Source organism: Muscardinus avellanarius (genome assembly GCF_963383645.1).
Source record: "Muscardinus avellanarius genome assembly, chromosome: 4".
NCBI lineage: Eukaryota > Metazoa > Chordata > Mammalia > Rodentia > Gliridae > Muscardinus > Muscardinus avellanarius.
In genome coordinates this window covers 133,589,082-133,650,029 of record NC_137789.1, presented here as the reverse complement: position 1 = coordinate 133,650,029, position 60,948 = coordinate 133,589,082, and the positions used below count along the sequence as shown (strand labels likewise).

General features: G+C 39.8%; 1 protein-coding gene across 1 annotated transcript; it reads right to left on the bottom strand.

The window, feature by feature from the left end:
* Positions 1-260: 260 nt before the first annotated feature.
* SLF2 (SMC5-SMC6 complex localization factor 2) lies at positions 261-58,242 on the bottom strand (the record flags this gene model as incomplete). Its single annotated transcript, XM_080694411.1, has 20 exons — positions 261-296; positions 1,391-1,459; positions 6,194-6,280; positions 11,258-11,335; positions 11,919-12,050; positions 16,426-16,513; positions 17,613-17,710; positions 20,551-20,727; positions 21,656-21,755; positions 29,658-29,799; positions 30,866-30,941; positions 36,820-36,922; positions 39,207-39,374; positions 39,765-39,887; positions 41,395-41,465; positions 42,437-43,428; positions 51,275-51,332; positions 54,039-54,775; positions 55,300-55,343; positions 58,103-58,242. 20 exons carry the CDS (start codon positions 58,240-58,242, stop codon positions 261-263), a joined length of 3,519 nt encoding a protein of 1,172 aa, XP_080550537.1.
* Between the last annotated feature and the right edge of the window lie 2,706 nt (positions 58,243-60,948).

Genomic DNA, 60,948 nt, shown 5'->3' with positions numbered 1-60,948 from the left:
AAGGACAGGTGACTATTAGCTGCTTCTATTCCTCCCTCCTTTTTTAAAAGGTCAGTTGTCTTAAAAGCTAAGCAGATCACATTTCACATCTGCTTCACAAATGGCGATTTCTTCATTACCAGCTCCATACTAGGCATTCAAAAGCACATCTGACAGGCCTCTTCTTAGTATTCCATTGTATTCTGTAGTGATTCTTTTCTATTCCTCTTGGAAAGCCTCCAAATGAATTCTTGTTCATATTTTTGCTGCTGAAATTCCTGTTAAGAATCTGGTACCCAGAAGTCATGAAGCTGCCCCTAGAAAAGGAAAGGGGACAAATTTAATCAAATTATGACTTAATCTTTATAAAACTACTAATCACAATGCACTTTGACAATGAAAGTAATGTAATCTTATACCCCTAAACAAGGTCTCATTTTTTTTTTTTTTGGTGGTACTGGGGGTGGAACCCAGAGGCTTTCTACCTCCGGGCTATACTCCAGACCTTTTTATATTTTATTTGGAAACAGGGTCTCACTAAGTGGCTGAGAGCCTCACTAAGTAGCTGAGGCTGGCTTTGAATCTGTGCAATCCTCCTGTCTCCGCCTCCCAAGTGTAGGGATTACAAGCGTGCGCCACCACACCCAGCTAAACAAGGTCTCATTAAATTGCTGAGGCTGGCCTTGAACATGCAATCCTCCCATCTCAGCATTCCAAGTACCAGAATTACAGGTATGTAACACTGTGCTATAAAATCTGCTTGAGAGGTCATCTGCAACTTAGTGAGACCCTGTTTACAAATACAAAATAAAATCGGGCTAGAAGGCATAGCTGGGAGGTAGAATGCCCCTGGGTTCAATCCCCAGTAATGAGAAAACACACACACACACACACACACACACACACACACACACACACACACACACTTTCTTCCCCCCCGCGCCTCTCTCTGATAATGGGGATTGAACCCAGGGGAATTCTACCTCTGAGTTAAATCCCAGCTCCATTTTATTTTTTTATTTTGGAAGAGGGTGTACAAAGCTGTTGAGGCTGGCTGTGAACCTGAGATCCTTCTATTTTGGCCTCCCAAGTGCTGGGATTACAGGTGTGCATGACCATACTAGCTAATATAAAGTCTTTATTATATATTTCTTTGAAAATTTCTTTCTTTCTTTTTGCAGAACTGGGGATGGAACCCAGGGGCATTCTACCTCTGAGATACATCCCAGCCCTATTTTTCATTCTTTATTTTGAAGCAGGGTCTGAGTTGTGAAGGCCTCAGTAAGTAACTGAGGTTATAAACACACCGCCATGCCTGGCTAAGTGCTTTGTCACACTTTGTTCCAAACAATATGAAGAGTAACTTGTAATAAAACTATTAAGATTCAATGAAACCTTAATAAAACGATACCTGAGTAGGTCGACAGTTCTGGATTATTTCTTGCCATTTTCCATGTATCCTGGCAACCAAGTCTTTTACCTTAAAAAATACCAAAAGAGGAAAAGGGATCAGATTAAAACATCCTCATATATCATCAATTTAACATTGATACAAAAAATCTTGTAGTTTTAACAAGAGCACATGCAATGATTCAATTTGGTTTTTGTCATGGAAGTTCTTAATCTTTAAGAGGTCTTTCAAAAAATAGTCCAAAACTTTTCTTTATCACATAATCTAAAGTACTGAATAACTTAGAATTCGAATTTCTACTAGTTATTAAAGAACTTTTGTTTTTCTTGCCTTCAAAAATAATTTTTTTTTTTTTTTTTTAGTAGTACTGGTGTTTCTGGAAACCCTTCTACCTCTGTGCTACATTCCCAGACCTATTTTTATATATTTTTTTAAGTTGGAAACAGGGTTTCTTAAGCCAGCAAGGCTGGCTTTGAACCTGCATGATCCTCCTGTTTCAGCCTCCTAAGTGCGGGGATTATAAGCGTGCGCGCTCTCTCTCCCCCCCCCCCCTTTTCTCCCCTCTCTCTCCTCTCTCTGTCACTCTCTCTCTCTCCTCTCTCTCTCTCTCTCCCCTCTCTCTTCTCTCTCTCCCTCCCCCCCTCTCTCCGTCACTCTCTCTCTCTCCTCTCCTCTTTTCTCCCCCCCCCCTCTCTCTTGCAATACTAAAGATTGAATCCAGGAGTGTTCCCCATTGCTTTTTTGCTTTTTTTTAAGTTTTGAGACAAGGTCTCACTAAGTTGCTTAGGCTGGCTTTTAACTTGTGGTCCTCCTACCCCAGCCTCCTGAATCACTGGGATTACAGGCATGAGCCACTATGCCTCAGGAACTTATATTTTTTGACCTGCTGGATTTTGAACACTTAGAGAAGTTAAAGGGTGGGGCTAGGGATGTAACAGTGGTAGACTGCTTGCCTAGCATGCATGAGAAGCTAAACTTGGACTATGCTTTAAGGCCCAAGGCTTTGGCTATTCCCACCTTACTAGCTTTTATTTGAAAGACTCAAGCTGGGCATGGTGGTATATACTTGGGAGGTGACTGCAGCTTCATGGCCAGCCTCAGAAACTTAGTGAGACTCTCTACAATTTAGTGAGACCTTGTTTAAAAAAAAAAAAAAAAAGGTCTCGGGAGCGTAGCTTGAAGATTCTTGTAGAATGCCCTTGGGTTTCATCTCTAGAACCACGAACATAAAGTTTGTCATTTGTTCTTTTCCATATACGAGAAGATCAAAATTTTGCCAGGCATCTTAGTGCATGCTTGTAAACCCAGCGCTGGAGAAGTCTGTGACAGGAGGATCACAGGTTTGCAGCCAGCCAGATGCAGTAATTTAGGAGGCCCTCTGCAATTTAGTGAGGCCCGTTTCAAAATAAAAAATAAAACAGGGCTGGGGGCAATAGCTCAGAGGTAGAATGCTAAATTCAATCCGCAGAACCACAAAAAATAAATGAAACAAAATAAAATAAATAAAATAGGACTAGGGGTGGTAACCCAGAGGTAGAATTCGTCTGGGTTCTATCCCCAGTACCACCAAAATAAAAAAAACAGAAGATCCAAAATTCACTGTTAAGACCTTAATGTTTCTGCAAAGTCATATGAATCCTCTTTATCTTATTTTTGGTGCTGGGGTTGGATCCAGGGGTGTTTTACTTCTAGCTATACTCCTAGACCTTTTTCTAAAATTATTATTATGAAAGAGGGTCTGCTAAATTGCTGATGCTGTCCTCAAACTTGTGATTCTCCTGTCTTGCCTCCCAAGTAATGGGATTATAGGCGTGTGCTGGCTTGAATCCTCTTTATATACCTGTTTTAATCCTATGTTTAGAAGTTTAGAAGTCTGTGCAAAGCTCACATTTTACCATAAATACAAACTTTTATCACTTTAGCAATATTCTCTTTTTGGCGGCCTACGAATCACATCTGGGGAGCTCTGCCATTGTGGAACATCAGTACTAGATATGTAGTACCTGGAAATTTATTTGTTTGTTTATTTATTTATTTATTTATTTATTTACTTATTTATTTATTTATTTATTTTTGTGGTTCTGAGGGTAGAATCCAGAGGCTTCCTACTTCCAAGCTATACCCCCAGACCTATTTTACACTTTATTTGGAAACAGGGTCTCACTAAGTTGCTGAGAGCCTCACTAAGTAGCTGAGGCTGGCTTAGAACCTGTGTGATTCTCCCGTCTCAGCCTCCCAAGTGCAGGGATTACAAGCGTGCGCCACCACGCCCGGCAAGTACCTGAAAATTTAAAATCTAATACAGCCGGGCGTGGTGGTGCATGCTTATAATCCCCGCGCTTGGGAGGCTGAGACAGGAGGATTGCACGGGTTCAAAGCCAGCCTCAGCTACTTAGTGAGGCTCTCAGCAACTTAGTGAGACCCTGTTTCCAAATAAAATATAAAATGGGTCTGGGAATATAGCCCGGAGGTAGAAAGCCTCTGGGTTCCACCCCTAGTACCACCAAATACATACATACATACATACATACATACATACATACATACATACATATTCTGAAGGAGAAAAATTCTTTCAGCACTACTGAAATGCCATAGATTTTTCTTTCCCATTTTACAAATTAAAAACCTTATGCTTAAGCCGGGCATGGTGGCGCACGCTTGTAATCCCAGCATTTGGGAGGCTGAGACTGGAGGATCGCGGTTCACAGACAGCCTCAGCTACTTAGTGAGGCCCTCTGCCAACTCAGTGAGACCCGGTTTCAAAATAAAGAATAAAAAATAGGGGAGGGGGTAAAGCTTGGAGGTAGAATGCCCCTGGGTTCCATCCCCAGTACTCCTGCCCCACCCAAAAATATTTAAAAAAAAAATAGAAAAGCAAAAATAAAAAATAAAATAGGGCTGGTGATAAAGCTCAGAGATAGATTGATCCTAGGTTCAATCCCCAGTACCACCAAAAAAAAAAGCCAAATTTAAGAGCATGAAGTAGAAAAGCAACTTTAGTATTAGTAGAATGATTTGAATTTTTCCTGAAATATAAAATTAAACAATAGTTTTTTTTAAAACTTGTAAGGATTGTTTTATTCTCAAATCATCATTTAGCTTTTTTATTTTATTTATTTATTTTTATGTGGATCATATTGAAATTGGCATACATTCAAACTGTTCTTGGTGCCCTTCCCCCCCACTACCTACTTCTCCTTCCCAGCAGTGAGTGTCCAAGTCAACCATGCTACATTCATACTTTTACGTATATTGGATGTAACTTCTCCATTAATCAACCTCAGCCTTTCTTTGTCTTCTACCCCTCCATTTCAGCTTTGCTGAGGTTTCCCCTCCATTATCTGGAGTCCCTCTGGTATTCCTAATAGTCCCTAGTTTGGGCATATTAGAGAAAACATATGTGGAGCCCAGGGGCTTTCAACCTCCAAGCTACACCTCTTGCCCTATTTTTTATTCTTTATTTTTAAATAGGGTCTCACTAAGGGCCTAAGTAGCTGAGGCTGTCCCTGAACCTCAATCCTCCAGTCTCAGCCTCCCCAGCATTCCAAATGCTGGGATTATCAGGGTACACCACCACGCCCGGTTCATTTAACTTTTATAATGTAAAGTACATTCCTTTTTTCCTCTTGTGTTTGGAATACTCATAGAATGTGAGTCTCAGCTTTATAACTTTGCATCATACATTAAGTAGCTGCAAAAGCCAGTCATTTGAATAATGCCCATTTAGATGTAGTATATGCATTTAGTAAAGTTAAGTAGGAAAATGAATAACTGGTGAAGTTGTATTAGTTTTTTTAATTTATTATGATATTTTTATTTATTATGAGGCTGGCTTAGAACCTGTGCGATCCTCCTGTCTCAGCGTCCCAAGCGCGGGGATTACAAGCGTGCGCCACCACGCCCGGCTTCCTTCTGAGTTTTAGAACAAAAGTGAAAAAATGTATTTGCTTTGAGATCTTTTCTTTCACTTGCAATCTAGCTAGAGAAACTTGATAGAAGCTGATTTCTGTTATTAAGAAAAAGTCTTAAGCCGGGCATGGTGGTGCAAGGTTGTAATCCCAGTACTTGGGAGGCCGAGACAGGATCACATAGGTTCAAAGCCAGCCTCAGTTACTTATTGAGGCTCTCAGCAACGTAGTAAGACCCTGTTTTCAGATAAAATAGGTCTGGTAGTGTAGCCTGGAGGTAGAAAGCCCCTGGGTTCCATCCCTAGTACCCCCCCACACACACACACACAAAAGATAGGCAAGCCCTCTACCAATAAGCTATAGTCACTCTACCAAATTAACTAAGCCACTATGATATGGTTTTTGTTTTGTCCTGCTATGGATTAAACTCAGGGCGTTCACAGCATGCTATGCAAGTGCTCCACCACTGATCTATATCCACAACTCTTTTTATTTTATTTGAGACAGGATCTTGAACTTGGGATCCTCTGGTTTTAGTATCCAAGAAGTTGGGATAACCATAGTTTGTTGCTACCATACTGGGCTCCTTACATGCTTCCCAGTACTTGGGAGGCTGAGACAGGATTTCAGGTTTTCGACCAGCCTCAGCAACTTAGTGAGGTTCTCTGCGGCTTAGTGAGACCTTGTTTCAAAATAAATAAATAAAACAGGGCTGGGGGGTGTAGCTCAGAGGTAGAAGGTCCCTGGGTTCCATCCCAAGTACCAATAAATAAATAAATAAATAAATAAATAAATAAATAAGGAGGATTACATGCATTTCTTCCTTAAATATTATTGTAACTAAGATTAAACAAACAAAATCCAACTAATGATGCATAAAAAACATACTTACCTTAGTTCTATAAAAAAGTCTCGCATCTTCCCTAATATCACACTTAACGTGCTTTTCCAAAGCCCCACAGAGTAGCACAAAGTGTTTCTGTGCAAAACAAAACAAACAAGAGGGGTGAAAATAACTCTGAAGCATTACAAATTAAGAAATGAGGCAGTTAGAATTACTATATAATTAAAAATCAATCATTTCCCCAGTTAACAGTATCTTTATGTTTAATCATCTATCATAATAGCAATTCTTTCAGTGAAAATAGTCACTTCCATGACAATAGGATGGTTATGGTTTATTGTTAATTTTAAAAATACACAGAAGCCAGGTTTGGTGACACAGGTTAGTAATAGCTGCTCCTCAGGAGGAGAGAGGAGGATTGAAACTTTAAGGCCAGCCTGGGGAATTCAGCAAAATGCTATCTCAACATAAAATTTATTTATTTTTATTTATTTATTTTTTGTGGTACTGGGGGTGGAACCCAGGGGCTTTTCTACCTCCAGGTTATACTCCCAGACCTATTTTATACTTTATTTGGAAACAGGGTCTCACTAAGTTGCTGAGAGCCTCACTCAGTACCTGAGGCTGGCTTTGAACCTGTGCGATCCTGTCTCAGCTTCCCAAGCGCTGGGATTACAAGTGTGCGCCATCACACCCGGCTCAACATAAAATTTAAAAAGGGCTGGGGATGCAGCTCAGTGGCAAAGCGGTTTCCTGGCATGTACAAGTTCCTCAACAAAGGTTCTTTCTATAATACTATAGCTACGACAGAGTGCTAATAATATCTTATGGTTAAGAAAGACGAGTAGCAAATCTGGGCATGGTATCACACACCTGTAATCCCAGTACTTGGAAGTCTGAGACAGGAGGATCAGAGGTTCGAGGACAGCCTCAGCAAGTAGTGAGACTTTCATCAACCTAGTGAGACCCTGTTTCAAAATAAAAAAATAAAATAGAGCTGAGGGTATAGCTTGAAAGTAGAATACCTCTGAGTTCAATCCCTAGTACCACACACACACACAAAAACAAGTGGCAAATTACATGACTAGTATGACTCCATTTTTGTGAAAATTATGTTAGTATATGAACAAATTATGGAAAAATTTATAGAAGGGCACTGGGTACTACTTTATAGGATTTTACAATAATTACTGACTTTTTTTTTGCAGGTCTGGGGATGGAACTCAGGGGCATTCGATCTCCGAGCTACACCCCCCACCCTATTTTTTATTCTTTATTTTGAAACCAGGTCTCACTGAGTTGCAGAGGACCTCATTAAGTAGCTGAGGCTGTCTGTGAACTGTGATCCTCCAATCTCACCCTCCCGAAAGCTGGGATTAAAAGCATGCGCCACCAGGCCTGGCTTACTGACGTTTTTTGTGTGTATGGATGGTACTGAGGATTTAACCCAGGAACGTTCTTTTTTTTTTTTTTTTAGGTATTGGGGATGGAACCCAGGGGCATTCTACCTCCGAACTACACCCCCTGCCCTATTTTTTTGAAATAGGGTCTCTCTAAGTTGCGGAGGGCCTCACTAAGTAGCTAAGGCTGTCCACGAACTGCAATCCTCTGGTCTCAGCCTCCTGAATGATGGGACTACAAACGCGTGTCAACACGCCCAGCCTTATTCTATTTATTTATTTATTTATTTATTTATTTATTTATTTATTTTGGTGGTACTGGGGTTCCTGGAAATCCTTCTACCTTCGGGCTACACTTCCAGACCTATTTTATATTTTTTATTTGGAAACAGGGTCTCTTAAGCCAAACCAGCACGATCCTCCTGTCTCCGCCTCCCAAGAGCGGGGATTACAAGCGTGCACCACCACGCCCAGCTATTTTTTATTTTGAAACAGGGTCTCAGTGAGTTGCAAAGGGCATCACTAATTAGCTAAGGCTATCTGAGAACCATGATCCTCCTGTCTCAGTCTCCCAAATGCAGAGATTACAAGCGTGTGCCACCATGCCGGGCTCCCAGGGACATTTAAACTGCCAAGCTACACCCCCAGTCCTATTTTATTTTTATTTTGAAACAGGGTCTCACTAGGTTGTTGAGAGTCTTACTTCCTCCCGAGACTGTCCTGGAACCTGTGATCCTCCTGTCTCAGGCTCCCAAGTACTGGGATTATTGGAGTATACCATCATGCTTGGCTAATTGTTTTTTTTTTTTGCGGGTCTGGGGATGGAACCCAGGGGCATTTGACCTCCGAGCTCCACCCCCTGTCCTATTTTTTATTCTTTATTTTGAAACCGGGTCTCACTGAGTTGCAGAGGGCCTCACTAAGTAGCTGAGGCTGTCCGCAAACCACGATCCTCCAGGTCTCAGCTTCCCAAATGCTGGGATTACAAGCGTGTGCCATCACGCCTGGCTGTTAATTGTTTTTTCATCAGAAAAAATATTTAAAAACTATAAAGGCAAGCGGGGCGTGGTGGCGCATGCTTGCAATCCCAGTACTTGGGAGACTGAGACAAGAGGATTGCAGGTTTGCAGCCAGCTTCAGCTACTTAGTGAGGCCCTCCATTACATAGTGGGATGCTGTTTCAAAGTAAAAAAATGAAAAATACAGTTGGGGGTGTAGCTCAGAGGCAGAATGCCCTTGGGCTTAATCTCCAGTTCTATAAATAAATAAATAAATAAATAAATAAAATAAGAAAAATAAAAATTATAAAGGCCATGTAGGATTATAAATTATTTATCAAAAGAATGAACATAGTGCTATGTATAATAGTATTTATAAAAACATATTAACCAGTCTTGTATCACTTCTCTCATGACACCTCCCCTTTTTGGAGGGGAGCTAGGGGCTTGAATCCAGAGACATTCAGCCTCTGAACCTGAACTGTCTCCTCCCTTTTGAAACAGGGTCTCACTGTGTTGCTGAGACAGGCCTCGACCCTGTGAGCCTCCTGTTTCAACCTTCTAAGTACTGGGATTACAGGCATGTGCAACCATGCCTGACCAGGGTGTCATGTTTTAAAACACGGATTGGAAGCTGGGCGTGGTGACGCATGCTTGTAATCCCCGTGCTTGGGAGGCTGAGACAGGAGGATCACAGGTTCAAAGGCAGCCTCAGATACTGAGTGAGGCTCTCAGCAACCAAATAAAATATAAAATAGGTCTGGGAGTATAGCCTGGAGGGAGAAAGCCTCTGGATTCTACCCAGAGTACATCCCCCCCCCCAAAAAAAAAAAAAAAAACAGGACTGGAATAGATGAGTGTGTTGCAAGCCATCAATCCTGGGACATGGAAAGCTGAGACAGAAAGATTGCAGGTTTGAGGCCAGACTCAGCAACTTAGCCAGACCAATTTCTTTTTCTCTTTTGGTACTGGGGACTAAATCCAGGGACATTCTATCTATGAGCTATACCCCCAACCCTTCTTATTTCTTTAAATATTGAAACAGAGTCTACGTTGCTGAAATGGCCTTGTGCCTGTGATCTTTCTGTCTCAGCTTCCCAAGAACGGGGATTACAGGTGTATGTTATACACCTAGCAGTAAGACCCAGTTTCAAAAATGAAAAATAAAATAGGCTGGGGGAGTAGCTCAAAGGTAGAAAGTCCCTGGGTTCCATCTCCAGTATTAAAAGAAAAACGAGTAAATAAAGACTAAAGCAGGAATTGGAATAGCTAAAATATAAAAAAAGAGGAATTAAATAAGAACTTTCCCCATGAATATGGAAAAAAGAATTAAAATAAAAAGTCTGAGCCAGGCAAGGTGGTGCATATCTGTAATCCCAGTAGTTAGGGGGTTGAGACAAGAGGGTCACAGGTTTGAGGACAGCCTCAGCAAGTAGTGAGACTTGTCAACCTAGGGAAAATAAAGCCAGGCATAGTAGCTCACTTGTAAACCCAGTACCTGGGAGGCTAAGACTGGAGGATCACAGGTTTGAGGACAGTCTTAGCAAATAGTGAGACTCTCATCAACCCAGTCAGACCCTGTTTCAAAATAAAAATAAAATAGTACTAGAGGTATAGCACATAGGTAGAACATCTCTGGGTTCAACTGCCAATAACACTCAGATACACACTGACACACACACACACAAATAAATAAAAATAAAATAGAGGGTTGAGGATATCACTCAGAGGTAGAATGTCTCTGGGTTCAAATCCTAGTACCAATAAGCCGGGCATGGTGGCACATGCTTGTAATCCCCGCGCTTGGGAGGCTGAGACAGGAGGATTGCACGGGTTCGAAGCCAGCCTCAGCTGCTTAGTGAGGCTCTCAGCAACTTAGTGAGACCCTGTTTCCAAATAAAATATAAAAAAAGGTCTGGGAGTAGAGCCCGGAGGTAGAAAGCCTCTGGGTTCCACACCCAGTACCACCAAAAAAACCCAACCAAACAAAAAACAAATCCTAGTACCAATAAATAAATAAATACATAAATAAAAGAAGTTAAATTCATATGAGATAATTCAGAAATCCATTTCTGAAGTAGCCTGACTTCATTTCAATTTAATTTTGAAGGCAAATGTTATTTCTTTTTTGTTTGTTTTTTTTTTTGGGTGGTACTGGGGATGGAACCCAGGGGCCTTCTACCTCCAGGCTATACTCCCAGACCTATTTTATATTTTATTTGGAAACAGGGTCTCTTAAGCCAGCAGAGGCGGGCCTCAAACCTGTGTGATCCTCCTGTCTCAGCCTTCCAAGCGCAGGGATTACAAGTGTGTACCACCACGCCCGGAGGCAAATGTTATTTCTAAAAAAAAAAAAAAAAAAAGTGAGTGGGAGAATAAGTGGAAAGAAACCAGTTCCTAGCTGGTATTTGGTGACCTTTATATCTTATGAATAGCTTATACTGTTGCAAGTTATGGGAGTTAAGCTACACCTCAACAAACTGAACATTTTCTTTTCTTTTCTTTTGGTGGTACTAAGGATGGAACTCAGGGTGATTTCTACCTCTGAGCTATACTCCCAGACCTGTTTTATATTTTATTGGAGGTTACCATTACCCCCCTCTTTCCAGTTAACTTTTATTAAAATTAAAATTTTCTCCTAACTAAAGCATGCACATTCACTCCATCAATGGTGACACCTATTTATAAAACAACAATAATAAAACATTACCTACCCGTTGTCCCGAAGAAAAAGAATGAGAACAGCTAACTTCGCCGACTAAATGAAGTAGAATGTAGGTCAGGTAATATGCCTGTTAAAGAAATGAATGAAGTTAATAGCTGACTTAGCAAGCAGAGGTGTCATTTTGTTTATCCATTAGGAAAGCTGCCTAGGAAGGGTGAAGGATTTAACCTCACTGGTAAGAAAATGAAAAGCCATGCATTGAAATTAAGCTTGTTTTCCTAATACAAGTTCCTTCTTTTTACTACCTCACAACTGTCCTAGCACAGAGCTACAAAAAATATTCCCAGGATTAAACCCCCAACAACCATACTTAAATTCTCAACTCTTAAGATTATTAAATCCTAGTGCTTTGGAGGCTTAGATAGTAGGATCGCAAGTTCAAGGCCATCCTCAGCAAACAGTGGGACTCACATCAATCTTGCAAGACCCTGTTTCAAAATAAAAATAAAATGGGGCTGGGGATGTAGCCTAGAAGTAGAATGTCTCTGGGTTCAATCCTGAGTAACACTAACACACGTGCGCATACACACACACACACACACACACACACACACACACACACACACACTACTGAATTCATGATATCAGTAAATAAAAATATCGTTCACTTTATGCTCTTGTTTTACTCTTGGAGATTCAGCTCTTGATACCTGCTTTTCAAGTTCTAAATGAAGACTGTCATCAATAGTGCCATTTGGTTGTTCAGCCCTTTTCTTCAAGACCATTTTCTTTAACAAATCAGAAGGCTTCATTTGTACAAGATAGCGATGTAGGACTGATATCTATCAAAAGAAAGAGGAGACAGTGAGCAAAACTAAGCAATACAGTTTCTCTTTCTAAGTCAGTTTCCCCCCAGTATGTCCACTGTTCATTTTTCTAATTTTGTCCCTTGGCTTTCTTTATATATGATATCCATTTCCAGTTTACTTAAAAGTTCTCAACTGGCCGAGCGTGGTGGCGCACGCTTGTAATCCCGCGCTTGGGAGGCTGAAACAGGATTGCACAGGTTCAAAGCCAGCCTCAGCTACTTAGTGAGGCTCTCGGCAACTTAGTGAGACCCTATTTCCAAATAAAATATAAAATAGGTCTGGGAGTATAGCCCGGAGGTAGAAAAGCCCCTGGGTTCCACCCCCAGTATCACCAAAAAAAAAAAAAAAAAAAAAAAAAAAAAAAAGTTCTCAATTGTATTTAAAGATTTAGGATTTGTGGAGCATGCTTGTAATCCCAGTACTTGGGAAGCTAAGACAGGAGGATCCCAGGTTCAACGCCAGCCTCAGCAACTTAGACCCTGAGCAACTTAGCAAAACCCTGTTTCAAAATAAAAACTAAAATAGGGTGAGGTGTGTAGACTGAAGGTAGCATTCCCCTGGGTTCTATTCCCTAGCACCCAACCAAAAAAAAAGATTTAATATTTATAATTTAGAATATGTGCTAAGGAAGAGGCCAAATGATATTACACAGACACTCCACGGAATGCTCTCTCTGTGAAATTATTATTATTTTTGGTGCTGGAAGTTGAACCCAGGGGCACTCTACTTCTGAGCTATATCCCCAGCTCTATTTTACTTTTTATTTTGAAACAGGGTCTCACTAAATTGAACCTCACTAAGCAGCGGAGGCTGGCTTTGGACTTGCAATTTTCCTGATTCAACCTCCCAAGTACTGGGATTAAAAGCGTATGCCACCATGCTTGGCTGTGAAATTATTTAAAAGTCAGCAAAGCTGAATTTCCCTATAGAAAGAAGTAATTAAATTGGGAAAAGAAGCCAGGTGTGGTGGCACACGCTTGTAATCCCAATACTTGAGAGGTTGAGACAGGAGGATTGCATTCACAACCAGCCTCAGCTACTTAGCGAGGCCCTCCACAACTTAGTGAGACCCTCTTTCAAAATAAGAAGTAAAACAGGGCTGGGGGTATAGCTCAAAGGTAGAATGCCTGCTGGGTTCAATTCCTAGTACCACACACAAAAAAATTTGGGACAAGAAACACTATAAGATGCTCAGTAAGTAAGGTGCAGTGGCACATATCTGTAATTCTAGTACTGGGGAGGCTGAGACAGTTGGATCACAGGTTCAAGGATAGACTCAACAATTTATCTTTCTTTTCTTTCTTTTTTTTTTTGGGTGGTACTGGGGTTCCTGGAAGCCCTTCTACCTCTGGGCTACACTCCCAGACTTATTTTATACTTTTTTATTTTTGGAAACAGGGTCTCTTAAGCCAGCGGGTCTGGCTTCGAACCTGTGCTATCCTCCTGTCTCCAGCTCCCAAGTGCAGGGATTACAAGTGTGCGCCACCACACCCGGCTTAGACTCAGCAATTTAGAGAGAGCTTGGCGTGGTGGTGCACACTTGTAATCCCAGTACTTGGGAGGCTGAGACAGGAGGATCACAGGTTCAATAACCTCAGTAGCTTAGTAAGACTGTTTTCAAATAAAATATAAAAATAGATCTGGCGGTACAGCCCAGAGGTAGAGAGCTCCTGGGTTTCATCCCCAGTACCACCAAAAAAAAAAAAAAAAAGAGGTTGGGGATATAGCCTGAATGCAGAATGGCCTTGGGTTTGATCCTTAGTACCATACACACAAAAAAGATGTTTGATAAAAAAAGAAAAGAAAGCCGGGCGTGGTGGTGCACGCTTGTAATCCTCGCACTTTGGAGGCAGAGACAGGAGGATCGCGCAGGTTCAAACGCTGGCTTAGGAGACCCTGTTTCCAAATAAAAATGTAAAAATAGGTCTGGGAGTGTAGCCCGGAGGTAGAAGGGCTTCCAGGAACCCCAGTACTACCAAAAAAAAAAAAAAAAAAAAAAAAAAAAAAAAAAAAAAAAAAAAAAAAAAGAAAGAAAGAAAAGAAAAGAAAAGAAAGGAAAGCAAGCTCAAGCCAGGTGCGGGGTACATGCCTGGAATCCCACTTAGGAAGCTGAGATAGGATTGCAGGTTCAAGACCAGCCTCAAGAATTTATAGAGACCTTGTTTGTTCCCTTCCTTTCTTCCTCTTTTTTTTTTTTTTTTTTTTTTTTTTTTTTGTGGAACTGGGGATTGAAGCAAGGGCATTCTACTTTCGCTGATACCTCCAGTCCTTTTTTTTTTTAGTGGTATTGGGGATGAAACCCAGGGGCATTCTATCTCCGAGCTACACCCCTAGCCCTATTTTTTATTCTTTATTTTGAAACAGGGTCTCACGAAGTTTCAAAGGGCCTAAGTATTAGCTGAGGCTGTCCACAAACTGTGATCCTCCTGTCTCCACCTCTGGAATGCTGGGATTACAAGCATGCACTACCACGCCCGGCTCCTATTTTTTATTCTTTATTTTGAAACAGGGTCTCACTAAGTTGCAAAGGGCCTCGCTAAGTAGCTGAGGCTGGCTGTAAGCCTGTGATCATCCTGTCTCAGCCTCCCAAGTACAGGAATTACAAGCATGTGCCACCATGCCTGGCCAGAGACCTTGTTTCTAAATAAAAGTAAAATATGGTTGGAGGGTAGCTCAGAGGTAGAATCCCCGTGGGTTTGATCCCCAGTACTTAAAAAAAAAAAATCAAGCCAGAAGTGGTGGCACACACTTGTAATTCTAGTACTTGGGAGGCTGAGATTGGAGGACTATCCGTTTGGGGCCAGTCTTTGCTACTTAGTAAGGCCATCTGAGGGCTAGGCATGTATCTCACTTTTTTTTTTTTTTGACAGTACTGGGAATGGGCATTCTACCTCCGAGGGACACCCCCAGCCCTATTTTTTATTCTTTATTTTGAAACAGGGTCTCAGTGAGTTGCAAAGGGCTTCACTAAGTAGCTGAGGTTGTCCACGAACTGAGATCCTCCTGTCTCCCAAATGCCGGGATTACAAGCGTGCGCCACCATGCCCAGCTCTAGGCATGTATCTCAAAGGTAGAATGTCCCTGGGTTCAGTCCCCAGTAACCCCCCCACTCACACACGATTGAGAAAATCCTAATGTGCCATTATATAAAATGACATTATTGAATTAAATTTGTTCAACTTATCAAGGTTAGTAATAAGATAAGAATCGTAACCCAGGCGTGGCAATGCACACCTGTAATTCTAGTACTTGGGAGGCTGAGACAATAGGATCACAGGTACAAGATCAGCCTCAGCACCCTAGGGAGACTCTGTTTCAAAATAAAAATAAAAGCCAGGCATGGTGGCGCACATGTAATCCCCACGCTTGGGAGGTGGAGACAGGAGGATCGCGCAGGTTCGAAGCCAGCCATGCTGGCTTAGGAGACCCTGTTTCCAAAAAATAAAATAGGTCTGGGAGTGCAGCCCGAAGGTAGAAGGGCTTCCAGAAACCTCAGTACCCCCCCCCACACTAATAAATAAATAAAATAAAATAAAAATAAAAAGGACTGGGCTATACCCTAGCCATAGAATGCGCCTGGATTCAATACCAGGATTTCAGTACCACAAAGAAAAAGAAACTGCAGAACTATTATGTATTAATTGCATCTTTATCTGTTCTACTATGGCCTTTTTACATTGTAGGGCTTAAATGTGGTTCCCTCAGTACTTATTTAGTTGTAGTTATATATGAGTACGTACAGTATAGTATTAAGAAAATCCTAGTTACCAAGGATTAACCAAGAAAAAACAAGAGCCGGGTGTGGTGGTGCATACTTGTAATCCCCACGCTTGGGAGGTGGAGACACGAGGATCATGCAGGTTTGAAGCCAGCCGTGCTGGCTTAAGAGACCCTGTTTCCAAATAAAAAAGTATAAAAATAGGCCTGGGAGTGTAGCCCGGAGGTAGAAGGGTTTCTAGGAACCCCAGTACCACCAAAAAAAAAAAAAAAAAAAAAAAAGAAAAAAAGAAAAAAAGAAAAAAAGAGGTTACCAAGGTTTGTCTCAAACTTTTCTATCCTCCTGTCTCAGGTTCCCAAGTATTGGGATTACAGACATGTGCCACCACACTTAAACATTTATTAATTCATCTAACTGTCCACAACCATCCTACATGGAAGAGGGTATAATACTATCTCCATCTCACAGAAAAAGAAACTGGATCTTGTTAGTTAAATATCATACTAAAGAGTATATAAATATTACTGTGCCTGAGAGTTGATATATAATCCCAGGAGTTTTGACTTAGGAGTCATGGATTTTTCCTACACTTCACCACCTCTCCTATTTTATTAAAAAAAATATTCATACCTGCAGATTGTTGGCATTAGGGACATCTTCATGTTTCTCATCCAAAAGTTTTGAAATAATCACTAGACTGAGGCACTGTCTCAATTGCCTGGAATTAGAATTTAAAAATATTTAGAAGGCATTTTAATTAATAATACCTGAGAAGCAAATGATCAAGCCAAAGGAGTTCTGATTCTAATCAGATGTAGGCAATGTTTAAAGAGAAGGCTGAACAGGAGTTGCCGAGCGTGGTGGCGCATGCTTGCAATCCCAGCATTTGGGAGGCTGAGACAGGAGGATCACGGTTTACGGACAGCCTCAGCTACTTAGGCCCTTTGCAACTCAGTGAGACCTGTTTCAAAATAAAGAATAAAAATAGGGCTGGGGGTGTAGATCAGAGGTAGATGCCCCTGGGTTCCATCCCCGGTACTGAAAAAAAAAAAAAATACTGGGGATGGAACCCAGGGGCATTCTACCTATGAGCTACACCCCAAGCTCTATATTTTATTAGAAACAGGGCCTCACTACTTGCTGAGGCTGTCCTCAAAACTGTGATCCTGTCTCAGCCTCCCCTGTACTGGGATTAAAGCTGTGTGCCCCAAAGCCCCATTTTTATTCTTTATTTTGAAACAGGGTCTCACTAAGTTGTGGAGGGCCTTACTAAGCAGCTGAGGCTGGCTGTGAACCTGTGATCCTCCTGCCTCAGCCTCCCATGTACTGGGATTACAAGCCTGCACCACTATGCCCAGCTATTATTTTTTATTTTGAAACAGGGTCTCACTAATTTGCTGAGGCTACATCAAACCTGTGATCTTTCTGTCTCAGCCCCCAAAGTACTGGGATTACAGGCATGAACCACTTGCTCGGCTGGGAGTCAGATCTTTGTCCTTGTTGCTTTAGTCACAGAAAATCTATTTTATTGCTGGAATACTTTTTACCAGAAATAAAAAAAGCTAATTTATTTTCATAATTCACTTTTTTGACATGTACTGTTTGTTATCTGATAAACTAAAAAGAATATCCAAGAATATTATAAAACTATCTGAATTAAGAATAAGAATCAGGTTATCAACTTTTCCCCACAAATGAATATGAAATAAAAGGATCTAACATTCAAAGAATGATGAATGGAAACAAAGGACCCATGAGCATCTCATTCACAGATACATTATAAAATTTCTTAATGTTTAATTCTCACTTTTCAATACCTTCCACGTGATGTCCAATTAGGAACTAGTTGTACCAACCACAAAAGATTGTGAGGATGACTGGAGAGTTCATTTATGCCCAGACAGAGTTCAGGCACCTGAAAAAAAAACAATGTGCAAAATTTCTTTTCAAACAAGACAGGAGAATTGAATCTAATTCTCTACTGTCCTAATGGAAGCACTAATAAAATAGAATATTCTTTTTTTTTTTTTTTTGGTACTGTGGATTTAACCCAAGAGCATTCTACCTGAGCTACAACTCCAGTCCCTTTTATTTTATTTATTTATTTATTTATTTATTTATTTATTTATTTATTTATTTATTTTTGTTGTTCTGAAGCAGGGTCTCACTAAGTGGCTAAGAATCTCACTATGTTGCTGTGATCCTTCTGTCTCAACCTCCTAAGTACTGGGATTACAGATCGCATCACCATGCATGGCTTAGAACAAATTTTTTTTTTTTAAATGGATGAAGTCTATAACCTGTTAAAATGTACAAAACACAGATTATTTTATTCTAAATTATATTAGACCAAACACATTTATGAGAATTTCGCTTGGCTTTCGTGTTTTATGTTATATAATTTCTATCTATATTTATTTTATTTTATTTTTGTGGTACTGGGGGTGGAACCCAGGGGCTTTTCTACCTCCGGGCTATACTCCCAGACCTATTTAATGCTTTATTTAGAAACAGGGTCTCACTAAGTTGCTGAGAGCCTCACTAAGTAGCTGAGGCTGGCTTTGAACCTGTGCGATCATCCTGTCTCAGCCTCCCAAGCACTGGGATTACAACCATGCGCCACCACGCCCAGCTCTCTATATTTTAACAGTTCTTCTTGGAAGAATAAGATTATCTAAACACAAAAATAAGTTCCCAAAAGTATATAATGAGAGCTGCATGAGAGCATGTATCTTTTGACCTGAAACTTTTTCCATTTTAGGGATTCTATTCCAATATATACATATATACATATATACATATATACATATATATATATATATATATATATATATATATATATATATTTTTTTTTTTTTTTTTTCCCGGAACCCATGGGCATTCTACCTCCAAACTACACCTCCAGCCCTATTTTTTAGTATTTTATTTTTTGGTGGTACTGGGGGTGGAACCCAGGGGCTTTCTACCTCCGGGCCATACTCCCAGTTTCATTTTATATTTTATTTGGAAACAGGGTCTAAGTTGTTGAGAGCCTCAGTAAGTAGCTGAGGCTGGCTTCGAACCTGTGTGATCCTCTTGTCTCAGCCTCCCAAGCGCAGGGATTACAAGCGTGTGCCACCATGCCCAGCCTTTTAGCATTTTATTTTTGAAACAGGGTCTCACTGAGTTGCAAAGGGCCTCGCTAAGTAGCTGAGGCTGTCCACAAACTGCCATCCTCTGGTCTCTGCCTCCTGAATGCTGGGATTCCAAGCGTGTGCCACCATGCCCGGCTTCTAATTCCAGTATTTTTATTTTTTGGTACTGGGAATTCAACCCAGAGGCATTCTACCTCCAAGCTACATCCCTAACCTGATTTTTATATCTTATTTGGAAACAGGGTATAACTAGGTTGCTGAGAGCCTCACTAAGTTTCTGAGGTTGTCTTTGAACTTGAGATACTCCTGTCTCAGCCTCCAAAGTACTGAGATTACAAGTCTGTGCCACCACACCCCGCTTCTAGTAGTTTTAAAAGTCTAACAGCTGCATCAAAATAATCTGATCAGTTGGGGCAGGAAGTATGAGGTAGGATTAACAAAAACAAGATTGACTACATCTTGATACTTTTTGAAGCTGAGGATCTATTAGTTTGCCCTACTTTTGTGAAAAAGGAGCAACAAAAATGGTTGTGGAAAAAAATTTTTTTTTTTTTTTTTTTTTTGGTGGTACTGGGGTTCCTGGAAGCCCTTCTACCTCCGGGATACACTCCCACAGGCTACACTCCCAGACTTATTTTTTAACTTTTTTATATGGAAACAGGGTCTCTTAAGCCAGCGAGGCTGGCTCCAAACCAGCGTGATTCTCCTGTCTCCACCTTCCAAGCGCGGGGATTACAAGCGTGCGCCACCACACCCGGCATGGAAAAAAAAAATTTAAAAGGCTTAACAAAATTATACATGTTCATACTCCATTTGGCTATAGAAGTTTAACTGAAAGTCCAGTTTTAAGTATGACTAGTGTAAGCATGAATAACTCAAATTCTAATCAAGTACGATTTACCATCATTTTATTTAGGTCTCTGTATTCGAAGCTCATTGTGGAAAGTCTTTCCTGACTTCTCACATGCACTAGCCTGGCATCTCTGCCATACCTTTCTCGTACCCTATCCTGCTTTAATTTGCCTCACTTAATTACAACCTGACACATTATCATAAACTGCTTTTATGTGTTTATAATCTAACTCTACATAGGCTGCAAGCTCCATGAGAGCAAGGGTACAACCTTTACACAGCTAACCTGTAGTACCTGTAAACGCTTGTCCATAGTAAATCCCCAATAAACATATTTTGGTTGAAACAGCTGCAGTTTTAGGAAAGACTGTTATCATTAAAGAATACACTTCCAGCAAACACATTCCTTTCCTTAGTTCCTTTTTCATTTGTTAGAGATCTTAACTGAACTTAGGAACAATTCTTTTTATGGTACTGGGGGTGGAACCCAGGGGCACTCAACGTCTGAGCTACATCCCCTGTCCTATTTTTTATTCTTTATTTTGAAACAGGGTCTCACTGAGTTACAAAGGACTTCACTAAGTAGTAGCTGAGGCTGTCTGCGAACTGCGATCTTCCAGTCTCAGCCTCCCGAATGCTGGGATGACAAGCGTGAGCCACCACGCCCGGCTAGAAACACTTTTAATTCTCTAAAAGTCAATTTGTAAAAGTGAAAGTCAAATTGTGATGCTGTACAAAATACCAATACTGAGGTTTTAAGTAATGTTACCTTTGCGTTCCAATCTCTGATGTTTTTCATCAGGTTTATCAGGAGGCTTTGAAAATCTACCAGAGGAATCTGTTTCAGCTGTTTTTCCAAACTCATTTTAAACAACATTAAAATCAGCAACATTATTTCACGATCTTGATAACCTTCTGGATGTATAGATGTACACAAGCCTAGAAACTTGAGACAAACACATAAAGCAACTTAGATATATTTTACCTCAAGACTTTTAATTATACAATATTTTTGGCAAAAGAAAACAAGTATCAGATGCCCAGAAAAGACTAGAAATACTCATGCTTATAATTAGCTGCATTATGTAGTAGTATTTTCTCTATTTTCCATTTTGAGGTTTTCTTAATTGGTCAGTATCAATGATTTGATTCAAACACTAAAAATGGTTTCAGAGTTATTAATGCTTAATCATTAAGTAGTATTTTTTCTTTCTATACCTAATTCTAAAAAATTACTGGTTTCAAAACTATCTTTTTATGTGTGCATGGTACTGGGGATTGAACCCAGGGGCGTTCTACCTCCAAGGTACACCCCCATACCTTTTTAATTTTCAAAACAGAGTCCTGCTATGTTGCTGAGACTCTATGTTACTAAGGGTGTTTCTGAACCTGTGATCTTCTTGTCTTAACCTCCTAAGTACTAGAATATTAGGTGTGCATTATCAGGCCCAGCTTTCCTCTCACTCTTAATATTAAAACAAAAATAAGAACAGCAAAAACCACCTTTTTATTTTGGTACTTTTTATTTTGGTACTGAGGGTAGAACCCAGGGGATTTTCTACCTCTGAGCTATACTCCCAGATCTATTTTATACTTTATTTGGAAACAGGGTCTCACTAAGTTGCCGAGGCTGGCTTTGAATCTGTGTGATCCTCCTGTCTCAGCCCCCCAAGCGCTGGGATTACAAGCGTGTGCCACCACGCCAGGCTCAAAAACAACCTTCAATATAAAGATTATTGCTTAGAAAGTTCTCCTAGAAAGAAACTAGTAGAATTTAAAAAAAAATTAGTTTTCTTTGGTAACTAAGGAAAATTACCTATAAAACTAAAATGGTTCAAGCTTTACTAAAGACACACAAAAAAGTTTTTCCCTACCTTAACCACATTTAAAATGTTGGTTTCAGGAAGAGTTGTAAAAACTGGCTTACAAGATGAATCTTCACTTTCTTTTTCTCCTCTCATCTGTGTTTCAGAACTATTAAGTAAATAAAGCAATTTGAAATTAGGAACAATTATTCATGTTAAGAAAAACTAAATTTTTTTTGTGTGTGTGGTAATGGGGACATAGGGGTATTTCACCTCCCAGCTACCAAAGGATCTTGCTATGTTGCTGAGACTGGCCTTGAACCTGCAATCCTCCTGTCTCAGTCTTCAAGTCTGGATGACAGGTGTGTGCCACTATGCCAGTTTTTCTTTTTGTATGTTCATACATTTTTTTTAAATTTATTTTTTATTGGTGCAATGTATTCATACATCATAATGGTATAAAGAAAATAATTTTGTAGACATACATGCACACATCGCCCAGTTAGCCCCTACCCGATCCCCATCCCATTCCCTCCCCATCCCTCCTTCCCATGCTTGGCTTAGTGGTTGACATCTAGTTTTATAGCAATTTATCCAATATTAATGATGATAATCTCACATAACAGTTTCCTTTGTCTGATACCAAGCTTTTGATGACTTAAAGATAACATTTCAATATTTCTTTTTGCTTTCTTTCTTATTAGAGAATTTTTTTTCTTTTTTTTTTTTAGGTGAAACTATCATACATTTATTTTTTTTCAGAAAAAAATCTATCCTGATATGGAATATGGACTCTAAATACCCAAAACAATCTCGAAGAACAAAGCTAGAAGATGTATATTTTCTGATTTCAAACCATATAAAGCTACAATAATTGAAACAGTGTAGTACTGTTCTAAAGACAGATATATAAATCATTTGAGTTAAATAAAAGCCTAGAGATAAATTCTTCCATATATTGTCAAGTTATTTTTGACAAGGTTTCTACGAACATTTGGTGGAGGAAGTACTAATCTTTTAACTAAATATTGTTGAAAAATAATAATTACATGAAAAAGAATAAAATTGGACCCTTACCTAACATATTTACAAATATTAACTCAAAATAGATAAAAGACCGGAATATATATCTTAATACTATAAACTTTTAGAAGAAAATCTGGGTCATAAAACCTCACAACATTGAAATTGGCAGTGATTTCTTGGATATGATTTCAATGGCACAGGCAACAGAAGGGTAAATAAACTCCCTAAAAAAAAAAACATATTGTATATCCAAAGACAATGTAAACAGAGTTAAAAGTTACTGATAGAATGGGATAAAATATTTCCAAATGCTATATCTGAAGGTATATTAATATTTCAACTAGAAATCCTAAAAATTAGCAACAATAAAAGCAAACGATACAATTTAGAGATAGGTAAAAGACTAACATAAATAATGAATCTCCACAGATAACCAATCTTAGTTGTCTGTTGGATGGAAAATCTTGTTTCTCTGGTTCTGGTGTGTGTTACCTATTTCTTCTTTGTAGTTAATCTCTTTGAGTATTTTCTCTAGTGCTGGTTTTGAAGACATAAATTCCTTCAGTTTCTGTTTGTTGTGGAAGCTTCTTATTTCCCCATCTAATTTGATAGAAAGTTTTGCTGGGTAGGAAATTTTTGGCTGGAAGTTGTTTTCTTTCAGAGTTCGGAATATGTTACTCCAAGCCCTTCTAGCTCTCATGACTTGGTTTGGGAAGTCTGGAGTGATTCTAATTGGTTTGCCTCTAAAAGTCACTTGGCCCTTTGTTTTTGTTGCCTTTAAGATTCTCTGCTTGGCTTCCACATTGGTCATTTTGACAATTATGTGGCGTGGGGATCCTCTTCTCTGATCCTCTCTAAAGGGAGTTCTATAAGTTTCCTGGACCTGTGTATCGACCTCTTGCTCTACATTTGGAAAATTTTCTGCTATTACTTCCTTGAAAAGATTGTTGAACCCTTTGATTTCACCTTCTTTTCACTCCTCTATTCCAATTATTCTTAGGTTAGCTCTCTTAAAATGGGCCCATATTTCTTCCATGTCAGATTCCTGCTGTCGGATTTTTTTTTCTAAATTAGAAACTATGCGTTCATTTTTTGAACGATCATCTTCTAGGAGCGAGATTCTATTCTCCATGTGGTCTAGTCGGTTGTTTGTACAACCTTTACTTTATTAATTGCATTGAGGCCTTTACTTCATTAATTGCATCCTTTATCTCTCTTTGGCTCTCTCTGAATTCTTTTCGAAACACCTCTATTATTTCTACAGTTATTTTCCTGATTTGATCTTCTAGAAATCTCTGAACTTCTGTTTTATCAGGTTCTGATGTTGTGGGGTTGTGGGCATTCATTTCTCCATTGTTATTCCTCTTTCCCATGATTTCGGAAGTTTGTGCCTTCTCTGGGTTCTTCCCTGGGTCACTACGATTTCACTTAAGGTGCTCTGGATCTCAAGTCTGTGGTATCTCAGTCACCACTACTCCTTTAAAGGGTTGTATCGCAGAGTCTCAGACCCTGGGAGTCAATCCAGGCTGCTTTAGACCATGCGGGGGTGCCAGATTGGACGTTCTCCTATGGTGTGATATCTCTGCCAACCACCACTCCCCCACTGGGTCAAGTCCCTGGTAGTATAGTACTGGGATTTCTCCTCTAGGGGACACAATTTGACTCACTGTTGTTGAGTGCACAGATGGAGCTGTCGTGGACTCAGTGAATTTGCTGCTGCCGCCGCTGCTGGTAGCAATATGGCGCTGCTGCCATGCCCTCGGCTGTGAGGCTTGCGTATTTCTTTTCTGTTTTTGAGCTCTGCTCTGAGTCCCTGCAGGGTGCTGAGCCCAGCCTCTGGGAGCTTTAGATGCTCCCTGTGCCGAGAAATCTGCCGAATTCCTCCCAGCTGATCCACAGCGGCTCACCTCAGCTCGCTGTCCGTTGCTCCTCTCTGCCTGGTGGGTTGTTGAGTGCGTTGGTCTGGTGCTGTCCAGTGAGCTCACCGCTGCTGCCGGCAGTAAGGCGCTGCTGCCGTGTCCTCGGGTGTGAGACCGGCGTATCTCCTCTGTGGCTCTGAGCTCTGTTATGAGTTCCCTTCCTCTTTGGAGCCTGGTACTGCAAGGGAAAATAGTGCCCGCCGCTTCGCACCGCGGCTCCAGCTGCAGCATTGCGGTCTGGTTTCTGGTGTCTCATTTTTCCAGCCCTCTTTTTCTCTGTCCCTTGAAATTACATTTTTTGTTTCTCTGCTGATGGTGTTTTCTGGCTATGAAAGGCGCTGATTTTGTGGTAAAAGAGATTGGTTGTTAGCGGGGCTCATAAGCCCCGCTTTTCTCCATCGCCATCTTCCTGGAAGTCTTTTTTTTTTTTTTGAGATGAGGCCTCATTAAGTTGTCCAGGCTGGTCTCAAACTTGTGATCCTGTTTGTGATCACACCTATGATCCTCAATCTCCCTAGTAGCTGGGGTTACAGGTGTGTACCATGGTGCCCAGATTTCAAAACTGAGTGTTTATTTATTTACTTATGGTATTGGGGATGAAACTCCGGCATTCTACCTCTGAAATACACCCTTAGCCCTATTCTTTATTCTTTATTTTGAAACAGAATCTCATGAAGTTGTGGAGGGCCTAAGTACCTAAGGCTGGGCACAAACCTGAGACCCTCCTGTCTCAGCCTCTCAAGTACTGGGATAACAAGCGTGCACTACCATGCCTGGCTAAAACTGCTTTATAAAACTGTATTTTAGGGAGGAACAGTTTACATACAATAAAAGGAATGTACTCATTTTGAGTTTTGACAAGTGTGTTATTTTATTTTTGGTACTGGAGATTGAACCCAGGGTAATTTTATCTCTGAGCTATATCTCCAGCCCTATTTCATTTTGAAACAGGGTCTCACTAGGTTAATGAGAGTCTTACTAGTTGCTGAGGCTGTCGTTGAACCTGTGATCCTCTTGTCTCAGCCTCCCAAATACTGGGATTACAAGTGCGTGCCACCACACCTGGCTGATAAGTGTATATTCTAATGTAGCCATCATTCACATCAAAACATAGAACATCATCCACAAAAGTCCCTAACTGCAGTCAGGTGTGGTGGTACATGGCTGTAATCCCAGTACTTAGAAGGCTAAGACAGGAAGATTAAAGGTTTGTAATCTTCAGCAATTTAGCATGACTCTATATCAAAAAATAAAATAGTGCTGGGATGTAGCCTAGATGTAGAATGTCCCTGGGTTCAATCCCCAATAAAAAACACACACACACACACACACACACACACACACACACACACACACGTCAATCTGCTATCTCTCATAGGAGGCAAACCCTGATCTAATTTCTATCTGTATGCATTAGTTTTTCTTTGAACCAACTACTTTTTATAAGGTATTATCTTCAATGCTCTGGGTATAAAAAAGCTATGTAGGAGGTAAAGGCCTTAGGAATGGCTTAAAGAAACTACCATAGTTATATGAAACAATAATTCCAGCCAGGTGGTGGGACATGCCTGTAATCCCAGTACTTGAAAAGCTGATAAAGGAGGATGTAGGTTCAAGGCCAGCATGCCAGATTAAATCAGTTAGATCCTGGCCGGGCTTGTAATCCCAGTATTTGGGAAGCTGAGACCTGGAGGATCGTGGTTCGCGGACAGCCTCAACTACTTAGTGAGGCCCTCTGCAACTCAGTGAGACCCGGTTTCAAATTAAAGAATAAAAATAGGGCAGGGGGTGTAGCTCGGAGGTCAAATGCCCCCGGGTTCCACCCCAGACCCTCCAAAAAAAAAAAAAAAAAAAAAAAACAACAACCAACCAACCAAACAAACAAACAAACAAAAAAAAACCAGAAACAAATAAATCAGTCAGATCCTGTTTCAAAATAAAAAAGTGCCAGAGGTGTAGCTCAGAAGTAGAATGTCCCTGGGGTTTAATACCCAGTGTAAAACACACACACACTACAGATATTTTTGCTTAGTTTTTTTGTAGAAAAAGAGAAAAAAGGCCATGGTTGTGGTGTGGTTAAAAACATAAGCAGGGTGTGGGAATCCAAATGGTAGTATTAACAAGCATGCACCACCATGCCCACCATGCCCAGCTTATTCTTTATTTTGAAACAGTGTCTCATTAAGTTGTGGAGGGCCTCACTAAGTAACAGGCTCACTGAAAACCCTGATCCTCCTTTCTCAGCCTCCCAAGAACTGGGATTACAGGATTACAAGCGTGTGTCACCATGGTCTCACTAAGTGGTAGAGGGCCCAAGTTGCTGAGGTTGACCACGAGCCTGTGATCCTTCTGTCTCAGCTTCCCAAGTACTGGGATCCCAAGTGTGAGCCACTGCCTGGCTGTTTTTTTTTTTTAATGAACAATTTTACCATGCCCCTCGCCTCCATTTGTAATAGAGATGACAGCATACTATATACTGTTTTGTATCTCCCTTTTTATCACTTAGTAGTATACCTTGGAGATACTTCCATAACTATATGTGAAGAACTTTTCTCTCTCTTTCTTTCTTTCTTTCTTTCTTTCTTTCTTTCTTTCTTTCTTTCTTTCTTTCTTTTTTTGTGGTACTGGGGGTGGAACCCAGGGGCTTTTCTACTTCCGGGCTACACTCCCAGAGATATTTTATACTTTATTTGGAAACAGGTTTCACTAAGTTGCTGAGGCTGGCTTCGAACCTGTGCAATTATCCTGTCTCAGCCTCCTAGGAGCTAGGATTACAAGCATGCACCAGCATGCATGGCTTTTTTTTTTTTTTTTTTTTTTTTTTGGTGGTACTGGGGTGGAGGTGGAACCCAGGGGCTTTCTACATCCAGGCTATACTCCCAGACCTATTTTTGTATTTTATTTGGAAACAGGGTCTCACTAAGTTGCTGAGAGCCTCACTAAATAGCTGAGGCTGGCTTCAAACCTGTGCGATCCTCTTGTTTTAGCCTCCCAAGCGCACAAGTTTTCTCATTTTTTATTTACAGACAAGAGCTCCCTAAATTGCCCAGGTTGGTCTCGAACTGTAAATCATTCTGCCTTATCTTTGCAAATAGCTGGGATTAGAGATGCACAACACTGTACTAGCAATAATTTTCTTCTTTTTGTTGGTACTAGAGATTGAACCCAGGGGAATTCTATCTCTGAGCAGCCAACTGAGCACTTCCTGTCTCAGCCTACCAAATGCTGGAATTACAAACATGCGTCACCACGCCCAGCTTAATAGTCTATCTTTGCACTATATCCATCCCTTTTTGTGTTTTGTTTTGCTTTGTGGTCCTGGGGATGGAACCCAGGGGCCTTCTACCTACAGGCTACACTCTCAACCTATTTTATATTTTATTTGGAAACAGGGTCTCACTAAGTTGCTGAGAACCTAAGTAGCTGAGGCTGGCTTTGAACCTGCGCCATCCTCCTTTCTCAGCCTACCAAGTAATGGGATTACAAGTGTGTGCTACCACACTCAGCTTTATCCCTGTCCCTTTTTATTTTGAAATATGGTCTTGCCAAATTGCTGAGGTGGGCTTCAAACCTGCAATTCTCTTGTCCCACCCTTTCAAGTACTAGAATTACAGGTATGTGCTACCACACCTGGTTCTATAGGACTTTAGAATTACCTGTATAGCCCGAACTCACTTCTAATTTCACAAAATCCTGTTGGCATTTATTAGGATCTCATTATTTATTTTTTGTAGTTCTGGGGATTAAACCCAGGGCATTCTACCTGAGCTACACCCTCAGCCCTTTTAATTTTTTTGTTTTTAAACAGGGTCTCACTAGGTTGCTAAGAGTCTCATTAAACTGCTGAGGCTGGTCTCAAAACTGCAATCTTCCTGTTTCAGACTCCTAAGTATTGGGATTATAGGCATGTGCCACAACACACGGAGAATCTCATTATTTATAAGGTTAAATTTTCATATCTGGAAGCATGGCAGGCTTCCCATTAATCAAAGTTCTTTTCGTCCCTGTTTTATTTGGCTCAAAGGCATTCTTCCTCTGAGCTCCAGCTTTATTTATTTATTTTTTTTTTGTGGTACTGGGGATTGAACCCAAGGGCATTCTACCTCCAAACCACACCTCTAACCCTATTTTTTTTTAATTTTGAAACAGGGTTTCAATAAGTTGTGGAGAGCCTTACTAAGTAGCTAAGGCTGGTCTGTGATCTGTGGTCTCAGCCTTCCAAGGACTGGGATTACAAGTGTGCACCACCACACCTGGCTTCTAACCCTATTTTTTATTCTTTATTTTGAAATAAAGTCTCATTATATTGATGAGGGCCTCAAATAAGTAGCTGAGGCTGTCTGTGAACCTATAATCCTCCTGTTTCAGCCTCCCAAGCACTGAGATTACAATTGTGCACCAGCAATGCCCTTGTTATCTTAGTAATGTTTTATATACAGACACACACTTCTAGTTGTTTATTCTGAAATCTTTTGTTTTTATTTAATTTTTTTTCTTGTTTTTAAAGTATTTAATTAAAAAAAAAATTACACTGGGTGTGGTGGCACACGCTTGTAATCCCCGCGCTTGGGAGGCAGAGACAAGAGGATCACGCAGGTTCGAAGCCAGCTGTGCGCGCTGGCTTAGGAGACCCTGTTTCCAAATTAAAATGTAAAAATAGGCCTGGGAGTGTAGCCCGGAGGTAGAAGGGCTTCCAGGAACCCCAGTACCACCAAAAAAAAAAAAAAAAAAAAAAAAAAAAAAAAAAATTACTACTGTCTGTGCTGTGTCACATATCTGTAATCCAGGACCTGGGAGGCTGAGTCAGGAGGACCACAGGTCAAGGATTGCTGTAGCAGTGTAGAGAGACTCTCAGTAACCTAGTGAGGCCCTGTTTCAAAACAAAAAATAAAAAAAGGGGCTGAGGGTGTGGATTGGAGGTAGAATAATCCTGGGTTCAATCCCCAGTAAACACACACACACACACACACACACACACACACACACACACACACATCCTCAAATTTCAGAGATTTAAAAAAAAAATCAAGGATGAATATTGAACTTATTAAATCAGTATTAACTATTATTTTATATAAGTTGTTTAAAATGCTGCTTTTAGATTTAATTATGAAAAGAAAACTTACACTAGATTGTCTTCATTAAAGTCTGGCTGCAGATTCTCTAGAGGAAACAACGATCTAAAATCAATCCCCATATTGAAAAACACAGATGCTATATCAGACAACGAAGGGATCCAGGGCCAAACTGGTGAATCACTGAAAGTATCTGGTTAACAGAAGAAAATATTTTATTATAAACCATTGATTTACAAACCCACATTTGCAAAATGATTAACTGTATGTGAAGCACATATTATTACAATGATTTTATAGAAATGACAGCTGTTATAGAAATGTTAGCAACACAGTTATATTATAGAATATCAGAATATAACTGTTGAACTCAGAGACACTCTATCACCGAGCAATATATATGTTCAGCCCTTTTCATTTTTTAAAAAATTTCGTGACAGTCTTGCTAAATTGCCAAGACTGGCCTCCAACTTGCAAGCTTCCTGCCATAGTCTAACCGAGTAGCTGAGAATACAGGTGTGTGCCGCTGTGCCTTGCTCAAATACTTTTTTGTTTTCAGATGTTTGTGGTGCTGGGGATTCAACCCAGAGGTATTCTACCTCTGAACTATACTCCCATCCCTGCCTTTATTTTTACTGGGAAATAGGGTCCCACTAAGTTGTTGAGAGCTTCACTAAGTTGCTGAGGTTGATTTTGACCTGTGATCTTGTCTCAGCCTCCTAAGTATTGTAATGAAAGGTATGTGTCACCACACCTGTCTTAGATAACTTTTCTTCTTCTTCTTCTTCTTTTTTTTTTGGTACTGGGAATTAAACCCAGGGGCATTCTTCCTCTGAGCTCCCAAGTACTGTGATTAGAAGCATGCACCAACATCATTTTTGATTGGTATTTAATTATAAAAGATGTTTAATTATAAAAATAATTTTTACTCTACATTTTCAAATATACTAACACGTAGCAATATGAGAGATCATGAAAGAACCAGTAATAAGTGCAATAAATCACAGTAAATTTATATACTTACCATTTCTTTTTTTCTTTTTTTGCGTGCAGAATTGGGGATTGAACCCAGGAGCATTCTACCTCCAAGCTACACCCTCAGCCCTATTTTGTTACTCCTTATTTTGAAACAGAGTTTCATTAAGTGCAGAGGGTCTCACTAAGTAACTGAGGCTGGCCCAAAACCTCAGATCCTCCTGTTTGAGCCCCCCAAGTTCTGGGATTACAAGTGTTCACCGCCACCCCCAGCTTATACTTACCATTTCTAATTGTTATTTCCATCAATGTACTTAATATCTGTACTGACACAATACAATCTGTATGAACCGACATCATCTGTCAAAAGCAGATACATGACAGAGAATTAAAAAGAATGAAAACATAAGCACTTATTATAGCACTTATTATTTACTAGGCACATACAAAGGTGTTCATGTGTACTTCTTATAGTAATTTTATGATGTGATCCTCATTATACTTATGAGCAATAGATTAAATATCATGCCTGATATGACACATGGATACATGGAGGAAGTGCTTTTTAAATCCAGGTCCAGCTGGGCGTGGTGGTGCACACTTATAATCCCAGACAGGAGGATCGCGCAGGTTCAAAGCCAGCCTTGCTGGCTTAAAAGACACCGTTTCCAAACAAATATATATAAAAAATAGGTCTGGGAGTATAGCCTGGAGGTAGAAGGGTTTCCAGGAACCCCAGTACCACCAAAAATAAATAAATAAATAAATAAATAAATAAATAAATAATCCAGGTCCAACTGGGAGTGTGGCACACGCTTGTAATCCCAGCATTTGGGAGGCTGAGACAGGAGGATCGTGGTTTGAGGACAGCCTCAGCTACTTAGTGAGGCCCTTTGCAACTCTGTGAGACCCTGTTTCAAAATAAAGAATAAAAAATAGGGCTCCGGTGTGGTTTGGAGGGAGAATGTCCCTGGGTTCCATCCCCAGTATCATAAAAAAAGTATAAATAAATAAAATAAAGACTAAAACATAGGGTTCGGGGTGTAGCTTGGAGGTATAATGCCCCTGGGTTCTATCCCCAGTACCACAGGAAAAAAAAATCCAGGTCCAAGCTGGGAGTGGTGATGCACACTTGCAATCCTAGTACTTGGGAGACTGAGATAGGAGGGAAGCAGGTTCACAGCCAACATCAGCTACTTAGGCCCTCTGCAACTTAGTGAGATAGTGTTTCAAAATAAAGAATAAGGCCGGGTATGGTGGCATGTGCCTGTAATCCCTGTACTTGGGAGGCTGAGACAGGAGGATCACAGGTTTGAACCCTCAGCAAGTAGTGAGACCCTCATCATCCTAGTGAGACCCTATTTCCAAATAAGAAATAAATCGGGCTGGGAGTATACCTTGAAGGTAGAATGCCTCTGGGTTCAATCCCTTGTAACACACCCACACACACACCTAGGTCCAACTTTAAAGTCAGGGTTTTCTCTATTCCCCAAATTCAGGGTTCTCTCCATTCTAATATGCTGCTTGCTTTTTACAACTTTCACTTATAATCAGACAAATAGAACATTTGAAACTATCAAAAATGCCTTTCTAGAATATATCATTAAATGAAATAAAGACACCAAATTGATCAAATCACAGGCAGAGTCAAATCATAAGCTACTAAAAATACTTAAAAACATACATATATACAAATTAATATATTAATATTCATTCATTCATTGTGCTACTGGGAAATTGAACCCAAGAGAATTCTACCTCTGAGATACATTCACAGTGCTCTTTATTTTTTATTTTGAAGCAGAATCTCGTGGCTGAGGCTATCCTAGAACCTGCAGTCTTCCTGCTAACTCAGCATTTCAAGTACTGGGATTACAGGTGTGCACCATCGTGCCCAGTTTATTTTGAGATAGATGTCTCACTATGTTGTCCTTGCTCATATTCCTGGGCTCAAGTAATCTTCCTGCCCCAGCCTCCTGAATAACTAGGACGACAGGGATGCACCACTATACAGGCTTATCAGTGCCTTATTTTTTTTTTTTCTTTTGTGGTACTGGGGGTGGAACCCAGAGGCATTGTACCTTCGAGCTATACCACCAACCCTAGTTTTTAGTCTATTTATTTATTTATTATTTATTGTGGGTATGGGGATGGAACTCAGGGGCATTTGACCTCCGAGTTACACCCTCTGCCCTATTTTTTATTCTTTATTTTGAAACGGTCTCACTAAGTTGCAGAGGGCCTCATTAAGTTAGTCTTTTTATTTTTGAAACAGGGTCTCACTGAATTATGAAGGGCCTTGGTAAGTAGCCGAGGCTGTCCACAAACTGTGATCCTCCAGTCTCCCAGTCTCTGCCTCCCGAATGCTGGGATTACAAGTATACACCACCATGCCCATCTCCTATAGGCAGTATTGGAGATTGAACCTAGGGGAATTCTACCTCTGAGATATACCCTCAACCCTATTTTATTTTTCATTTTGAAACAGGGCCTTACAAAGTTGCTGATGCTGGTCTCAAATCTGTGATCCTGTCTCAGCCTCCCAAGTACTGAAATTACATGCTTGTGCCACCATGCTTGGCTATAATAATGCTTTTCTTTTTCTTTTTGTGTGTGGCAGTACTGGGGATGGAACCTGGGGGTATTCTACCTCTGAGCTACACCCCCAGCCCTATATTTTATTCTTTTTTTTTTTTTTTTTTTGGTGGTACTGGGGTTCCTGGAAGCCCTTCTACCTCCGGGCTACACTCCCAGACCTATTTTTACATTTTTAAAATTGGAAACAGGGTCTCTTAAGCCAGCGCGCGTGGCTAGCTTCGAACCTGCCCGATCCTCCTGTCTCTGCCTCCCAAGCGTGAGGATTACAAGCGTGCGCCACCACGCCCGGCTTATTCTTTATTTTGAAACAGGTTTTCACTGAGTTGGAAAGGGACTCACTATTTAGCTGAAACTGTCTGTGAACCATAATCCTCCTTTCTCAGCCTCCCAAATGCTGGGATTACAAGCATGTGCCACCATACCCGGTTATAATAATGGTTTTAAATGATAGGCCCACATCAACAAGGTGAAAATTAACATGGATAAATGCAAAGTTTTACTTTTAAGTTTAAGAGCAGATATACCCAGCTGGAGAATGATGAAGCCCTCGCATGACAGCAAATGAACTTTTAAGTTATAATAAATACAAATATATGGGTGAGATATATGGGCAAGTATCTCACTGGAATGTACATCTATTTATGGGGGAAGCTGAATACTTCCAGAGTGACACTAATAAACTGAAGGTCATTCAGAAAGATGACCAGGATTGTAAAAGGACTGGAGAATCTTAAAATATGGGGAAGGATGAGAGTTTTGATATTTTAAAAGAAACGAAAGACTGTTAGACAAGGTTTATTATGAAAGTTATAGAAAAGATAATTATTACTGCTAGTTCAAAACGGTAGGGAGATAATTTTGATTTAATTAGGACTATTAAAAACAAAGAAAAATGACTAGGATCCAAGTAGTAGGCTCCTAACTACTGAAAGCAAATGCTTCAGCCTTGCAGTCTTTGCACTACCTGCTGTTCTTTGTTTAAAATGCTCTTCTTAGTGGGGTGCAGTGGTCTATGCCTATAATCCCAGTACTTGGGAGGCTGAGACAGGAGGATCACAGGTTCGTGGCCAGCCTCAGCAATTTAGTGAGGCCCTCTCCAACTCAGTGAGACCATGTTTAAAAAAATAGCTGGGCACGGTGGTTGTGCACGCTTGTCATCCCAGTACTTGGGAGACTGAGACAGGAGGAACACAAGTTCGCAGCCAGCCTCAGCTACTTAGTGAGGTCCTCAGCAACTCAGTGAAACCCTGTTTCAAACAACTCAGTGAAACCCTGTTTCAAAATAATAAAAAATTAGGGTTAGGATCTGTGTAGCTTGGAGGTAGAACACCCCCTGGGTTCAATTCTCAGCACCAAAAAAAAAAAAAGGGTTGGGTATTCCCAGAGGTAAAACACCCCTGGGTTCAATCTATAATAAACACACACACACACACACACACACACACACACACACTTGTTCTTCTCTCACACAGGAACAGGGCTCATTCCATCACTTTCTTCAGATGGCTGAGTTTCACTGAAAAATACTTCTAAGTCAGACCATCTGAGCATATGTCCACTTACTGAAAATTAGAGGGCCTTTTAGGAGTATAACTAACATTACTCAGATCTCACCTTAACAGAAAGGCCCTCATCAAATACCTTATTTTATTTTATTTATTTTTGTGTGTGTGTTACTGGGGATCAAACTCGGGCATTCTACCTCCAAGCTATACCCTTAGCCCTATTTTTTTTTTTATGGTACTGGGGATGGAACCCAGGGGCATTCTACCTCCAAGCAATGCCCCCAGCTCTAATTTTTATTCTTTATTTTGAAACAGAGTCTCAATGAGTTGCAAAGGGTCTCACTAAGTAGTAGCTAAGGCTATGAACAAACTGTGATCCTCTTGTCTCAGCCTCCCAAATGCTGGGATTATAAGCACATGCTACCACGCCTGGCCTCCCAGTCTATTTTTTATTTTTATTTTGAAGCAGGGTCTTGCTAGGTTGATGAGTCTCACTACTTGCTGGGACTGTCCTTGAACCTGGGATCCTCCTGTTTCAGCTTCCCAAGTACTGGGATTATAAGTGTGTGCCACCATACATGGCATCACATACCTTGTATTTAAAAAGCAAATGTCTCTTCCCAAATGGTGTTCTCTATATTTACCGTAGCCTATTTTAGTTTTCTTCACAGCATTTAACATCTGGTATAACATTTATGAATTTGCACACCCACATTTGTTTATTGCTTGTATCCTCCATACTAAAATGTGAGCTTCCTGAGATCAAAGACACTTTTTTTTCACTGCTGTTCTCTCTAGTGCTTGGCACAGCTGGCACTCAGAAATGCCAAGTATAAAAAAATGAATGAAAGGCTCTACTAGAATCTTTCTTGCCAAACATGGGATTCCATGAAATGCGCTCGCTCGCATTTTTTTGATGGTGTTTTCTGCTTGAAGGTCCAAAGTATCTGGGGTAATATCGGGAATATATATAAAATCAATGATACCAATTACTTAAAAGTTACAACTTATATAATACAAGCATTAAGATAGTTATTTAAGTAAATTTAAGTGTTAAGAAACACTGGATTTGCATAAAACATATACATGAATAGAAAATACTAAATAGAATTGAAATACTAAAATGTATACAGGTATTCCTATAAACATGAAAAAGAAAAGAAATCTATGACAGGCATGGTGGCACGTACTTGTAATCTCAGTACTTGGGAAGCTGAAATAGGATTGCAGGTTTGAAACCAGCCTCAACCTATGATCTACTTTACCATTTGTGATTATGCATATATGCACACATACATGCAACAGAGAATTGAACCAGGGGTGCTCTACACCAAGCTATATATTTTTAAGCCCTCCTTTAAGTTTTTATAATTATAAGAGTGGAAGTTGCTGAGGCTGCTGAAGCTGGTTTGAACTTTTTTTTGGTGGTAATGGAGGTTGAACCCAGAGGCTTTCTACCTCCAGACTACACTCCCAGAACTATTTTATATTTTATTTGGAAACAGGGTCTCACTAAGTTGCTGAGAGCCTCACAAAGTAGCTGAGGCTGGCTTCGAACCTGAGCAATCCTCCTGTCTCAGCCTCCCAAGTACTGAGATTACAAGTTTGTCCCACCACGCCTGGCTTGGTTCTATAACTTTCAAAAAATTGTATTTGTTTGGGTTTTTTTGGGTGTGGTACAGGGGATGTAACCTAGGGGCCTTCTACCTACAGGGTATATTCCCAATCCTATTTTATTTCTTATTTGGAAACAGAGTCTCACTAAATTGCTGAGAGCCTAACTTGCTGAGGGTAGCTTTGAACATATAATCCTTCTATCTCAGCTTTCCAGGTACTGGGATTACAGATGTCTGGCACCATACTGGGCTTAGCTTAGAAATTTTATTCTCCTGTGTGTCTCAGGCTCTCGAGTAGCTGGGATTATAGGTATGTGGGCTCATTATCATTTTCTCTACAATCTCTTACAATGACTTTTACTACTTATTTTACTTCTTGCCACATTCTAAGCCACTGAAACCTTAAATTTCATGTGCTGAATTTTTTTCTAGTAATATACCCAAAAAATTACATTTAGGAAGTTTGTTTTTGACTGGGAAATAGTGACGGCAACTATAATCCCCAAACCTTTCTCTTACCCGAAAGAGCCACTTTAACACAGGTACAGGACACTGAACGTAGTGGTAAGCAGAAGTGAGGAACCCTTGTGTTGTCAAAAAAATTTGATCTGTTTTTCCTGATCTGAAAAAAACAAAGTATCATCAATGTGACCATTTTGTTCATAACAAAACAATTCTACCATCACATTTGACAAAATCAGGGAAATGAGCAAACAAATTATCCTATGGTAGTAGACTCTCCATCAATGTAATTGGTTACTCATGAAAAAAAAATTGATGGTCTAAAGATGATCAGATTCTTTGGTTTAGCTCCAGTTATCTGGTGGGCAAAGCTTCATTTGCTAGCAGTGTTGAAAGAGAACACTTATCAAATCTCAGGACATCTGCTTCTGCCAGGTTAAGAATGTACTTCATAAAATTCAGCATCAATACTGGGCATGGTGGTGCACACTTGCAATACCTGTACTTGGGAGGCTGAGACAGCAGAATTACAGCTATTTAGTGAGACCCTGTTTCAAAATAAAGAATAAAAAATAAAGCTGGAGTGTAGCTCAGAGGTTCAATTCCCAGTACTGCAAAACCAAAACAAACAAAACAAATCCCTCAGCATCAGAATTATTATGATCTCTCTAGACCTAAATATCATATACTAAGAGAAATCGTACTAGCTTAGGCATTGTGATAGATTGCTATTTATCCATCTCAACATCTATTTTTGCTTTTCTCTAATTAAAAAAAAATTTTTGGTACTGGGTATTGAACTTAGGGACATTCTATCCCCAAACTACACCCCTAGCCCAATTTTATTTTTCATTTTGAAACAAGGTCTTGCTAAGTTGATGAGAGTTTACCTACTTGCTGAGGCTGTTCTTGAACCTGTGATCCTCCTATCTCAGCGTCCTAAGTACTGGAATTACAGGAATACACCACCACACCTGGCCTTTCTCTTGCTTTTTACCTGGGTACACTTGCAGCCTGAAATCACTCTGAAAATAAAAGCTGTAGCTCCAGTAGCACCTAAAGCAACAAGGTGCTAAGAATGATGGACAAGAGATTATATGGTGAAAACAACACACCAGTCCTGGACTTCCCATGTCTGTACTTCTTTTATGTAGGAAGTATACCTGTTTAAGTGCCCTTTTTGTTTTTTGGTGGTAGTGGGATTGAGGGGCATTCTATCTCCAAGATAAACCCTCAGCCCTATTTTATTTTTATTTTGAAGCAGGGTCTCACTACTTGCTGAGGCTATCCTTGAACCTGAGATTCTCCTGTCTTAGCCTCCCATGTACTGGGATCATAGGCATGTGCTACCATGCCCAGCCTAAGTCCCTGTTCTTTTGCTAATCATTTGTTACATATTGAACTTAAGTCTAACTATAAAATAATATGCCAAACAACTAGCAAGAAAACACAAAGAACTAACTGGGTGTGGTGACGCACTTTTGTAATCCCAGTACTTAGAAGACTGAGACAGGAGGATTGTGGGTTTGCGGCCAGCCTCAGCTATTTAGTGAGGCCCTCTGCAACTTAGTAAGACCCTGTGTCAAAATAAAGAAGAAAAAAAAATAGGGCTGAGAGTATAGAATGCCTATGAGCTCAATTCCCAGAATTGCCAAAAAAAAAAAAAAAAAAAAAGAAAAGAAAACACAAATACCAATAGCAATAAAAGGATTAGGAAACTAAACAGGTCACAATTGAAATTAACCTTTTAGGCCAAGTAAGGTGGCACACCATTATAAATTCCAGTACTTGGGAAACTGAGACAGAAGGATTGCAGGTTGAGACCCTATTTTGAAATTAAAAAAAAAAAATTGGGCTGGGGGTGTAGCTCAGAGATAGAATGCCCATGAGTTTAATCCCCAGTACCACAAAAAAGTAAAAGAAAAAAAGAAATTAACTTTTTAAAAGATTACATTGGGGCTGGGCGTGGTGGCATATGTTTGTAATCCCCACACTTGGGAGGCAGAGACAGGAGGATTGCGCAGGTTCGAAGCCAGCCTTGCTGGCTTAAGAGACCCCGTTTCCAAATAAAATATAAAAAATAGGTCTGAGAGTGTAGCCCGGAGGTAGAAGGGTTCCACTCCCAGTACTATTAAAAAAAAAAAAAAAAAGAGATTACATTGGTCAGAAGTCTTTTAGAGCAATCTTCTTTTCCCCTTTTCTGTGATATTGTTTTCTTTTTTGTGATACTAGGGATTGAACCTAGGGGCATTCTACCCCTGAGCTACATCCCTAGCCCTATCTTTAAATTGTGAAATGGTCTAAGTTGCTAAGGCTGGCCTTGAACCAGAGATCCTCCTGTCTCAGACTCCCAAAAATACTGGGATTATATGTGTGTATCACCATGCCCCACTTAAGAGTAATTTTTTATACAGATAAAAAGCAAAATGTTACTTTTTACTTACTTGAGAATAAGCTTTTCTACAGCACTTTGTCCGATAAAACCAGAGTCTCTTAAATCCAAGGTATACTGATTGAAAATTTTCCCAGAATTTAGAAAATTAAATATTTCTTCACCTGGATGATGATCAGGAATAGCATCAATTGTAACTGAAAATTTTTTTAGAAATTCCCTGAAATAAAAAAGAGTTATTGAATACTAAATAGTTATAAAACATATATGGCTTTTGTACTTGAAAGTCATGTGGAAAGAAAACTTTCTTTAAAACAATGGTAATTCCAGATTAATTTCTAGCATGAGAAAAAGTTATGTTTTGCTCCTCTTTTCTGCTAATAGTCAAAAGCCAGTAATCCTGTCTCTATGAAAAGGAATAATAACCAGAAGAAAAAAACAAAAAAGTAAAACTTAGCTCTTAACATTTGACTTTCAACAGCATCACAGATGGACTCAAACCCAGCATACATTATTCAGTATGTAAATGCCCACCAATGGCCCATTTATTTTACAAAACAAATTAAAAATGTAAACCTTAACAGAGCATATATAATTAAAAATTCTGTACCTGTGCTCTTCTAAGAGGCCATCCTCGTCATCTGTACTGTCTTGGTCTCCAATTCTGATTGGAGATTTAATGCCTCGGCCCTGCCGTATGTCTTCTTGTAGCTGCTTTTGCAGTTCATCTAGCCTGAGAATTAAAGGAATGCTATGATAAATAGTTTACTCTAAAAATTAAAAAAACCTGGTGGGCATGGTGTCATACAAATGTAAACCCAGTACTTGGGAGGCTGAGACAGGAGGAGTGCATGTTCAAGGACAGCCTCAGCAAGTAGTGAGACTCATCAACCTAGCGAGACTAGTTAAAAAAAAAAAATAAAAGAGGGCTGAGTAGCTTGGTGGTAGAATACCCCTGGGTTCAATCCCCAGTATCACACACACACACACACACACACACACACACACACACATTCACATATATACACATACACAAAAAAAATTTAAAGAAACCTTAGTTGATATCTAAAAGCAACACCATGTTAAACACTTATTAAGTACCCTATTATATAATAAGTTTTCTTATACTATAGGCCAAATCATGTCTCCCAGATATACCATGATGTTCAAAATTGTACTCTATTTTTTACTAAAACACAGAAAGTCTATTTTAGGCATTAGTCTTTCATTCAGCCATAAATATATTAGAATAGTGTTCTACTGCATAAAGGAATTGAACATTTGTTTAGACCCAGGACTTTAAGAAAGACTGGCCCAGACCATTCATTTGATTACTAGAAGACCAATAAACTGATCTTATTGTTGGTTTGCAATACTGAGGTTTAACCCAGGGGTGCTCTCCCAGTGAGCTATATCCCCAGTCCTTTTTACTTTGAGACAAGGTCTCACTAAAGTTGCCCAGGCTGGTGTTGAACTTTGGATCATCCTGCCTCAGCCTTGTAAACAGCTTGGATTACAGGTGTGTGCGCCCTTGATAATATCAGTTAGGCTTTCTAGCAGTAGTGCTTGTTGTCATCATCACTATCTTCCCAGTCCTTTATTTTTTGTTTGAAACGGGAATTTATGTTAATGTAATAAATGGTAGGTAAACTATAAAAATCTAGGCAAACTATCACTTAACTACATCCTCAGCCCCTAAATCCTAAAACAGGGATCTCACTATATTGCTGAGACTCTTGCTACATTGCTGAGGCTATCCTTGAACCTGCAATCTCCCTGTCTCGGTCTCCCAAGTACTGGGATTACAGGCATGTGCCTGATCCAAAACCTGGATCTTTTGATCCATCCTAGGAACAAGAGAACACATTATATTTCTAAGACAATCAACATCAAAAAACAAACAAAAAACAACTTGGTACTAACACAAAATGCATGCTTATTTTTCATTAGTTTTTTTTTGGTGCTGGGGTTTTGACCCAGGGGCATTCGACTTCAAGCTACACTTCTAGCTAGCCATTTTTTGTTTTGAAACAGGTTCTCCCTAGGTTGCTGAGAGTCTTGTTAAGTTGCTGATGTTGGTCTTAAACCTGTAATTCTCCTGTCTCAGCCTCCCAAGTACTTGGATTACAGGCATGGGCTGCCATGCTTGGCTTCTCGTCACTTTTTTAAGGTAAATCAAAAGCCAGCCAAATAAACATCAGTATGTCAAACAGAACAAATTAATCATAATGCTAACCAACCTTTGTGTGTCTTCCATCTCCTTCACTAGACGCTCTAAAGTATTTGTGTAAGTTCCACTACGAACATGTTCCTAAAGTAAAGAGAAAATTCAGAAATACTTTATAACACAACTTAGTGGATGATCTGGGATGTCTGAAGTTATTCAGAGAACTAGAAACTATTTTCTATTTCAATAACCTGGGCCAGGATGACACCTTTCTTAAGAATTTTCACCATCATGCTTTAAATCTAGTCTTTTATACTGCAGGCAATTTGATTTTACTATCTATTAGGAAAAGTACCACTTACAATAACCTGCTAGCCTAAGATCTGACTGTAAACACCCAAGAGCTCTGTGGCTACCCTCTCTTTTCTTCTAAACCCTATTGTGAAATAAAATTCATTTTAGGTGTTGGAATATTAACTAGGTTGGAATATTAACACCTTCCCCACCAAATTTTACAGACATTTTAGAATGTAATTCAACTATCCCCAGGTTAGAATGAAGTACTTTATAAATAAAATTGCACACCACAATTAACAACATTTCTACACTCTACCTTCATTTACAGCAGTGGTCTCCAAAGCAGAGGGTGTGCAAGGTGATCCGTTGGGGTGCAGGAAGAAAATAATAGAACTTCTATTTATATGGAACTTCTATAGAATCTCCAGTAGAACTTAGTCTATAGTAACTTCTATATAACTTCTATAGGAAAATACTAATCTTTTTCTTTTTTAAAATATGTTTTTGCATATGCTTCAGAAATAATACAGTATTATAGTGGTACATGTATATAATCTTTAAGTATAATACATTTATATTGGAGTACATGCTCAAAGTTGTGTTGTTACTAAAAAGGTCTACGTGACTAAGAAAGTTTGGAGACCACTGATTTACAATAATAAAAGATATGCAAAATTCATTTACTGAATAAGAATTATGCTAGTTTCAGTCTAATTATGAGTTGCAATAAATTTTAAAGTAAGTTTTAATAATCTACCCTCTTTCACTAATTCATCTTTTCCTCTCCAAGTAAAGATAAATGTCACAGAACTACTTACTGTATAGTCTGATGACTGAGATCTAACCCCCTTGGAAAGAGCAGGAGGCTTTCCTGAAGTTGCGGGAGTCTGACTGAAGTTCAAAGCCATTATTTCTTCCAGTGATTTTAATGTTTCCTCTTCCTCATCACTGTCTAGGTTGTAACCTAAACTTTCTTCATCACTATCAAAATCACCCCTTAATTTTCTTTTCAGTGTACTGCTACCTGCATTGGAATTTCCTGAACTCTCTTTATCTGAAGGGGCTTTTTCTGAAGGTACTGTAGGGCTTGGGACACATGGCACAACTTCCAAAGCTGCTGGGGGAGACTTTGTAGGAGTGCCATATTCTGAACGCAAAGATCCCCCAGAAATTTTCCCTGAAGATACATTAGAATCAGCCTTGTTAGTCTTTGCTTTGTGTTCCTTGTGTCTGGAGGATTCTGAAGAATGCCCAGAATATTCTTTAGATGAAGAACGCTCTTTATCTTTCTTAGGAACTGGAAGAGAACAATTTTTAGCATTTAATGGCACCCGAGAGGAACCAGCACTTGGAACATGTGAAAGTAAAGGTAGAAGTTTTGTCTCTTTTGATGTCACAGAGCTAGTAGAAGTTTTATTTTTCTGAAGGTTGCTAGTTTTCTTAGTTGTAGATTTTTCCTGAGGTAAAGGTAAGTGGGGCTTCTGTATCTTAGTCTCTTTGGTACTTGCCACACGAATTTGGTCACTACTCCTGGAAGAATGGTGGCCAGAATTTGAAGGTGCCAAGCTTGCAGAGGAGTGGTACGTTTCCTCATTTGGTTCTTTTGCTATATCTTCCAAGCGTAGCACATCGCCCGGTGTCTTCAGTGCAATATGTCTTATAAATTTTTCTTTCTGATGTGGTCCATCGGGACGCTTCTCAAGGAAGGACTCTTTTGCTTTTGGTATCATAGATTCTCTTGTGCTTTTCAGATCTGAGTCCACAGAGTTCCTTTTTCTTTTGTCAGGAAATTTATTCTGCTTAGAACCTGCTAAAATTTAATTTTTGTCAGATTAGTGAAAAATACAAGATTTCACATAAAGCTCATTCACTGACTGTCTAGAATGCTTAACTTGTAGAATTGAGATTATTCAACACATGTGAAATGAGAACTGTCATTTATTTATCAGTTGATAAATACTGGTGTCCAAAGATTTTGAGCTCATTTTCACTCTAAAGTTATTGAAAGTTTACTATCTTAGAATTAAAGGTATCACTCCTTAAAATACAAACATCCACATATTTATCCCAATGAAAAAACTCCAAAGGTACCCCCCCTCAAAGTAGATATTCTTTTAAGCCCACTTTTAAGTCTATGTGGTACTGGAAATTTAACACTTCTACTATCTAAAATAATACCTTGAATAATACCTTCAAACATATAGAAACTGAACATGGTGGCAGTTAGGAGGCTGAGACAGGACGATCACAGGTTTGCAGCCAGCCTCAGAAACTTGGTGAGATCCTATTGCCGAATTAAAAATAAACAGGGCTTGGGATGTAGCCTGGAGTTAGAAGACCTGAGTTTCATCCCTAGTACCACCCAAAACAAACAAACAAACAAACAAACAAACAAACAAACCCATATATACATATAGGAGAAGCTGTTAAAGGCAAATACATTTTAATTTTTCATTTAAAAATATTCACTCCTGAAGGTGGGCATGGTGGCACATGCTTGTAATCCCAGCATTTGGGAAGCTGAGACAGAAGGAATGAGACCCTGTTTCAAAAATAAAGAATAAAAAATTGGGCAGGGGGTATAGCATCCCCAGAACCACAAAAAAAAAAAAAAAAAAAAAAAATTAAAGCTGGGAGTATAGCTCAAAGGTAGACACACACACACACACACACACACACACGCACACGCTTGCGCGTACTCCCCCCCCTTGTTTTTCCCCTTTTTTTTTTGTGGGTCTGGGGTTTGAACCTAGGGGCATTCGACCTCTGAGCTACACCCCTTGCCCTATTTTTTTATTCTTTATTTTGAATGGGGATGGAACCCAGGGGCATTCAACCTCCGAGCTACAGCCCCTGCCCTATTTTTTATTCTTTGTTTTGCTTTGAAACCGTGTCTCACTGAGTTTCAGAGGGCCTCACTAAGTAGCTGAGGCTGTCCGCGAACCGCAACCCTGCAGTCTCAGCCTCCCAAATGCTGGGATTACAAGTGTGCGCCACCACACTCGGCTGCCTTAGTATTTTTATTCTTCCTCATGTATGCCTCTAGTCCTCAGCTATGTTATGGATTAAACTATGTCCTCCCCAAATGATAGACATGTTCAAGTCTTGATTGATGCCCATTCCACAGAAAGTGACCTTAATTGGAAAGAGAGTCTTTACAGGCATAATTAAAACGAGTTAGTATATGTCCTAATACAATATGAGAAGTGTTCTGATAATAAGAGGAAATTTGGATAGAAATAGACATGCAGAGAGAAGACAAAGTGAGGAAACACAAGAGGATCACATGTTGTCTGGAGTAACACAGCTACAAGTCAAGGAATGCCAGGGACTGGAGGCAAACACCAGAAGCTAAAAGACGGAAGTATTCTCCCTAGAGTTGTCAGAGAGGGAATGGTCCTACTGACACTGATTTTGGACTTCTAGCTTCCAGAACTATGAGGCAACGATTTGTGTTATTTTAAGCTATGCTGGTTATGATACTTGAGTTACAGCAGTCTTAGGAAACTAAGATAAACTGTCCATGTTTATTAGTAGCCACATCCAGAAGCACTTCAGGGAGCTGAGGGAGAAGGAACGAAGGTTTGAGGCCAGTGCGCAGTAAATTAGAGAGACTCTAGCATGCTTGTAATCCCAGTGCTTGGGAGGGTGAGACAGAAAGATTGCAGGTTTGAAGTCAGTTTCTGCAACTTAGTGAGGCTCTCCACAATTTAATGAGATTCTATTTCCAAATAAGAAATAAAATTGGGTTGGGAGTATAGCTCAGAGGTAGAATGCAATGCCTTTGGGTTCTATTCTCAGTGCCCCCCCCCACAAATTAGTGAGACTCTGCTTCAAAATAAAAAATAAGATAGGGTTAGGGTGTAGCTCAGAGGTAGAATCTTCCTGGGTTCAATCTCTAGTACCATATACATGAAAAAAGACAGGGATTGGGGGTATAGCTCAGCAGAAGAACATATACTCTTGGGGTAATTATTAGGTTACAAAGAAGAAAATTACAGAGTTGCTTGTTTGAGTTTTGTTACTTTTTTCTATAGAATTCAGATAATTTACATATAACTAGTAATGAAATATTTCTACTTTTTCCAAGTAATAGACAGACCTGCTTATGGAAAATGTACAGGACAAGTCAGCCTACTAAGAGCTTTTATTACCTAGAATTAAGAGAAAAATCAATTGGTGATACTGGTAGAGGTTCTTTTGTAAGCTCTTTAGGGCAGTAGATTAATTGCAAAATTTTCATCGTTCTTTTATATTCCTTATATAGCCTATAAACTTAAATATTTGTTTTATAGGGTCCCCCCCCATACTGGGGAATGAACTTGGGGGTGCTATATCACTAATCTACAATCCTAGACCTCTTTTATTTTTAATTTTGAGACAGGGTCTTGCTAAATTGCCCAGGCTGGCCTAAAATTTACAACTCTCCTGCCTCAGACTCCGGAGTAGCTGGGATTACAGGTGTATACCACTGTACTTGGCTTGATTTATATTTTTTCATTAATATGCAAAACTGTCAAAGAGAGAAGCTGGGCTTTCTGAAGCATGCCTGTAGTCCCAGTACTTGGGAGGCCCAGGTTTGAAGCCAGCCTCAGCAACTTAAGTGAGATCCTGTCTTAAAGTAAAAAAATAAAATAGGGCTGGGCTTATGGCTCAGGGGTATAATGCTCTTGGGTTCAATCCCCAGTTAAAAGAAGAAAAAAAAAAGTCAAAGAGTAATTGAGTTTATAGAAAGAAAAAAATAGAATATTGGTTATGAATACATTATCAAATGTACTAGGGGGAGATTAAATTTGACTTCAAGGGGTGAGTGCGATGGAAAACATCTGTAATCCTAGTGACTCAAGAGGCTGAGGCAGGAGGACCACAAATTCAAGGCCAACATGGGCTATTGAGCAAGACCCTGCCTCAAAATAAAAATAGGCCGGGCGCACGCTTGTAATCCCCGCGCTTGGGAGGCGGACACAGGAGGATCGTGCAGGTTCGAAGTCAGCCTCGCTGGCTTGAGACCCTGTTTCCAAATTAAAAAAATATATAAAATAGGTCTGGGAGTGTAGCCCGGAGAAAGAAGGGTTCCATCCCCAGTACCACCAAATAAATAAATAAATAAATAAATAAAACAATAAAAATAGTAAACAGGCTGGGGATGTAGCTCAGTACAAAAATAAAAGAAGAAAGAAATGCAAGTGCATGCCTATAATCCCAGGATTTGGGAGGCTTGAGACAGGAGGACTGCAATTTTGAGGCTAGTCTCAGCAACTCAGTGAGACTCTCAGCAATGTTTCAAGACCCTTCTCTTTGAGGATCCCTTGCCCCTTACCAGGCTCCCCTACTACACAACCCCCCCCCCAAATCTCCACACCATCCAATGACACCCCTCTCTATGACTTGGCTGACAAACCCCCCTTATCACCTCCATCCCCTACTTAATCCTTCTCCCACCAACTCTGATAACCCCCTCTCCTTCATCTCAATTAGACTTACACCCCCAGCTGTCTGCCTCACATTCAGACTCCAACTCCCTGCCTTCTCTCTTTTCCCCTCTCCACACACAATCTTGCACTGCCTATCCTAACCCTTCGCAGGGTTGCAGAAGCTGAGAACATTGTCTGGGTCCGTGTTTCCTTTTCTGTCTCCAATTTCCTTCAAGTTGAGCAACAACTGAAGTCCTTTTCCAAAAATTCTTCCAAATTCCATCAAGAGTTTCTCTGGGTTACCCAGTCCATTAATCTCACCTGGCCAGACCTCTATTATCCTAACCTCTGCCCTAACAGCAGATAAAAGATGTAATTTAACACACAACAGAAGCCCACACAAACGAGTTTCTTAAGACCATAGTACAAAATACCAACTATAAACCCAAGCTGACAAATGATCAACATTTCTTGCACTATCACTTCATCACCCAATTAGTCCAAATATATGTAAAAGTTAAAAGCAAAAAGAAAGCTTGAGGATAGCTCCTTAACTCCCCACAGGAAGCTCCTCAATGCCACTTTCAAGGTCTTTACTGATAAAGATGAACACGAGCCCAAAAGGTGAGACATCTCCACTTTATTATTTATTTTTTATTTATTTATTTATTTATTTATTTATTTTTTGTGGTGCTGGGATGGAACCCAGAGGCTTTCTATCTTTGGGCTACACTCCCAGACCTATTTTGTATTTTATTTGGAAACAGGGTCTCACTTAGTTGCTGAGGCTGGCTTCGAACCTTCGCGATCCTCCTGTCTTAGCTTCCCAAGTACTGGGATTACAAGTGCGCGCCATCACGCCCGGCTTCCACTTTAAATATCAAATGTTGGCTTCAGTTTGTCAAGTCCCATCTCCAACCACACACAGGAATCCAACAGCCACATTACCTCCCAACCTCCTGGTGCCTGTTTCTGATGTGAAAACACAGACCACTGAACCAGGGCTTGCTCAATCTGTGTCTACCCACCAAAGCTTGTCTGCTTTGCTGCCATGGGGATACTGGAAATGGGAATGCCCCAGGCAGGACACTCCCCCTCATCTGGGTTCAAACCCATCTTGCCCCTACACCAAATTGCCAAACCAACAACTTTGCCTCACTCGGGACTTTAATGATGGATTGACACTGTCCAGGACCTGCAGCCTCCACATCAGTGAGTCCAAAGAGCCCAGGGTGACTGGGACGGTGCCCAGTAAGCGAATCTCTTTTCTTTTGGATGTTGGGGCTAATTTGTGTGTTGATTAAATTTCAGGATTCCCTTGTTTCATCCTCTGTGTCTATAAGTGGCAGGAGGGGCACTGAGGAGCACCCCCTGATGATGTTCCTCTTTTCTTTACCTTTGGAGCAACTGCCTTAACCTACTCCTTTTTCATTAATCCTAGGTTTCCCATTCACCTACTAGGTAGAGATCGTTTACATAAATTAGGGGCCTCCATCTGCCTGGAGGAACTAACCCCAATCCAACCTTATAGCTTTCTCTGCAGACAGGAAATCCCATCCCATAATCTTTCTCTTGATCAGGTCAATCCCCAGGTCTGGCAAATTGACCACCTGGTCACTGCCAGACATCATAATCCTATTGATATCTTACTTAAGAACCCCTCCTGCTTAATTATGGTTCCCTAATACTCCCCTCAAACCTGATGGAATACTCCTCAAACCCTATATTCATGCTACCACTCCTATGTACCCTGTTCTTCTGCTTGCTAAACCTGCCAAAAACCTCTCCCTGCTCCAACTTAAGACCATCTCCTTTTCCTACCACTAGGCAAAAGGACATCCTCAAAAAAGCTATAAAGCTCCCAGCATTTGGGAGGCTGAGACAGGAGGATAAGAGTTCACGGACAGCCTCAGCTACTTAGTGAGGCCCTTTGCAACTCAGTGAGATCCTGTTTCAAAATAAAGAATAAAAAATTGGGTTGGGGATGTAGCTCTGAGGTAGAATGCCCCTGGGTTCCATCCCCATTACTGGAAAAAAAAAAAAAAAAAAAAAAAAAAGGTATAAAGTGACTATGGTTTTCCCTCCAACAATGGCTTGCTCCCTCTCTGGTTCCTCTCCTGACTGACTACATTACTGCAATCTTCCAAAAGATGCCCAAAAAGGAAGTGGCTGCTGCTTTCCTCCTTCAGACTCAAAGAAGAGCCCTTCCAGCCAGGCATGGTGGTGCACACTTGTAATCCCCGCACTTGGGAGGCAGAGACAGGAGGATCATGCAGGTTTGAAGCCAGTCGCGCTGGTTTAAGAGACCCTGTTTCCAAAAAAAAATATAAAATAGGTCTGGGAGTGTAGCCCAGAGGTAGAAGGGCTTCCAGGAACCCCAGTACCACAAATAAGTAAATAAATAAATAAATAAATAAACTAATTATTAAAAAAAGCCCTTTCCATCCATTAGGACAGCAACCCCCTTGCCAGCAAAAAGTACCCAGAGAGAAACGATGCCCCTTTCCATTACTAAACACGAGTCTAAAATGTATGAGGCAGCTTGCTGGAGTTTTTCCTGGCACAACAGGAAAACCACAAAAAACAAACCCTTCTATACTTGCAATGGTTCTTTCCACCAAACCTCTACTAGGAAGGTGCCAGCATTTGTTCTTTGCACTGTCCCAACCACAAACTAGCACCTGATGACCTGATATGCTAATGAAGGGTTGAAAAATTGTACCAGTTTGACCCAATCAACATTTGTCTATATTAGTCCTCAATTAGGTCCTCTATAGACTGACCCCTCCCCTGCTTTCACCCCACAAAAATGCCCACCTTATACTGTAAGGGTTGCTCTCTACCTTCTGCCAAGACAGTCCCTCCAGGCCTGCATTAAAGCTTTCTCTTTGTGCTTTTGAGCTATGTCCCTTGCGGTCCTTTTTTTCTAACATTAGCTATTATTATGTGTAATGTAACTTATTGAATGAAAATCTGTAAAATCTATTTTTCAAAGCTTGCAGTTACAACAGGAAAAAATATCTGATATACCAGACTATCAAGTTTATTTGGGGGTCTTTCATTTTTGTATCACAAATTTCTGCTATGCTTGAATAGTAATGTTCTATTTTCTAGTTTTAAAAAGATACTTTAAAAATTACTGAGTGCATTGGGAATGGTGGCACATGCCTAGAATCTTAGTACTTGGGAGGATAGGAGGTTTGAGGTCGGCCTCATCAACTTAGCAAGGCCCTCAGCAATCTAGTCAGATCCTGTTCCAAAATAAAAAAATAAATAAGATTGGGATGGGATATAGCTCAGAGGTAGAAAGCCCCTGGGTTCAATCTCCAGTACAAAATAAACAAAAAAATGAGTTAACAACAGCTATTTGTTATTATGTATTTTCTCAACCAACAGATACTAAAAGTACAAATTAGTGTCTTGTAGGTGTCCTTGAGATTTTATGTCACAAAGGCCTGTTTGTATTTGAAATATTAGGAAACACTGTTTTGGATCATAATTAACAGTTTCAACCTTATACAAAGCATCTTCAATATAATACCAAGATTTTGGTCCACAATTCCAAGGACATAAGATTACACTTCTTGACACAGCCAACGATTCAGAAGTAGAACACACTAAATATTAATATAAGACACACAGGAGGTTTTTTTTTTTGGGGGGGGGTACTGGGGTTGAACCAGGGGCACTGTACCACAGAGTTACATCCCTAACCCTTTTTATTTTATTTTTATACAAGGTCTTGCTAAATTGCCCAGGCTGGTCTCATACTGCTTCAGTCTCCTGAATCACTAGGATTACAAGACTGTGCCATCATGCCCAGCTCAAGAAACTATGTATATTACTGGGATTGAGCCCAGGGGCATTCTACCTTTGACCTACACCCCCAGCCCTATTTTATTTTGAAACCAGGTCTAAGTTGCTGAGAGCCTTGCTAAGTTTCTGAGGCTGTTCTTAAAACTGAGATCCTCCTGTCTCAGCCTCCCAAGTACTAGTATTACAGGTGTGCACTACCATGCCTGCTCAAAAAACTCTTAAAGGAGGCAAAGACAAACCATACATTATGCATACTAAATTCAGCTATTATTCTTTTTTAAATATAATCTTATAAAACTTAATTAATCTGAGACACTTAATTCACCTCTAGGAAAAGAACTAAATATTTAAGAAAATTTGTTTTAAAAAGCTGTGTCACTAAAATGAAAATTTGTTTAGAAATCTGTAAATTTATATTGATTCTACCTGAAGCAGGTTCCCATGAATCAGAAGAGGATCTTTTTCTGGAGAGATGTCCATTTTCCTATCAGGGAAATGAGAAAAATTAATTAGAAATCAGAGAAGTACTATAAATTTCTCTTCAAAAGATTTAAATGTAGATTTCTACATTGAATAAAGCAAGCATTTACATTTAAAGGTAAAGTCTATGTTATAAAATAAAGTATTTAAAAGCCAGGTATGGTGGCGCACACTTGTAATCCCAGTATTTGGGAGACTGAGACAGGAGGATCGTGGTTTGCGGACAGGTTCAGCTACTACTTAGGCCCTTTGCAACTCAGTGAGACCCTGTTTCAAAATAAAGAATAAAAAAATAGGGCTGAGGTGTACCTCAGAGACTGAAGGCCCCTGGGTTCCATCCCCAGTACTGCAAAAAATAAAGTAATTAAATAATTTAAAGAGCTAAAGTTTTAAAATAAAGGACATAGACTGGGGATATAGCTCCCCAACAGAGCTCTTGCTTAGCATGTGCAAGGCCCTGGGTTGAATACCCAGCACCACACGCATACCTTTATGTGTTTGTACATACATATATATATACTATTATATTTTATATATAAATAAAATAAAGGGCATTTGTATCATAAGAATATAAAATAGCATAAATAATAAGTCAGTTTTCACAATGCTAATTTAGGAATTTATATTAATAATTCTAAGATTATTTTAACAGGAAAATAGCAAATCTAATATTTTCCAATCACATGGCCATAACACACTCTACAATACTTTTAAGGTCTGATGTACCACCAAACCCTAAAATTCTTATAAAAATGGAAAAAATATTACTTACTTTTATTGATCATCGACAAATCTCATTGGTAAAAGCACCAAACACAAATGTAAAATATAAATATACAAATATATATTCTAATATAGTGGAAATATACAATGTAACAATGCTACTCATGGCTAGAAAGTCATATGTGATTTATTTTTGGTCTATTTGGTTTTTTAAGTTTTCATAATACACTTTCTTTTCTTTTTTTTTCCGGTACCAGGGATGGAACCCAGGGGCATTGTACCTCCAATCTACACTCCTAGCCCTATTTTTCAGTCTTTTAATTTCTGAAACAGGGTCTCACTGGGTTGCAAAGGGCCTCACTAAGTAGCTGAGGCTGTCTGCGAACTGCATCCTCTCCGCCTCCCGAGTGCTGGGATTGCAGGCATGTGCCACCACTCTGGCCCATAGTACACACATTTTCTTGACATCTGACCTTCCTTTGTTTGCTTTTATACAGAGAAGCACTCTAAATTAACAACTTGACTTTTTGGAGGAGAGGAACAGCTTTTATGCTAATCTAAGTCCCTATTTTTTTTTTTTTTTTGCAGTACTAGGAATGGAACCCAGGGGCACTCTACCTCCAAGCTACACTCCCAGCCCTATTTTTTTATTCTTTATTTTGAAACAGGGTCTCACTGTGTAGCAAAGGGCCTCACTAAGTAGCTGAGGCTGTCCGTGAATCATGATTCTCCAGTCTCAGCCTCCCAAATGCTGGGATTACAAGTGGGTGCCACCAAGCCCGGCTTTTAAATTCCTATTCTGAAAAGAAAAATCTCATGAGGTTAAGATGTATTGGGATAATTTCCTAAGTCATCATTTCTAAGTTTTCTAAAACCCATACTCAATTACTTAAGATTTATATATAATCTACATCATTGGTTCTCAATTTTTTTTTTTTTGGTGATACTGAGAATTGAACCCAGAGGCATTTTACTTCTTAGCTACATCACCAGACCGATTTTCTTATTTGGAAACAGGGTCTCACTAGGTTGCTGAGACCCTCACTAAATTGTTTAGGCTGTCCTTGAATCTGTGATCTTCTAGTCTCAGCCTACCAAGTGCTAGGATTACAAGTGTGTGCCACCACAACCGGCTTTCAATTTTTAAAGTACATCAGAATCTTCTGGAAAGCTTATTAAATGAGGATTGTTGGGTTTTTGCTCCCACTGTTTCTGGTTCAGTGGGTCTGAGGTGTGACCTGAGACTGCATTTTTGTTAAGTTTCCAGGTGACATGGACTACATTTTGAGAACCTCTACTCTAAACCATCCTATCCCCCCCCCCATTCTTCATATATCTCTCCCTTCAGCAGATCCTACCTTAAAAAATGACCATATATACCTAAAAGGAAGAATGCCATTTTCCTGTTTTAAAAAGATCCTTGTTCCTGGTCTGAAAAAATAAAGAAAAAAAATTCAAGCCAGGTGTGGCAGTGAATGCTTGTAATCCCAGTACTTGGAAGGCTGAGATAGGAGGATTGAAGTTTTGGGGACGGCCTCAGCAAGTAGTGAGACTCTCATCAGTCTAGTGAGACTCTGTTTCAAAATAAAAATAAAACAGGGCTGAGAATGTAGCTTGGAGGTAGACTGCCCCTGGGTCAATCCCCAGTACCCACCCCCCAACAAAAATAAAAGCAACTTAATAATGGGGCAGTAGGAAAAAGCCTTAGGAAAAACTGGCTTCTATACAAATTGTATATCAGCAATTCCTTAAATAACAATTATTAAATATTTTAAGACGTTCAAAGCCAGCCTCAGCTACTTAGTGAGGCTCTCAGCAACTTAGTGAGACTCTGTTTCCAAATAAAATATAAAATAGGTCTGGGAATATAGCCCAGAGGTAGAAGGCCCCTGGGTTCCACCCCTAGTACCACAAAATAAATAAATACTTTAAGACATCTTATTCTAAATATGGTATAGTAGCATAATTCAGAAATTATTACACATACCAGGTTTGAAAGATTACTCTTTCCAGGTATGACATCGCTGTGTTTACTTTGTTCCTGCCTTGGTTTATATTTCCTTTCTACACTAGAGGATTTTAAGGAAAGATTTCTTGCTTCTGAGAAAGAATTTTCTGAGTTGATTCTCTGTTCCATTTGCTCCTTTCTTAACTTCTTTAGTTCTCGTTCTCTGCAGTAAGAAGCTAGTGACAACTGGAACTTAGCTCCCAATGGGCTTTCGCCTGGCTGGTGCCTGGACAGACTGCTCCTGCTACTCAGACTTCTGGAGCTGTTCTTGAAGATGTCAGCTTCTGTCACAATGGCTTGCTTTTTGGAGTCTCCACTGGTGTTGCCTCTCTCTCGATCACTCTTCTCCCTGCTATTTTCACGAATGAATGGTGACTTCCTTCTCTCTGGAGACCGATGTTTTTTCTTTAGTGACTTCATTTCTTTTGACAAACGATATGAAGAAGCAACATAGATATGTGCTCCTTTGGATAAGCATTTGGAGCCTAGTGACACACAAGGCCGACGTGACTCGTGCACACCACAATCTTTCGGGTGCTCTTTAGCATCCTTCATGAAGGCTTCTAAAATTGAGCTTTTTTCTGAAGGCATCCTTTTGGGTTTGGCTCTTTTGGGTGAGGGTAGTTTCTTCCCAAACTGCTCTGTCCCTGTGATGGACAATTCACTTCCTCCATATCTGATGTTTGATTTTTGTGGAGAATCCAACATATGTTTATCTAAATAGTCAATTAAAACACATACAAATTGTGTATTAGTAAGATAACATAAACTGTTTTGTTAATATTTGTCTCTACTAATGCTAAAAATATAAACTATATTAAAGATATAATGAAAGTTTTCAAACCAATAATATGTGGGCAATAATATGCCTTTTATGAGGGGATAAAAGAAAATAAGACATGGTTTATTAACAGCCTTTCACAAAGCTCCCTTTTGCTATATCAAATAATCTCCCTATGGCTCTACTTACAAGTTACTGTATTAGAGAATCAAAATAGTATACACTTAAACATTATAGACTGGAATAATATTTTAAATATAAGATCACATAACAGTAAAAAGCTTTTGTTTAGAACTTGAGCTTATTTTTATAAAAAAATTATCTTCATTAAAACATGGCATTTTCAATTTTGCAGTGTTTAATCAAATAAAGTTTATGTTTAAAAGTTGGGTCCATCTTTCTCATCTCTAAATAGCCCACACATTAAAAAAACCAACCACGTATTAACAGTACACATACCTTGTTTTGAAGCTGGTTTGAAGAAATCTATAATTGATTGTTTCCTGAAAATAAAAGCATAACTAATATGGTATCACATAAGCAAATATTAAAACCTCAATAATTCAGATTAAGTGGAGAATGCTAGATTTGTAGAATATAGGCTGGATTTCATTATCTGGCTTAACCCCTGGCAATGGCAATTATACTTTGCTAAGCTATGAACAACTGAAAATTCATTACTTTTACATATGTAAGAGTTTATAAACTAAGATTTATGCAATCTATAGCGCTAAAATGGTAAAACTGGATGTGAATCCAGGAGATTGGTAGAGTGCTTCTTAGTACTTAAACTCCACAGCTACACAGTAGAAGGGAAAACTTCGGGGACAGGCATCTTATTCTACTTGTTGATATGTTCCGTGATTGGTTCAAAATAACACTTAAATCAAAATCTGCTAAATGAATAATGATTATAAAAATGAAGTAACACCTGAGTAGACTCTCATAATAAAAGAGTAGATGGCAGTATGGCAATGAGTGATTTGGTTGATTTGGGGAGGTAGGTGAAGAATGTGCTGGGCAATACTTGAAAGAATCAAGTATTAGGTTCATAATACCCTTTATACATTATAGTAAGATGTTAGTCTAAATAATAGCAAAAATCGGCATGAGACTTCATAATTGGTGTTTTAAAATTTTAATCTAAGAATTCTTAAGATATTAAAAAATAACATACTGCTTAGGGCAAAACAAAAAGAAATGGAAGAAAGCTAAGTAAAAAAATAAAAATAAAAATTGCTTTAATTTTTAAGCACTACCATACCCTAAAGCGGGCACAAAATGAAATAGGACCATATTACTAGAGTTTATAATTCTGACTTGTTCACATATTTTTAACGTTCTGGCCAGTTGTGGTGGCATAGGCCTGTAATCCCAGCTATACAAGAGGCTGAGGCAGGAGAATCACAAGTTTGAAATCAGCCTTGGTAATACTGTTATTACCTGTTATTACCCTGTTTCAAGATAAATATTTTAGAAAAGGGCTGGGGATGTAGCTTAGTGGTAGAATGCCCCTGGTTTCAATCCCCAGTACCACAAAAGCAATCAATTTCTGGGAAAGTTGCTACTATGTACTCATTTTGCTGAAAGAAAATAAGCTACAGACTACCAGTTTCTTTAAACATTTATCTACTCTGAGGAGGAGTATTCAGGGAAAACCAGAACAATCCAAATCCAAGGTTAAGCTTCTTTTACATCTTACACACTTTACTGGTTACATTAGAAGACCAATGCATATCATTACTGGTTTACTGAGAGTTCAACATGTTTGTTTGAGATGTTGGTAGAAAACCCAAGTGGTTAGGAGATGAATATGAGTGACAGGTTATGGAAGAATATATGCACTTGTTTACAGAAAGTAAATTACATCCACAGAGTAAAGGAAGAAATGCTAAAAGGTCTGTAAAGGGGAGAAACTATGATGCCTGATAACTGGGAGAGATGCCAAAAAACTCAGTAGTAGACTCAAAACAAGATTATACTAAATATGTTATTACATTAATTACTAACTGTAACACAGCATCTTTTCCTTACAATCTTAGTTCTCAAACTCATTTTCAATTAGTACATCAGAGAAAAATGGCCTTAGGTAAAACATACAAGTAACCTGTAAAAATAACCAGGAATGTAATTTTCAAGATGTAATAGTTCCCTGAGTTCATATGCAAAAAAATGTCCATCACTTATTTGTAACTGGTTAAAAAAATAACAGCTTCACAAACCCTTATCTGAAATTTTTGGGGCCAAATGTGTGTCAGAATTCTGAATTTATTAAATTTTGGAAAGGGGATAATTTGAGTGTATTAATAATTTGAGTGCAAAGCCCCTAGTGGGGTGGTGCTACAACCTGTAATTAAATACAGAAACATTTTCCCAGCAAAACTTATTAATATTCACACTTAATAAAGACCATGAGCAGCCTTACTTTAGCTTTGGTCAGGTTTGTTGCAGAATAAGATGCAGGTATAAGACTTACTGAAAATGTCTGGTTTTCATAGCTTTCAGAATTAGGATAGGATTGTGTACCTATACCATGATATTAGAACATGAATTCACCGTTAAATTCTGTCACAAGCTTTAAAACTTAAAATAAAAGACAGTACCAAGTTCGTAGAGAATGTAAAAACGTTTTATTGTCAGTGAATGTCATTTGATCAAACTCCCCATCTTATTACATAGCTCCCAGGCGATAATTACAAAAAAAAAAAAAAGTAAAAAGATATAAAAAGGCCTCTTGGGGAGGCACGAAGTTACTGAAAGAAGAAACAATCAGATTTCAAATCTATATTTCCTTTTAAATATTAAATATCGTGCCCACTGGACTATAAAGTAATTCGTGGGTTTCCCTCATCACATCTTACATAATTTCACCCGCAATACTGAAAAGGTTCATACTACTAAACCACTAGGATCAGAACTGCAAACATACAGAAAACGATCCAAATATGCATCAAGTAATTAGGGCCCCGGGTCAAGCTCTCGAAAAGGACAAAAATCACCTTCTACCTAAGGCGGGCTCTCCGTATCCATCCAGACTAGTGGTCACTAGACCCAGAGAAGCGCCCCAGCTACAGAAAAGGAAACTCCAACTCCCAGAAGCCCCCGCGCGGAGGGGGGGGGGCGAAGGTTTGCCAGGCCCCGGAACTCCAAGGCCGGAGCTCGCGGAGGATGGCGGGAACTGAAGAGCGACCGTCCGTCCGCAGTCCTCCCTTTTACCCTTGCCCCCGCGACCCGGCCCCTTCTCAAGCCCGCTGCACGGTACCTGTCCCCAGGACTCTCTGTTCTCTTTCCCGCTGCAGCAGGGACGGCACTGCCGGGTCTCAGGTGGCAGCGCGGGGGCGACGACCCCGGGGCTGGGGATGAGGGGAAACCTGGCCTAGTGGGGATGCAGCGCCTTGTCATGTCGGCGCCGCTCGCGACGGCGGCATGAGCTGTGGCTGGAGAAGTTGGGTGTGTGGTTGCCGTCTTGCTGCTGGGACTCGGGGAGGCTGTCGGAGCAGAGGTGGGCGGCACCCCCTTCTCTCTTCATGGCGGTTCTCTCTCTTCGGAAGTGACTCCGGTGTGAGCGGGAAGGAACCTGAGGACCAGCAGGGGGTGGGTCTTACTTGAGAAGTCGTGTTCTGATTGGTCGGCACGGGAGTCACTCTGGTGGTAGCGCAATAGAAAGCTACCGCTTCTCAGGAGAAGGCGGGACTTCAGAAAGGGGGAGGGGAGGAAGAAAACTGCCCGCCCAGCTTGTCACGTGTGCCGGGGGCGCTCGGGGCCGCGTCGGCCTTGGACTGCGCAGGGGCTGGAAGGCGCGGGCTGCCGGGGGCGCTGCGGCACCTGGCGACACCCGTCTGGCAGCAGAGCGAGGGGTGAGGTTTGCAGAAGCAAACTGGAGCCTGCAGCTGCCCTCAATTGAAGATGGCCAACAGTTGGGTTCCTGTGTCACACAATCGTTCCTCAGAAATCCCCAGCTGTTCATTATATCGTCACTTTAACATCTTAGGTCAAAGTGCCATAATACTGTCACAATTTCCTCAGTCTGCACAGCCCAGTCTGAGGATTCGTCTGTCCTGCAAGGGGTTTGATAAGTGTTTTCTTTTGTTAAGGAAAAAACACCATTGAAAATAGTTTTTCTTACACAAAAGCATTTTGTTTCTCATGAGTTATCTATGAAGTCCCTGCAGCTGACTTCTTAGGACATTTTTTAATTGGACAGCTTTCAATTGCCCAAATCAAGTGTGCACAGCACAGACTAGTGAAAGCTGCCAGTAGTCTAGTCCTTTGTGCTTTTGAGGCGTTATTCAGCGTTTGCCTTGTAAGCTAAGAGACTGGTCAGAGTATCTCTGAGCCTCGGTTTCCACATCTATGCAATGGGTGTATTACTTTTCTGGGTAAATGTAAACCGTAAAAGAAGTAAACAATGTAAATTGTACAGTTCAGATTCTCCCATGTAGTTGGTACTGAGTAAATAAATGATAGTTCCCTTTCCTTTGTTCTCCAGACTATTTAACAGTGAATTTAATATCCCATAAAATCTTCTAGAGACAGGACAAATACTGTTATAATAAATATTAACAACCAAAATATCAATCTTGAGGATGTCCATGCCTTAATTGGCAGGGCTCTTCAATCAGTTGGATGGAACAAAATCTTAAACAGCAGAAAAGAATTTGGACAGGCTTTCACGTTTATTGTACTGAAATTGAACTGCTTCTGTCACTTAAGCATGGCGGGTTGACCTGAAGTTCACCTCTTTTCTCTTTCCCAGTAGCCCTCAGGAAGAATTAATGTGGAATAAAGTGGCCAACCGGCTGGCAAAATAAATTAGAAGGTAAATAGTGAACATACAGGTCTCTCATTCATCCAAAAAAGTTTATATGCACAGCTATATACCAAAGTAAAGGGCACTTTTCTGCTCCTAATAACTGAGAAATTACTATACTGCTTTTATATAAGCATTGTTCTTACATGAAAAAACACAATAAGTGCTAAAAATGTGTTGAAATGCATAACAGCGTCTACATTTGTTTATTAGGGGCTTTTTACATATATTATTTCCTATCTCTTGATATAGTGCTTTCTGTGGATGTTTCTACACTAGGAAGTTGCTGCTTCTATAACAGAACACATCTACAAAACATTTAATCCGATTCGTTTCATTGCATGCTCAGTCCATAAAAGAAAGAATAATGCATAAAACACGTTCTGCATGATCAATTAGTTGCTTTTCTTGGATTATAGTATTTGAATCATCCAGCTTCAAGGTATCGCTTTAAAATCTGTACTTATGCTTCCAAACACAATAGTTTTCACATTTTCTTAATCTGAGCCACAGATTATAGAGTTAAGTGAGGCAAGAAATCCCTTGATCAATAAATGGAGATGGAGTCATAATGAAAACACAGTTTTAAAAATCTCTTCTTAACAGGGAAGCAGTTATCTAAATCCTCAATAAGCATCAAGTCTTTTCTTTGTTTAAGCCATGTCAGAAAATGATAGGGATTTTGCTGGCCGTGCGAGGTATATTCAACATACTACAAGAATTGTGGGGAGTTTCCAGGACTCTTCTCCAATAGAGTTGCACTTCTGTTTTGTATTTATACCCCTTTTGCTACTTCAGATGTGTACATATCACACACACACACACACACACACACACAATCACACACACATTGTAAGGGCTTTTGTTCCTTTGTGGTGTTGGCACTAAAGCCAGGACCTTGAGAGTGCTAGCGAGGCAAGTACTCTACTACAGAGCTACATTACCATAAAGGCTTTTATGCTTTAAATTATGGTGGGCTTGAAATAGGTGGCCAGGAAACTATACATTAGGTAAAAAGTTAACTCATGGGTGATCATGTAGGGAGAACAAAGAGGAAAACTGAGGTGGGAAGGGGGAAAGGAGTGATAAATAAGCAAGACGGCCTTAGAAATTTAAAACCTCAGCCAGAGACCACTGTAGTGACACAGCTTGTAATACTAGTACTTGGAAGGCTGAGACAGGAGAATCCAGGTTCACAGTCAGCCTTAGCTATCTAGTGAGCCCTCCACAACTTAGTGAGACCTCATTTCAAAATGAAGAATAAAGCCGGGCATGGTGGCACGTGCTTGTAACCCCAG